The 51289-nt window shown below is 48.4% G+C and overlaps 1 protein-coding gene across 3 annotated transcripts; it reads left to right on the forward strand.

The window, feature by feature from the left end:
• Nucleotides 1-10249: 10249 nt before the first annotated feature.
• TAB1 (TGF-beta activated kinase 1 (MAP3K7) binding protein 1) lies at nucleotides 10250-37706 on the forward strand. Of its 3 annotated transcripts, none has more exons than XM_066358444.1 (11): nucleotides 10250-10348; nucleotides 22208-22344; nucleotides 22735-22888; nucleotides 23888-23974; nucleotides 24462-24600; nucleotides 25564-25677; nucleotides 26313-26424; nucleotides 28514-28658; nucleotides 31481-31703; nucleotides 33217-33379; nucleotides 34995-37706. In XM_066358444.1, the coding sequence occupies exons 1-11, from the start codon at nucleotides 10316-10318 to the stop codon at nucleotides 35200-35202; spliced, it is 1515 nt and encodes a 504-aa protein (XP_066214541.1). In that variant the 5' UTR covers nucleotides 10250-10315; the 3' UTR covers nucleotides 35203-37706. The 3 variants fall into 3 exon arrangements, with proteins under 3 accessions (XP_066214541.1, XP_066214542.1, XP_066214543.1); XM_066358445.1 differs by having other exon boundaries at nucleotides 34949-35078; XM_066358446.1 differs by lacking the exon at nucleotides 10250-10348 and adding an exon at nucleotides 12524-12796.
• Nucleotides 37707-51289: the final 13583 nt, after the last annotated feature.

A 51289-nucleotide genomic window follows, 5' to 3' on the forward strand; every position in this document is an offset into this window, starting at 1 on the left:
GAGCAAAGTTGGCCTGGGCGCTGAGGATGGCTCTGTGGTCTCTGCCTCAGGCGTTAGGATGGCTCTGGATGCAACAGAGCGACACCCCAGAGGGGCAGAGCATTGCCCCCTGGTGGGCATGCCAGGTGGATCCCCGTCGGGCGCATGCGGGAGTCTGTCTGACTGCCTCCCCGTTTCCAGCTTCAGAAAAATACAAAAAACAAACAAACAAAAAACAAGGAGCCACCGGCCTGGGCTGTGGGCTGCAGGTGGTAGAGCCAGCCTGACCTTGGGATACACAGTCACATGTTGAGATGTCTGGCCTGACCAGGCTCAGCAATGAGGTCGGGAGTTCCTCCAGGAGAAGGACTATTCCCACAGCCAGCGCTGCAGGAGCTGAAGCAGGCTTTGGATGGGAGGCCCAGATTTCTCCTCCCTGGGGTGGGGGCTTGGAGGTCTGTACTCTGGGCAGTAGGGACCCAGTCAAGGGCAGTCACACTGTGGAAGGTCAGCTGATCCCTGCACTGAGGCTGATGGGGGCTAAGAAAAAGTAGCCAATGCAGCCATTGGAGAATCTCAGACTGCAGCCTCTGGTGTCAGTGCCTTCCAGTTTAAATCTACCTTCTGTTCTCCCCAGACCGGTGTAAGGTTTTGTTAGGCTGGTGGAGGTTGGGTTTAAGGGAAGTCAGGAAGGGCGCCGAGCCCAGAGAAGCCATTCTGAGAGCTGAAGCCTGGAAATGTCACCAGATGGCAGGAGGTGACTCATTTCTGGGGGGCAGGGCTATTGTCCAGAGGATAGAGGTGGCTGAAGTGACAAGTAGCAGCCTGGTTAGAGCAAGGAACAGACAGTATTGCTTGAAAGTCACCTGGGAAGCAAACCTGTGAAGGCTTGGTCTCAAGGGCTGCCATAGGCTGTTTTCATTTCAGTATTAAAGAGCAGAGCAGCCCAGGGGATGGAGAATTTGAGTACCACCGGCTACAGGCAGAAGGCAAGAAAACACGCCCTCTTACAGACTGGGTGAGTGGAAATCGCCCCTTCAAACAGGAAGACAACTTTCTACCTGCTAAAAAAAATCCTTAAAGTCTGACCAGGGAGTGATGCAGCGGATAGAGAGTCGGACTGGGATGCATAGGACCCAGGTTTGAAACCCCAAGGTCACCAGCTTGAGTGCAGGGTCACTGGCTTGAGCGTGAGATCATAGACATGACCCCATGGTGTCTGGCTTGAACCCAAAGGTCACTGGTTTGAGCCCAAGGTTGCTGGCTTGAGCAAGGGGTCACTTGCTCTGCTGCAGCCCCCCGGTCAAGGCACATACAAGAAAGCAATCAGTGAACAACTAAGGAGACTAAGGAGCTGCAACAAAGAATTGATGCTTCTCATCTCTCTCCCTTCCTGTCTGTCTGTCCCTATCTGTCCCTCTCTCTGTCTCTGCCTCCATCACACACACACATTCACAAAAAGACTTGCTTTAAAAAAAAAATCCTTAAAAATGTGCATATTCTATGACCCAATAAAACCATTTCTAACGGTGTATCTATTCTAAGGTCAAAGAGAGGTTACAGTGTAACAAGGACCTGTGAAGCTGGATGGAGAACAAAAACATCACATCTTTATTTTCAGGGACCTCTCCCTGAAATTTAGCACTTCCTTCGCTTAGAAACGTGGGCAGCAAACCAAACCACAGTAGACAGCAATACCTGTGACGCTGCAGAGCTCTGGGACACTCATTGCTTCAAAATTCTGTTCTTATTAGCCTTGCTAGGAGATCTTGCTATTAAATGCATTTATAAGAAGCATATCTACAACTATATCCCGAATTTTTATTGTTGTTGTTGTTGTTTCAAAATAGACAGTGTTCTTCACAGAGTTTTAGGTTTACATAAAATACTGAACAGGAGCCTGACCCGTGGTGGCGCAGTGGAAAAAGCGTCAACCTGGAATGATGAGGTCATTGGTTTGAAACCCTGGGCTAGCCTGGTCAAGGCAAATGTGAGAAGCAAAGATGAGTTGCTTTCTGCTCCTCTCCCCTACCTTTCTCTCTTCTCTAAAATTCAATAAATAAAATCTTAAAAAGAAAATGAACAAGAAAACCTAGCTCCCAGATACTTCCTGTCTGCCTGCCCCCAAGTCTACTCTGTTTACATTTGTTCCCATTGATAAACCAGTGATGATACATCATTGTTAACTATAGTCCAGAGTTGACACCAGGGTTCCCTCTTTATATTGTCCAGGTGTATGGGTTGTGATGAGTGCACGCTACGTACCCACTACTACAGTCTCGCACAGAGCATTCACACTGCCCCCAAAGTCCCCGCAGGTCACCAAGTCATCCTATCCTCTCTCTTCCTGAACCTCTGGAATCACTGATTTTCTACTCTCTCTAGTTCTGCCTTCCTGGTAATGTCATATAGTTGGAAGCATACAGTATTTAGTCCCTTCAGATGGTCTTCTTTCACTTGTAATGGGCATTTAAGGTTCCTCCATGTCTTTGATGGCTTAATAGCTCATTTCTTCTTATCTCTGATAACACTCCATTGTCTGGGTGTCCCACAGTTGCTTTTCTGCTCACCTACTGAAGGACATCTTGGTTGCTTCTGTTTTGGCAATTATAAATACAGCTGCTATAAACATCTGTGTGCATGTTTTTGTGTGGATGTAATTTTCATTTGGATAAAAACTAAGTAGCACAGTTCCTGGGTTATATGGTAAGACTATGTTTAGCTTTTTTAAGAAACCAGCAAACTGTCTTCCAAATTGGCTGTATAATTTGGCATTCCCACCAGGAATGAATGAGCATTCCTGTTGTTCCATATCCTAGTCAGCATTTGGTGGTGTCCTTGTTTGGGATGTTAGCCATTCTAATAGGGGTGTGGTGGCGTCTCATTGTTATTTAAATTTGCAATTCCCTAAGGAGATAGGGTAAGAAAAACTTTGTGCCATTTCTGCTCCAGGATTAACTGCAAGTTTAGGTGATGCCTTCTGGTGGAAGATACTCTACCTGTTGTATCAACTAGCTTTTGCTGTGTGACACGCTATTCCAAAACTCAGTAGCTTAAACTGCCCGTGCATCTGGGTGTGTTTGGGGGTTCAGATGATTGTGGCTGGGTGAGGCTGAGTGCTCCAGGCCTGGTGGCTGGGGTTGCTCTGCTCCAAGTGTCTCACACCTTCTTTAAATACCATATTTTCATAAATGTGTTTCAATATAATTGGCTTTGTTTGTAATCTTCTGTATATTATTTTATGCATTTAGCCCTATCCCAGCACTTGTCATACTGCTCTGCCAGGTCCTGGTTTCTTGTCTTTCTCCCCACTAGACCATGAGCTAGCTCCCTGAGGGCAGGGACTGTGTTTACATTTCTATTTTTCAGTTTTTATGATGAAAATTTTAAAACAAAGGGAGAGAATGGCACCATGAGACCCCATACACCCACCACCCAGATGACAGATTTGTGTCCCATTGCTTGCTTCCTTCATTCCCCTTTTTATTTTTTGTTGCTAAAGTATGGGAAAGCAAACCATTTCCCCCATGTGTTTCATTGTGCTTCTCTAAGAAATTCAGTGAGTAGTTTTTAAACCCATGAATCACTGTTCGTTGCAGAGCTGTTTATAATAGCCCCAACTGGAAGCAAGCTTGTTAGCTAACATTTGAAACAGAGGGTGTATCCAGTCAAAAGACTATGAGGCACCCATTCAGAGGATCAGTGCAAAAATCACACAGCCACGTGGCAAAATGCTTATGACCAAGAAAAATCCAGAAAGGCAGACATCCTGGTCCACGGTGGTCTCTATGCTCTCATTTGTCAGCCAAGCCAAAAGACCTGCCTGGGTTGCTGGCCAGAATGGAGAAGGCAAAAAAGGAAGGTGAGGATGAGGCTGGTTGGATGATGCACAAATGTGTTACTTTCCCTTCAGAATATTCTTCAGTGTCCTTGACATCACCTCTCCAAGCTGTTATCTGCCAAGCAGAATTGCTGTGGCGGCTGTCCATGAGGCCGGACAGAGGACTGATGGAATCTGTGGGCTCCCTGGGGGAGCCAGCTGGAGGCACAGAAAGCCTGGCTGTGGACCTAAGACAAGGCGCTGTCCCCACCCCTCCCCAGCCCTTCTCAGTTCCCAGAAGGCAGCTAACGTGTTGCATAGCTGTTTATTTTTCTGGGTCTGGGGTTTGGAAAGGCAGTGCTGCAATGGCAGGGAGTTATCTGCTGTTCCAGGCCATGTGTATTCTTCACAGTGCATGCAGGCCCTCGCCCCACTCCACCGCCCGGGTGGCCCACCCATCTGGGTGCCTGTGATAGAGCATGGTGCTCACTCAGGCTGTGTAAACGGTTTTCAAGGTCAATAGTTGTGGTGCCTCTGTTCCTCTGGCAGAAACCTGTCTTGGATTGATTGCAAACCCATGTGACCTGTTGGCTAGTCCTGGGGAAAACAGACCCACCTCACAGCCTGTCTCCCAGGCACACTTTCCTCAGAGGAGAGAGCTGTCCACAGCACAGTTCCCTGCATCCACCCCATCCCCTGAGAGCTCAGTGCTCTTTAAACAGGAGGTGCCAAGTTAATGCTTGTTCTCCCAAGTACTGTGCTGGGTCCAGGGTCTTCATGCTATCTTAAACATGAGACCTGAGCCTGGCCTGTGGTGGCGCAGTGGATAAAGCATTGAACTGGAATGCTGAGGTCTCAGGTTTGAAACCCTGGCTTGCCCGGTCAAGGCACATTCAAGAAGCAACCACTATGAGTTGATGCTTTCTGCTCCTCCCATTCCTTTTCTTTCTGTCTTTCTCTCTTCTCTCTAATAAGTCAATAAATAAAAACCTTTTAAAAAAATAAGTGATGGATGATGGGTACACAACTCGATCAACAGTTCAAATGCCATAGAGATGTTCACCAGAAACTTATGCACCCTTATTGATCAATATCACCCCAATAAATTAAATTTCTAAATTTAAAAAAAGATTAGTTGACCTGTAAAAAATATAAATAAATAAATAAATTTTAGTGCCAGTTTATGATAAATGATATAAATGAAGAGCTAGAAAATGAGCAGTAGGGTGCGATCCGGTAGAGTCCACAGAGTGCAGGAGCTGCTGTTCCTGCCGAGTTTGGAGTGTGCCGCCACCCTCCCAGCATGTGGATGCGTTCAACAATGTAGAAGCTCTCTCACTGGGTTTTTATAGTGGTTCTGTTACATAGGCACGATTGATTAAATCACTAACCATTGGTGATTAGCTCCATTCCCAGCTTCTCTCTTCTCCCTAGGGGTGGGAATGGTGGTGGTGGGGTATTGAAAGTTCCAACCAGGGGTCCCCAAACTTTTTACACAGAGGGCCAGTTCACTGTCCCTCAGACCGTTGGAGGGCCGCCACATACAGTGCTCCTCTCACCACCAATGAAAGAGGTGCCCCTTCCGGAAGTGCGGCGGGGGGCCGGATAAATGGCCTCAGGGGGCCTCATGCGGCCCGCATGGCGTGCCGTAGTTTGGGGATTACCATTAGTAATCACATGGTTGGTTCCTCTGGCAATCAGTCCCTTCCCCTCCATAACTTAAAGGGGATTGAACTGACAACCTCTGTGCTTCGGGATGATACTCTAACAAACAGTTATCTGGCCAGGGCTGCTTTGCTTTTTCTTGTCTCCCTAATCTATCACCAGCGGATTTCATGTAACCCCTTATATCTTCCCTTTTGATTCGCATGTGTAAAATAAATGGTGAAACTACCATTTTTCAAAGCAATTTCTCAATCCATTGAGATTTTGCTTCCCAGCAATTGTTGTCAGTTTGGCTCAAATAAACTCATAAGAATTCTTATAGGTTTGGATGTTTCTTACATTGACAGCACCTACCACAGGTCAGGTCTTACCATGGCATGTCATCTAATCCTTGCAGTCATTTCATTCTGCCAAGCAGATTCTTATTCCCATTATACAGAGGAGGATCTGTTACTGATGAGTTTGGGTCTTATCTGCTGATAAAAAAGAATTTAGACCAGAGACACTGATAAAAGCAAAGGCAGGTTTATTGAAACTCTGCAGAGGGCAAGAACACTGAGATAGGGTCTCAGACTCTGTGCATATGCAGGGTTTTGGGGCTTAAAAATGGAAGTTGCTAGGGTTAACCAATCAGGAAGTAGGTTAGCAAGCTTCTTTTTTTGGAATACAGATGTTCAGGTATATGTCACGAAATGAAGCATTCTGGGATTGTGCAGCATTTATTATGGGATGCAGGAAGAGACTTTCCCAACCAGGTATTGAGTTTGTCTCTGTGATTTGTGGTTTGGCTTTAGACCTGGAAAACAAACTTAGAGGAGTCAGGTTAGTTCCTAGACTGTTGTTCTATGCTACCAATTGATAACTGCCATATTTCTGGCAGGGCTTGACTGGGAGCAATTTTGGGGAAGATTTTATCCTGTTTCAGATCCTGAGGCTCAGGGAGGGCAGGTAGCTTATTCAAGGTCACACAGGTGACAGAATCTAATGCAGGGATCAGAATAAAGTGTGTTGGACTCCAAATCCTGATCCTTTCTAGACTCTTCTTCAACAGACAAACCACCTGGCCCCTCCCAAACCCTTTCATGGCAAAGAAGATTGCTCACACCCTCCTAGTATCCACTTCCCCATCCTTCTTTAGTAACAGAAACTGTAATTGGGCACATTGTAGCTCCGTCCAAAGCCTACATTTCCTGACCTCCCTTTCAGCCAATTGTGGCATGAGTTAGGTTACAGCCAATGAGATGTAAGGAAAAGCATCACGTGGAACTTCTAGAGGTCTCCTTAAAAGAGAAAGGAGACTGCTTTTGAGTAAATGTTTGTTAATTTAAAAAAAAAAAAAAAAAAGGAGGAACAGAGGTATCATTGTTCTGCCTTCATATTTCCTTCCTGCTGGCTGAACTTGGACAAAATGGCAGGAGCTCAAACAATTGCCTTGGGCCATGTGGAGCTGTGTTGGTAGGAGAGTGTAATCACACAGACTCCATTTCTTTAATATGACCTTTTCTCCTTTCTTTCCTTTTGATTCAAACTGGCCTCATCTAGTACCCTCACGCACCTACCTCCTTCTCCCTTGCACATCCATTCCCTTAATCATTAAGCTCTCAAGACAATGAGGTTCTGGTCAGCATCAGATAACCTTAGAAACAAAGACAGAGCCTGACCTGAGGTGGTGCAGTGGATAAAGTGTCGACCTGGAAACGCTGAGGTTGCTGGTTCAAAACCCTGGTCTTGCCCGGTCAAGGCACATATGGGAGTTGAAGCTTCCTGCTCCTCCCCCCTTCTCTCTCTCTCTCTCTCTCTCTCTCTCTCCCCCCCCCCCTCAATCTCTCTCTCTCCTCTAAAATGAATAAATAAATAAAAATAATTAAAAAAAAAAAGAAACAAAGACAGAGTTTCATTCCAACTAGAGATAATATCTAGGCCTCAGTGGTGTTTCACCTCCAGACCCAGGAAAGCAGAATGACCCCACTGACCACATGCTTTAAAAACCAGACAGAATTACATCGTGGGACCCTGGTCGGCTGGCTCAGTGATAGAGTATCAGCTCGGCGTGTGGATGTTCCACGTTCGATTCCCGGTCAGAGCACATTGGAGAAGTGCCTATCTACTCCTCCACCCTTCCCCCTTTTGCTTCTCTCCCTCCCTTCTCTCTCTTCTCCTCCCCTCCTGCAGCCATGGCTTGATTGGAGTGAGTTGGCCCCAGGCACTGAAGATGGCTCCATGGTTTCTGCTTCAGGTGTTAAAAAATAGCTCTGGTTGCAACAGAGCAAGGGACCCAGATGGGCAGAGCATCACGCCCTAGTGGGCTTGCCAGGTGAATCCTGGACAGGGCACATGCAGGAATCTGTCTCTGCCTCCCCTCCTCTCATTAAAAAAAAATTAAATTAAATTTAAAAAAAAAAGAATTACATCATGACTGATACCAGGACCAGCTGCAATGATCAACTACTTGTTAGCACTGACCACAATAGAGACCACAACCCTAACTCCACCATGATAATGATTTTTTCCCTTATATAGCCCATCTCCTAGAAGCCACCTGGGACCCAAATCTTGGAGCTAATAGCTCACCTGTGATTCTGGGGTGTTTTTTTTTGTCACTATTTCCTTAAAATAAACTTTTACTTTCTTTGCTGTAAACTCTTGTTCGCATTTTATTGGCTTTGATGCACGCAGGCAAAAGAACCCCTTTAGTTCAGTAACAACAACAAGATGATGAGTCACCATCCCAGTTCGAAGGCCCCCTTATAAATCATCAGCTCTTGCCCTGGCCAGATAGCTCAGTTGGTCAGAGTGTTGTCCTAATATACCAAGGTTATGGATTCAATCCCTGGCTAGGGGACATATAAGATTTAACCGATGAGTGCATGTATAAGCGGAATAATAAATCTACTGGTATGTCTATCTTTTCTCCCCTCTCTAAAAATCAATCAATAAATTAATTAATTAAATCATCAGCTCTTCTCTATTAAGCCTTTCCTTCAGCATTTAAACAGGCTCAAATTTCTCCCAGCCTTAAAGAAAAAAACCCTTCTTCAGTCCCATGTTCCCTTCTCCTCCTCTTCCCAGTGCATCAGTTGGGAGGAATCACCTATTCTCAAGGTTGCCATGCCTCCATTTCCCAGACATTCCTCAACTCCCTGAATCTGGGTTTCAGTCCTACCATTCTAGCTAACTTGCTCAGGCAATTAGTTAAAGACAGCTACATCTAATGGAGGACTTTCTTGTTATCTTCTAACTAGATTTCTCAAAAGCATCACACATTGTTGGCCACGCCCTTCTTAGACACTCTTCACCTTGCGTTCTGCACTGCTTCTGTTCCATCTGCCTTTTCAGCTGCTTCTTCTCCATTGTCTTTGCCAGTTTAGCCTCTGCTATGAGCTCTGTTCCTCTCCATCAAAGGACTTGACTTTTCTTGCATGTTGAGTTCCTCAAACTGAACATGTCCAAACTGAACTCATAGTCATTCTCTTCTCTCTCCCCCCAAATCTAGAAGTTCTTGCCAAAAATCTGAAAGACTCTTTGACACATCTCTTCCCATCACAACCCACAACCAATTCTTGCTCAAGCCTTGACATTTCATCTTCTAAATAAAGTCCATTCACTATCATCAGTCAACTCAAATCACTATCATCTTTCACGTAAAACTAGTACAATAGTCCAGTCCCTTAATTGGTCTTCCTGCCTCTACTCCAGTCCCCCTAAAAATCATTTTTTTGTACATAATAGTCAGAGAGATCTTTCTACCAATAGAATCATCTGCTTGCTCAAGTCTACAACTTCCCTTTGTCCTCCAGATGTATAATCCAACTCCTGCCTGGGTCCTACAAGGGCAGAGCCTGCCCTAAAACTCCTTCATCTCACTCCTCCTCTATCTCTGTTCCAGCCATAGAGACCTCCTAACACATCTGCTTCTAGAACCCAAACACTCCCTTTCCTCACTGCCTTGTGCACTTGCTGTCTCCACCATTTGGCCTGGCCTTTTTTTCCCTGCTGCCAGTTAACACTGCATTCCCAAGCCACATCCATAAACTTCTCTTCCTAGAATTTAGCACCACTTCAAAGACTTACTGTATTCCCCCATGTATAAGACACACCGTTTTAAAAAAAAATTTAGGGGTTTAAAAACTGGGTACGTCTTATACAGTAGTTGTAGATTGTTTTAGTTGCATTTCCTGCTTTTCTGCGTGCTTGTTATTGTGTTCATTGTTGAAGACAGTGATTCGTCATCAGGCACAGATGAGGACAAACTAATGGATGGGAGTTTTGACAGTGATGAGTTGTATGAATTTTATGATGAATAAAACTTGAGTTCAATAACTTTATGTAAGACATTTTTTTCCCCAAATTTCAGGCCCCAAAATTAAGGTGCATCTTATACATGGGAGTGTCTTATACTGGGGGAAATATGGTATATATGTAACTATTGTCATCCCCAATTAAAATGTTAGCTTTCTGAAGGCCTGTCTGGCTTGCTGCTTCACCCTTAAAGGGCCAGGCATGGTAACCCAAAAACTATAAGTGAATGAATAATTCACCCCCTGTAGCCCTTATCGTGTTCATAAAGAATCCTACTCCGATGCTTTGGGAGCTCCACCTGAAAGGCATCCTGGGAAAAGTATGCAAACGAAGATGGGCGGGGAGCAATCACTTAAGGAAGACTGTATCTTCCAGGAGGAAGAGCGCGCCTGCGCACACGCTCCACTAGGGCACTGTCCCACTTCGGCCGTGGGGTGGCACTAGGCGCATGCTCTCTGACAACACGGTCCTCCAGGCCGGCTTCGGGCCGCTCTAGACGCCCTTCTCGCTTGCTCTGATGGGAGGCGGGCGCGCCCACGGGGTCCCTCCAAGATGGCGGCGCAGAGGAGGAGCCTGCTGCAGAGTGTGAGGAATCGACCCGCTCTCCGGGCCGGGGTTTGGGAGCCCCGAGGGAGGTGGGGGGCTGTCTGGTGCAGGTAAAGTTCTCTCTTTGCCTTGGGCCGAGTACCTCTTCCTGGCAGGGTGCGATTGCCTCCTCTCCCTCCCGGGCTGGCCCCCACCCCCCAGTCCCCAGGACGGGGGCGCGTGCGCGCTGCCGGCCCGGCAGTCAGGGGCTCGGAACCCGGTGCTAGACTATCCCCAGCGTCAAGGGCAAGTCGAGGGTGGAAGTTCAAGAGCCGGAAAGGAGTGTGGCGCAGGGCAGCGGAGAGAACAGGGGTGGACAGCCCAGCCCTGGCACTGAGCAGTCGTGGAATGATGATAATAATAGCAGTAGTAGCGACTTATGTACCGCTTACTACTTCTAGGCTTTTGCCGATTGCTTTACATTTGTGAGATTAATTTTCATAACAGCCCTACGAGATAGGTACTGTGATTATTCCTGTTTTACGGATAAGGAAACTGAGGCACAGATAAGGAAACTGAGGCCCAAGGCCACACAGTTGGTAAGTGGCAGCGGCAGAGTTAAAATCAGGCAGTCGTTCTTCTTAACCTCTAACCTACACCAAAGGAATAACTAGTCGGGCAGCCTGGTTGTAACTCCCTGTTCCTCAGTTGGTCTCAGTTTCCTTATTTATAAGGTGAAAGCAGGCAGTGGGAGGATTGTCTTGAGACTCATCTCTACCTGCAGTCTGGACCCTGTTGGGTTTGTTGCTGATGTCTTCCAGCCTCTGTATCCTCTTGACACGTGCATAGATGCACACACATGTTGGCACCTTGGGCCTGTTTTCACCTGCCAGGGCAGAGTACTGGTCCCTTGGGTCCTCCCCAGACATATCAGTCTGTTGTAATTGCCTGTGAATTTCTCTGCCTCCTGTACTGGAAAGTTGAACTCTTTGAAGACAGGGGCTTGTGATTTATAATGAATAGTGTCACCATCAATGACCACCACTAGGTGTCAGACATTCAGTGAATATTTGTAAAATAATGAGTAAAGCATTTGTAGCCAGGTTCAGTATTCAGCATTGGCCCACCTGCCCTTGAGGGACTTGAAGCATTAGAATTGGGGTGTGGGGCTGATCTTTACTGTTGCATGTTAATGACAGGCTTTGTGTAGCCTCTGAAACTCCTCTTCCAGGACAGCAGCTCCCACTGGGTAGGGAGGAATATAGACCTCCTCCTCTCCACACCTTCAGTGTGTCCCCGCCCCCTTTTACTACTGCTTGGCAGGTCAGCTTTGTCATTGAGTTAAGCAGACTGTGCCCCTCTGCTTTGTAATCTAGAGGAGGGGGCTCCTGTGTAAATGTCTCCATTGTAATAAACATTCCAAAAACCTGCTGGATTGTGGCAAATGCGGAATGCTGTAGGTGACTTGGCTTGCTGAAGAGACTGGCTGCCAGTTTCCCTCCCCTGTAGGTGCCCTGGAGCCAAAGGGACTCAGGTTAGACAGAAGGTGAGCTCCAGAATGTGTTCCTAGTTGGAGGTGGAATCTTTGAAAGGATAGTTAGCCTGACCTGTGGTGGCGCAGTGGATAAAGCGTCAACCTGGAAACAATGAGGTTGCCGGTTCAAAACCCTGGGCTTGCTTGGTCAAAGCAAATACGGGAGTTGATGCTTCCTGCTCCTCCCCCCTTCTCTCTCTCTCTCTCTCTCTCTCTCTCTCTCTCTTTCTCTCTCTCTCCTCTCTATAATAATAAAAAAAAAATCTTAAGGTCCTGGCTGGTTGGCTCAGTGGTAGAGCGTCGGCCTGGCGTGCAGGAGTCCCGGGTTCAATTCCCGGCCAGGGCACACAGGAGAGTCGCCCATCTGCTTCTCCACCCCTCCCCCTCTCCTTCCTCTCTGTCTCTCTCTTCCCCGCTGCAGCCAAGGCTCCATTGGAGCAAAGATGGCCCGGGCGCTGAGGATGGCTCTGTGGCCTCTGCCTCAGGCGCTGGGATGGCTCTGGATGCAACAGAGCAATGCCCCAGATGGGCAGAGCATCGCCCCCTGGTGGGCATGCCGGGTGGATCCTGGTCAGGCGCATGCGGGAGTCTGTCTGACTGCCTCTCCGTTTCCAGCTTTGGAAGGATGCAAAACGGAGAAGAAGAAAAAAAATCTTTGGGGGAAAAAAAAAAAAGAAAGATAGGATAGTTAGCATTAAGCACATAGCATCAGATGAAATGTCTCTCCCACCCTAATGATGATCAAGATGTTTCTACTCACAGGGTGTCTGAGTGTGCAGGTGGTATGCGGGGCTTGCTGTCCTGTCCTCCACTGTCCTGAGTCTGGTGAGAGCAGCTCAAACACCATCATTCAGCAGATGGCTGTGAAGCCTACTGGTCTGTACCGGAGATACGAAGATGAGTACTCAAGACATTTGCCCACCATCACTGCAGACTAGCTTGAGAGAAGGAGCCATATACCACTAACACAATATGTGAGGCACTTGGGGGTCAATGTACTGAGAGGGGTTGTGGATGGTCAGATTTGACCAGACCAGTAGAGGTTTACAGGAAGGGCTGGGGAATTGCTGACAGGGTGCTGGAAGGGTGTGCTGGGGCCAGATGGCAGTGTACTTAGTGGAATGACATCCTAAGGAGTGTCTCCTTTCGTCCCAAGCAGTGTGGCACCTTCAAAGTTCTTTTGAAGAGAAGAAGAGCTTTTGAAGACAGTTTGATGTGTTCAAAAGAACCCAGCTGCCTGATAAAACAGAGTATGAATCTTATATGGCCTTGGGCAAGTCACTCAACATTCCTGAACCTTGGTTTCCCTGAGAGGACTTCCAGAAGTGTTGTTAGTATTAGTGAACTAACATGTTAACACTCCTAGCCTGGCATGCTAACACTGCAGGCTTGAAGTTCCACCTTCAGTTCTGCAATGAGTGCCTGTGTTCATTCCCCCAAATGTCACTGAGCAGTCACTATGTGGCAGGCACTGTGTAAGTGCAGGGGATGCTGCCTTCATGGAGCCTGTGTTCTATTCTAGGAAGGGAGACAGTAAACAATGAACAAACAGATTACACCCTGTGTTCTATTCTAGGAAGGGAGACAGTAAACAATGAACAAACAGATTACACATGATATAATATCTATAACATAACATCAGGTGGTAGTGTGAGGGAGAATAGTCTGGATTCATACACAGAAAGGTGGAGGGGCCGTTTCTGACTGAATGGTAGGGGAAGACTTCTCAATATTTGATAAGATGAAGTGGGGGATATAGGAGGGAATGCTCCTGCCCAAGGCAACAGGGGTGGTTCTTGGGGAGCAGCAAGGAGGCCAATGTGGCTGGAATGGAGTGCACTGGGGAGTGGTAGTAGCCGCGGTCCAAGGGAGCCTTGTGGATCCTCAGGTGAACTTTGGATTCTGTTCTAAGTGAGATGTGAAACTCGCATCTGGTTTTGAGCAGCAACATGACATGATCTGATTTGTAATCGGAAAAAGCCTAGTACCACCTGCCGAGTGGTACTCGGTTATCCAGATGTGAGATGACAGAGATGGCAGAGGAAGGTGAGAAGTACTGGGTTCTGGCTATATTCTGGAGGAAGAGCTAATGTAATTTGCTGACAGATCAGATGTGGAGTGCATGACGGAGGAAATAGAGTCCAGGACTCCAAGGTTTTGGCAGGCGCTGTAGCGGTGCCCTTTACTGCGTTGGGGAACCTAGGAGTACATTGAGGGCTGAAAGAATCAAAAATTTGATTTTGTGTATGTTGTTATTTACTTAATTATAAAAAAACTCAACTTGTACTCAGTTTTCTTTTTACTTAGACATATTCCAAGCAATTATATCTGTTTAATCACAGGTGCTAGCCATATATTTTTCTAATGTACACTAAAATAAACATGTACCCATTAAAATGAAAATGTCCATTAGGCTGTCACCTACAACCGTCTCATACACTGGCAGAATGTGGCCCAGCTGCTCCAGCACACAGTAAGTGCTCTTCAATTATTAGTAGTTTAGTAGCCCCTTTAAGAGTGTATTATAGGCCCTTTCCAGTTGGCTCAGTGGTAGAGCACCGGCCCAGCATGTGGATATCCTGGGTTTAATTCTCAGTCAGGGCACACAGGAGAAGCACCCATCTGCTTCTCCATCCCTCCCTCTCTCGCTTCCCTCTCTCTATCCCTCCTGCAGCCATGGCTCAATTGGAATGAGTTGGCTCCAGGCGCTGAGGATGGCCGCATGGCCTCCGCCTCCATCTCAGGCACTAAGGGGAGATGTTGGAGCAACACCCTAGACAGGCAAAGCAGCCCTATTGTGGGCTTGCTGAGTAGATCGCGGTCAGGGCACATGCAGAAGTCTGTCTCTCTGCCACCCCTCCTCTCACTGAATTAAAAAAAAAAGTGTTTTAGAACTATATTTGTGATGACAACATAGAGAACCTTTGATGAAAACCCTGGTGAGAGAGGTGGGGGCCCTAGAATGGAGTTTGTCCCAGAGAAGTAGGGAAGGAAAAGGGGGTCATTCAGCAAGACAGAGATGGCAGCAGGCATTGGGTGTTTTAAGCTTTTAGGAGAGGAAGAACTGCTGCCCCCACCCTGAGTCATCTTCCTGGGGGCATTATTCTCCCTTTCTGAGCTTCCTTTTTGCCTCTAAGGAATTCGGTCCTTTCACCACAAAAACACTTGGCCTTTTCATACTATAATTTGATATTCAAGCTGTGGCCTGGACTTGGAACCGTGCTGTGTCCACTTGCTGCCCAGGAGTTTGTGATGAGTCTCTGTGGGGACTGCCATGGACTATTTTTATGCGACATGCTCACATATGTATATGAGGAGCTAGTACTTAAAAACGTACACAAAGTGTTTATAACGCCCTTAACGGATTAAATACATTTCGATGGATCACCGTGGAAACTTTTTGTACCAAAATATGAATCTTGGAAAATCCTTGACACACTCAAGTAAAAATTAGGCTTTTTGAAATGGCATTCTTTCTTACTGTGTTTTCTATTAAGATTTTTGTGAGACATGAATTTGTAAACCATCAAAGAGTTAATTAAGGTGGTTCGTGCTCACTGTTGTACGTACTCACTAGGCTCTGACGAGGCTGTGCAAGCGTCAGACGCCCCTGTCTCAGCTTCCCAGCCGACTCACGTTCGGGGTGTCAAAGCGCCACTTGCTGCTGGTGCTGGCAGGCCTGGCATTTGGGGCGTGGGAGAAAGTATGCATCAGTGTGTGCTGGGGAGGAGAGGTGGGTGGTTTGTGTGAATAGAAAAATCCATGACCTTTCCTAAAATTGTTCAGAAGTACAGAGGAAGGAAGCAAGAGACTTGGGAGTCTGGTGTGTTGTATTAGAATCAGCCATGGCTGCGTGGCGTGGATAATCCCTGTGGAAGTAGAGAGGAGTGGAGGAACACGATCACAGCCCACCCGGCCGCAGCAATGTGAGAGTGATATCAAGGCCCCTGCTGTATTCAGGGAGGACCACATACTCTCCCACTCCCACACGGATACCACCTCCTGTAATTCTCTGGCCATTTGTCACTGAATGTTTGAGGTGCTGGGAGACTGCATTCTAAGCAGGGTCTTCCACTGAAGGATTGCTGATGAGAGTTTGAGAAGTTGCCCATATGTCATTGGATCTAAGATGCCATTAACTGTAAGGATGCATCATTATTTTATATATTACTGAGAAAGAAAACACTGCTATAAATAACATACCAACTTCAGAGATATTAAATATTGAATATATATATATTTGAATCAGTTTAATAAGGTATCTATTCAATAATACCAGGTTATAGCATGAGAGTTGCCACAGAGCCAAATGGATAAGGGCCAGTGAGTGGGGTGCCCAGTAGTCATGTTGAGGCCACGGAGAAATTTCTCTTTTAAATTCTCTGATGGTATATCAAGAGAAAGACTTGGTTTGGTTCTACATGTCCTTAACACCTTTCTTTTTTTTAAATCAAATTTATTGGAGTGACATTGGTTAACACCTTTCTGATTCTTTCTAGTCTCTCTTTTTTGTTAACAGAAAAGGGATCCAGCTCAGAATGTACAGTAGGCAATAGGTTCAACTAGAATTTGATAAACTGGTTCTGTTTTTGTGTTTTATTATTTTAAAGATATGGGAAGTAACACTGGTTTTCCACTTACAATACTGAAGGAGTTGACTCTGGCCGGTTGTCTCTGTGGTAGAGTGTTGGCCCAGTGTATAGAAGTCTCGGGTTTGATTCCCCCTGGTGAGAGCAAAGTTGGCCCTGGTTGCTGAGGGTGGCTCCTTGGCCTCTCCTCAGACACTAAAATAGCTTGGTTGCTGAGCAACGGAGCAGCAGCCTAGATGGGCAGAGCATCACCTGATAGGGGGCTTGCCAGATGGATCCTGGTCTGGGCACATGCAGGAGTCTGTCTCTGCTTCCCCACCTCTCACTTAATAAAAAAAAATATATTGAAGGAGTTTACATTCAAAATGAAAATCATTTGAGTAAAAGAAAATGTGGTCGTTTAAAGGAAAAAATATGAAGTGGGTAATTTCTTGGAGATGGTGAGTGGATGGTTGAAGTTTGGGGAACACGGGTCTCTGGCCCTGGTTGGATGTGAGCGGGACCTTTGTGGGTGGATAAGACTTGCAAAGACAGAAAGGGGGAGGGAGGCCTTGCCTCACCATGGATCCTTTTAATATGCCCTTTGGGTGATTTTTTTCTCATTTCTTCTTTAAGTTTATAGCAAGACAAATCAAAGTGGCTAGGAACTTAATGGTTAAAGAGTGCCGATGTGAAATAAGTAGAGCTTTGCTCAGTAAGGTTCATCTATATAAACTTTTTTTTTTTTTTTAAGAGAGAGAGGGCTAGATGGACAGGAAGGGAGAAAGATGAGAAACATCAACTCATAATGGCATCTCTTTAGTTCACTGATTTCTTCTCATATGTGCTTTGACGAGGCAAAAGGCTCCAGCCAAGCCAGTGACCCCTTGCTCAAGACAGTGACCTTGGGCTTCAAGCCAGCATCCAGGGGATCATGTTGGTGGTCCCACTCTCAAGCTGGTGACCCCATGCTCAAGCCAGCGACCTTGGAGTTTTGAACCTGGGTCCTCAGAATCCCAGGTTGACTCTCTCTCCACTGTGCCACCACCTGGTCAGGCTAAACAGTTTGTTTTAAAGTGTATGTTAGGCACTGGCTGGTTAGCTCAGTCGATTAAGAGCTTTGTCCCAAAGCAGCAAGGTTGCAGGTTTGACCCCTGGTTAGGGCACATGTGGGAAGCCACCAAAAAATGCACAACTGAGTGGAACAACAAATGCTTTCCTTCCCCCTCCCCTCTCTCTCCTTACCTCTCTCTGTCTAAAAATCAATAAAAATTAAGCCCTGACCAGATAGCTTGGTTGGTTGGATCATCGTCTTGGAGTGCAGAAGTTGTGGGTTCGATTACCCGATCAGGGCACCAAAAGAGCAACTTGATGTTCCTGTCTCTCTCTCTCTTCCTGCCTCTCTAAAAAAATAAATAAATAAATAAATAAATAAATAAATAAATAAATAAATAAATAAAGTAAGTGTATGTTTATTTATGTGACTGCACCTGTAGGGTCAGTAGCCTCTTCACTTGAGGCCCAAAAATATATCTGGCTTTTCAAGTAGAACAAACCTTTGGTTGCAGTGTTACTTTCTTCCTGTGTTTGGTGCAAAGTGGGTTAGCTTTCCACACTTTTTATTCTGGTCATAGTTTTTTTAGAAGTCATTTGAAACACTGTATAGGAACACTTATCTGTACAATATAGACAGCTGAGTAAGATTGTTAATCTGTCAAAGGATGAGATTTCAAACTATGTTAAAGGCATTCAGTTTTGACATAGGTACCAAGGTAATTTAATAGAGAAAGGATAGTCTTTTCTACAAACAGTGTTGGAACAGTTGGACATCCATATGCAAAGAAAAGAAAGAAACCATTGACGTAAACTTCCTTTATACAGAAATCAATTCAAATTGGATCACAGGTCTAAATGTAAAACTATAGAACTTTTAGAAGAAAACATATGGGAGATCTCTGTGACTTGCAGCTGGGCAAAGAGTTTTTGGACATGACAGTGGAAGCATGAACCACGAAAGAAGAAAATGAATTTAAAAAATGGACTTCTTCAAAACTAAAAGCTTCTGGTCTGCAAAAGACCCTATGAAGTGAATGAAATGACAAGCTACAGACTGGGGCAAATTTCAAATCACGTATCCAACAAAGGACATTTATCCAAAATATATAAAGAATTCTCAAAACTCAACAGTTAGAAAACAAGCAACCGCCTGACCAGGTGGTGGTGCAGTGAATAGAGCTCGGACCTGGGATGCTGAGGACCCAGGTTAGAAACCCCAAGGCAGTGGCTTGAGCGTGGGATCATAGACATGACCCCGTGGTCGCTGGCTTGAGCCCAAGGTCGTTGGCTTGAGCAAGGGGTCACTGGCTCTGCTGGAGCTCTGCCCCTGTGAAGGCACATAAGAGAAAGCAATCAATGAACAATAAGGTGCTGCAACTGAGTTGATGCTTCTCATTTTTTTTCCTGTCTCTCAAAAAAGAAAACAAGCAACCCAGTTTAAAAATGGACCTAGAGGCCTGACCTGTGGGGCGCAGTGGATAAAACATCAACCTGGAATGCTGAGGTTGCCAGTTCAAAACCCTGGGCTTGCCCGGTCAAGGCACATATGGGAGTTGATGCTTCCTGCTCCCCACCCCTTCTCTCTCCCTCCCTCTCTCTCTTTAAAAAATGAATAGCCTGACCTTTGGTGACCCAGTGGATAAAGCATTGACCTGGAACGCTGAGGTCACCGGTTCGAAACCCTGCACTTGTCTGGTCAAGGCACATATGGGAGTTGATGCTTCCTGCTCCTCCTCTCTCTCTCTCTCTCTCTCACTCTCCTCTCTAAAAAATAAATAAATTTAAAAAATGAATAAATAAAAATATTTTTTTTTAATAAAAAAATAAAAATGGACATAGGTACTTCACCAAGGAAAATATGTAGATGGCAAATAAGTACATGAAAAGATGCTCAACATAATTATTAGCCATAGGGAAGTGCAAAGTAAAGCCACAGTGAAACACCACATACCTCTTATAATGTCTAAATTGAAAAAGAAAAAAAGAATACCATGTGGTGAGGATGTGGAACAACAGGAACCTCTTGCATTGCTGGTGGGGACGCAGACTGGTACACCACTCAGCTTGGCAGTTTCTGATACATTTAAACAGCAGTCTCACTTGTCAGTATTTACCTTAGAGATGAAAAGCTGTGTTCACACAGAAACCTGCCCATGAATCTTTATAGCAGCTCTTTTCATAATTATTAAAAACTGGAAAGAGCCCAGCTGTCCGTTAGCGGATGAGTGGATAAAGTGTGCTACATCCATGTGATGGATACTGTTCTGCAATTAAAAGGGATAAACTGTTGGTGCAGGCTACAAGTTGGATGAATCTGAAAGGTATAATGCTGAGTGAAAGAAGCCAGTCTCAAAGGTTATGTACTCAAAGACCTAGAGTAGAATGGGGGGGGGGGCAGGAGGGGGAGTCAGTTTTTTTGTTTTTTCAGAGACAGAGAGAGAGAGGGATAGACAGGGACAGACAGGAACGGAGAGATGAGAAGCATCAATCATTAGTTTTTCTCTGAGCATTGCGACACCTTAGTTGTTCATTGATTGCTTTCTCATATGTGCCTTGACCGCGGGCCTTCAGCAGACCAAGTAACCCCTTGCTTGAGCCAGCGACCTTGGGTCCAAGCTGGTGAGCTTTTGCTCAAACCAGATGAGCCCGCGCTCAAGCTGGCAACCTCCGAATCTTGAACCTGGGTCCTCTGCATCCCAGTCTGATGCCCTATCCACTGCTCCACTGCCTCTGTTTAATGGATATAAAATTTCAGTTTGGGTTGATGGAAAGAGTTATGGGGGTGGATGGTGGATGGTGGTGATGGTTGCACAACATGTGAATGTATTTAATACCACAGAACTGTACACTTAAGATGGTAAATTTTATGTTATGTGTGTTTTATTTCAATAAAAAGAAAAAGGAAAGGTTATGCACCGCATAATTCATTTATAACATTCTTGTAAAGACGGTGTAGTGGTGGAGCAATGGTCGGTAGCGGCCAGAGGTCAGGAGAGCGCATGGCTACAAAGGAGCAAAGCCAAGCTGTGTTTGGGATGATGAGGCTGTTCTGTATCTTGAGCGTAGCTGTAGTTACACAAATCTCTACTCATGTTAAAATTCATAGACCTGTGTCCCCAAAACAGTCCATTTTAGTATATGTAAGTTTATGAATAAAAGTAAATTCCTCACCCTACAGAAGTTGCACCAAGGTACAAAGTACAGACCTGAAGTGCTAGAATAAATGCAGCATTAAAGCAATTAAAATGAAAAAGAGAGAGAGCCAAAAAGTCACTCCTTGTCAATTTGTAAATAAACAGAAGATGAAATTTGCCACAGAAGCTTAACCACAGGCTTTTTACATGTCTGATTGCAAAAGCCTGTTGAAGTGGTTTTCACATCGTTTTTCAAAGATTTACTGCTAACTTGTAAAGAGGTTGTGCACAGTGCTTTTGCTTATTTAATATTTCAATAAAGCTTTCAATCTAAATTTTTTCTCCTTTCAATTGAACTTTAATTCTCCCAATTGTTTTCATTAGCTCCAGTTCTACATAGTGATCCTGGGAATGCCTGTGGGAACCAGACATGGTTCTCAGGTGGGGGCTGGTGTGGGGAGGCTTTCACTGAGACCGTGGACCTTGCCTGGGCCTTGCATCAATGTCATTTCGGGGGCTTAAAAATATGCAGGTGCCCAGATTGCACCCTAAGGAGATTTAGGAAATTCAAAAGCTATGTTTGGGTCTGACCGGACAGTGGCACAGTGAATAGCCCGTTGGACTGGGATGCGGAAGACCCAGGTTCAAGACCCTGAGGTCGCCAGCTTGAGTGAGGGCTTATCTGGTTTGAGCAAAAACTCACCAGCTTGGACCCAAGGTCGCTGGCTCGAGCAACGGGTTGCTCGGTCTGCTGAAGGTCCGTGGTCAAGGCACATATGAGAAAGCAATCAATGAACAATTAAGGTGTTGCAATGCGCAACGAAAAACTGATGATTGATGCTTCTCATCTCTCTCCGTTCCTGTCTGTCCCTCTCTCTGACTCTCTCTCTGTCTCTGTAAAAAAAAAAAAAATCTACGTTTGGGCTGGTGCCTGGATTTGTGTGTGATACATGTGTTTAAAGCTCCTTCATGATTACACTGGGCAGCCTGGTTTGAGATCCGTGGGGTGGAATGTCAGTCAAACACAGACGGGCAGGGGTGAGGGAGACAAGTAGTAAGGAATACACAAGAGGGTTGTCAGCCAAACCTGGGGAAGGTCTCCCTGAAGGAAGGCTTCCTGGATATGGTGATTCCTGTGCCAGAGTCCTGAAGGATGTGGAGGGCATTCCACGTGGGGGAGAGGAGTGGGTATGGACAGGGCACTGCAAGCATTTGGTGCAGGTGGACAGGTATGGCTGGGGCAAATGGGAGAGGACATAGTGGAGCGGGGACTAGCGAGTGGAAGCCCCAATGCTGGGGTAGTGACTGTGACTAAGACTAGCTTGTAAGTCAGTTTCTCAGTGTCCCCTGGGAGGAGCAGCTTGCAGTGCAGATCCTTTGACCCCTACCAGGAGCAGACATTTTGGGAGTGGGGCTTGGAAATCTGCACTGTTAACCAGTGCCCAAGGGGTTGGAGGCTGAGCCACTGCAGGGAGAGGTGAGGAGCCACCAGAGTTTTCTACCGCGAGTTTGCTTTGTTGTGTGGGGCTCTGTGCGTGCTGGGTTTTTGTTGGGGAAAGAAACAGGTGAGATGGGGTCTGCCCTGGAGGAGAAGATAACACTTCAGAATTTCCTGGCATCCTGGCAGGAGCAGCAGCCAAGCTGGACAGATGACCTGCCGCTCTGCCACCTCTCTGGGGTGGGCTCAGCCTCCAACCGAAGCTACTCTGCTGATGGCAAGGGTACTGAGAGCCACCCTCCGGAGGACAACTGGCTCAAGTTCAGGTGAGAGTGCCGGGAGTGCTCTCCTGGGCGTTGGAAGTACAATAGGTTTGCAAGCAAGAAAAAGCAGCGGTTTTGCAACTGTCTCGCATAGGGGCTTGCCAGTGAGATGTGGCCCATGGGAGATGGCATCTGCAGCCATCCCTCCCACCTTCTACATCTAGACCTCAGAGCAGCAGAGGGCTTGCTACAGTGGGGTGGGAAGCTGAAAGTCATGGCTGGAGTAAAATGATGGTCAAAGTGGGGGGGGGGCCAGATGGGCACCTGAAGCCACAGCTGCTCTATCTTTGGTTTCCCTCAATATTTGTCCCTCCTCCCCCTCTACTGTGGAACTGGTGTCATTTTCCTGTGAGTCTCCGGTCTCAGGCTGCCTCCTACCTCTCTCTCTGTCAGGAGTGAGAACAACTGCTTCTTATATGGGGTCTTCAACGGCTATGATGGCAACCGGGTGACCAACTTTGTGGCCCAGCGGCTATCCGCAGAGCTCCTGCTGGGCCAGCTTAACGCTGAGCACATGGAGGCCGACGTGCGTCGTGTGCTGCTGCAGGTATGGTGTTCGGGCCAGCTGACCACAGCTGGGTGGATCATGTGCCTTGGAATGTGGCCCTGCAACTGTAAAGTTTGGGGATAGCCAGGGTTGGTCTGAAGATCCTGCCTGCTGCTCCTCTTCTGCAGAGGACCCAGCTTTGAGAGCCTCTCCCAGCAGCCATGGGGAGCCCAGGAGCAGGCAGCTAGCAGCAGTCCTTACCCACAGCTGGTTGGCTCTGGAGGAAACAGTCCAGGGGAATGGGGACATAGGGATGGACCCTTGGACAAGAGGGTATAGTGGAGGTTGTTGATTTAGGGTGGCCCAGCCTGTGGTTGCTGCCAATGCCCTGGCCTCGCCTCCTCTCTTCCACTTGATTGCTGCTCCTTGCCAGCTCTGTGTTTCTGCCCACTGCTGCTTTGGAGATATCTTCCTGGAAGCTCCTTAGTGTGGATGAGGAGGATGGAGGCACTTAGTGTGGATGAGGAGGATGGATTCCTGTTCCTCGAAACCAGTGTTCCCAGCCGTTTTTCTGCTCAGCACCTGAGGGCCAGCGGGCCCTCCTCAGCCCCCGGGCCTGTGCCAGTGATCCTTAGCCAGTTCGCCCAGGAAGGGCAGCAGCATGACCAGTGTTCACGGGCCAGCAGGATGTAGGAATGACAGCAGCAGTCGTTGATCTAGACTTACTGTACTGAGCCAGCCATGTACTGAGTGCTCAGTGACCCTCAGAACAACACTTACCCCTGTTCATCGATGAGACCAAGGCTGCCAGCTGGCAAGAGGCAGAGCCGGAATCCACTCCCGGTGGCCTGATTCCAGACCTGTGCTCTCAACCTCTATGTTCTTAACTTTATCCTCTGGTCGCTCTGCAGTGCCACATGTGAAGCCCCCACCACGTGATGACCTGCACTTCATACAGTTTGTTGTTATTAGTCGGGGGCATTTCAGCATCAAGGTGACAGGGATGTTTTGAACCAGCCATTGCCCTGACACCTGTCCCTGTCCTCTCTGTGCACCTAGGCCTTCGATGTGGTGGAGAGGAGCTTCCTGGAGTCCATTGATGATACCTTGGCTGAGAAGGCGAGCCTGCAGTCCCAGCTGCCAGAGGTAACCCCCCTCACCTGCTTCCCAGGAGAAGCACGTCAGGATTGGCTCTGCTAGGACCAAAGAGTCATCTGCCGTGTCACTCCTGGGCCATTGACACCATTGGGCCAGAGCAGCAGGAGTTAGGGGACAATTCCTGACTGGGGGATGTAGGGAACGATGGGTTTACTCTCCAAGGGGCCTCCTGGGCTGCTGTGGACAGCTTTACTGAGGCTCAGCATGGGGTGGGCAGCACAGAGAGTGAGGAAAGGTCCTTTCAGGTTAGTCCCCAGTGTGATTCTGTCCATGGCCTCGTCACCTCCCCACTCCCGTCACCCCCTAGCACTTGAAGAGCCGACCCAACATGCAAGGTTCGCCTCTGGCTTTCCTGGAGAAGCCGGACTGGAAGTGCAGCTTCTCTCGCGGCTGGGCCTCTGGCTCCTGCTCCATAAGAGGGTGGGGGTGACCTCTGAGGACCCGGCCTGCTCTGACCCCCAGTGGTGGCTTACAGGGTGTTCCCCAGCACCAGCTGCCTCCTCAGTATCAGAAGATCCTCGAAAGACTCCAGGTCTTGGAGAGGGAGATTTCAGGAGGGGCCATGGCTGTCGTGGCTGTCCTTCTTAACAACAAGCTCTATGTCGCCAATGTCGGTGAGCCGCCTGTCTGTCCCGGGGCATGGGGCTGGGAGAAGTCAGCTCTGGGGGGTCTGTGCGTTGTCTGGGCAGTCTGCTTTCCAGATACATACATAGGACCTGCAGCTCGAGTCTGCAAGCCATTGGATGGTTTTCCTGTTACTCTACAGAAATGTTTTCCAGTGCTGATGGGGGGAGTTGGAAGTACCAGCTGGGACGCAGGTGTCCTGACTTAATCCCCATGCTGCCCCTAACTGGCCTGTGGCCTGGGAGGAGTTGTGTCCCTGTCTGGGCTGCCTCAGTGGCTTCCTCTTCTAGAAGAAGTTCTCGTCCGTGGAAGACCCACTTGGCATCCCGTGGAGGGCAGTGAGGTGGGCCAGAGGACGAGGAGTCACAGGGACATTTTGTGGAATTTGTGGGCAAAGAAGAGGCCATCTGGGGACCTGAGAAGGTTGTACCCCAGGGTGCCAGTTACTGTAGGAGCTCTATAGAAACCTCACTGATAACGTCCTCTTCCTCTTTTCCTTAAGATTTTATAATGGGAAAAAAATTTTTTTAATGCAAAAAAAAAAGTGACTAGCCTTTGATGAACCCTCATGTGCCTATCCCCAGCCCTAACAGTCACTTCCTTGTGGCCAGTCTCACGTAATGTACAGCCCTTTGTCCCTGCGTTGTTGTGAAGCAAACACCAGACAGCGTGCCTGGTATCTGGAAATATTTCAGTATGTCTCCCTGGACAAAAGATCTCTTACTGAAACCATCCTCATGATCATCCAAGGATGGCACTGCAAAGTTTAACCTAATTCCTTAATATTAGCAGCTCTCCCTACCTGGTGACTTACCCAGGGATCTGAGCCTATTTTTTTTTTTTTTGCGTGTTTCAAGGATTTCCATGTGTGAGATGCCTGCCTTTTCTCTTCTCCACGTGGCATTTTCCTACCTATGTTCAGTCTTTGCTCAGCTGCTCAAATTCTGTTGTAGGTACGAACCGTGCACTTCTGTGCAAATCCACAGTGGACGGGCTACAGGTGACACAGCTGAATGTGGACCACACCACGGAAAACGAGGATGAACTCTTCCGCCTCTCCCAGCTGGGTGAGTGAGGGACATGAGCCGAGGGGTCAGTGTGGGAAGGCGCCCTGGTGGCCCACCCTTGCCCTCTTCTGGTGGTGGTCTTGTGGAGAGAGCTGTGAGTCGATGGGCTGTGAACTTGGGCTTGGAACCAGGCTTTCTGGGCTTGAGTCCCAGCTCTGTTGCTTACTAGTTGGCAATGTTTGAAACTTATTCGAGTTTTCTGTGCCTCAGTTTCCCCACCTATGTAATGAGATCATAGTAACACCTACCTCAGGTGTGATGAGGATTAAAAGTGCTAGTGCATGTTGAATGCTTCCAAGAGTCCCTCGAAGCTGTTGGTGGAGACTGAGAGGCCGTAGAAGTCCTGAAATTCCAACCGCCACCACAGCCACTCCTCCCTCCCCCGCCCCCAGGCAGCTGTGCTGGACAGTGCTGGAGCTGAGGACCATGCGGGAAGAGCTCTCAGTGAGGGCGTCTTCTGATGGGGATGGGGACTGAGAACATTGGGCGACATTGGTTAGCTGCTCTTCAAGGCACCTGGTGTGACTTCGTTTCCTGTTCTGTGGGTTCTTGGTGCCTTTTTTCAGGATGTGGCTGTCCCCTTTGTTCTTTATTATGAACAAGGTCTGGCTTGTCATGTTGTTCTGCCCTGGTAGGTTTGGACGCAGGAAAGATCAAACAAGTGGGGATCATCTGTGGGCAGGAGAGCACCAGGCGCATCGGGGATTATAAGGTCAAATATGGCTACACTGACATCGACCTACTCAGGTAGGTGGGTGGCCTAGCTGCACCGATCCCCCCCATTAGGCTCTAGGGACAGTAGGTGTAGTGGAGGTGGCCCAGAGCCCAAGCAAGGAGGCTCTTCCTTCCTCTCAGAAAGGTTGGGTGGGGCCAGAACTCCTGTAGAGCTGCTCTGGCAAGGAGTCAAAGCCAAGGGTAGCAACCAGTGCCATAGGGCTTAACAGGAGAGACCACGGTTAGCCTGAGCTGTCCGGTATGGATAGGGGCAGACCGAAGGCCTGTTGGTCGGTGCTGTCTATGGCTAGGGCCAGGGCAGAGGTGCGAGATGAGTTATATATCTCCCTCCAAGGACACATCCCTGGTGGCTGCTACCCAGTGCCCGTAGCAACAGATGGGTGATGTGAGCCTTTATTGTGCCCGCCGTGCATAGCTCTGTGCACACATTCTCTCACTCACTCCTCACCCAGCCCTGGCAGATAGGTACTGTTATTACCCATAGGTATTTTCTTATGAGGACACTGTGACATGGTGACATTAGGTAGCCTCTCCAGTTGCCAGACTAGCCATGGACTGAGACAGGACTTGAACCCAAACAGCCTGAATTCTGAGCACATGTCCTTAACATTGATTGGAAAAATAAGCATGTCTTTGTATGTGGCCCATCGTGGCATTTATTTATTTATTTTAAATTTTATTTATTTATTTATTTTTTAGAGAGTCAGAGAGAGGGATAGATAGGGACAGACAGACAGGAACGGAGAGAAATGAGAAGCATCAATCATCAGTTTTTCGTTGTGACACCTTAGTTGTTCATTGATTGCTTTCTCATATGTGCCTTGACCGCGGGCCTTCAGCAGACCGAGTAATCCCTTGCTCAAGCCAGAGATCTTGGGTCTAAGCTGGTGAGCTTTTGTTTAAACCAGATGAGCCTGCGCTCAAGCTGGCGACCTCGGGGTCTCGAACCTGGGTCCTCGGCATCCCAGTCCGACGCTCTATCCACTGCACCACGGCCTGGTCAGGCCCATCATGGCATTTAATATCATAGCCAGAGCCATGGAGAAATTATGCCAAAGGCCCATTGTCAGAAGGCAGACCTCATCATGTCTTAGAAGCACAAGTTAGAGCTTCTTACTCGTACAGGGTTTAGACAGTTGAGTTTGGAACCTTTTGCCTCTAATTTGTGGAGTTCTGTTGCTTTATTAGAAAGTACACATGTGATTTGAAACAATTCAAACAGTGCCAAGAAAATACCATGCTGTGTATATCTTCCTCCTACCCATGCCGTGGTTCCCTCCCCAGAAGCTGCTAGTTTCTTGTGTACCCTGCCCAAAGTCCCTGTGCATGTGCACGCGCGTGTGTGTGTGTGTTGGGTGGGGTGGGGATGGGAGGGCTTCCTTTTCGAAACATCCACTAAGTTGCTAGCATACCCTTTCAAGTGTCCTGCACTTCGCATTGTTCAGCAGGTTCCCATCCTCCAGTCCTGCACACCTACAGCTGAGGCTGGTGGCCTTCTTCATAACAGCTGCTGGGGTTCCAGTGTGTGGCCGCATCAGCACTCGCCTACTGGCCCCTACAGAATGAACCTCAGAATGTTTCCAGACTCTGCTCTTCCAAATACTGTTGCCAGAAACGTCTTAGAGTTGCCTGTGTGCACGTCCACGTGCAGGCACCTTCTCACCCTGGCTGGCTCTGAGAGTACATCTCAAAGGACCCCTGTGCAGATAGTATCGGTGGGGTCTGGGTCACACTTGCTTTGGAGGAGCCCAGAAGGAGTGTACTTTGAGAAGAAAACTCTTTCCTCTCACTGTCCCCCTCCCCCTGCCACTGCCCAGGCTCTATGGATGAGAGATGCAGCACGGGGCCAGGATCAGGCGTTTGACCTTTGCCGTCCTGACCCCAGGTGCCCTCTAGTTTCTTGAGATCTTGGAACTTGATTTTAGTAGCTGCCTTCCGAAAATAGGTCTGTTTTTCTGATTTTCTCTTTTCTCTCTTTCTTTTCCTCTTATCAGATGTGCGTTTTATTTTACATCTGAGTAGATTCTTCCCCTTAGCAGAATAAGTGTTCCCTAGGGGCCATTCCAAGCACAGCTGTCCCCTCCACTCTCTCTTCCCCCAGTGCTGCCAAGTCTAAGCCGATCATTGCGGAGCCAGAAATCCATGGCGCACAGCCCCTGGACGGGGTGACTGGCTTCCTGGTGCTTATGTCCGAGGGGCTGTACAAGGCCTTGGAAGCAGCCCACGGGCCTGGGCAGGCCAACCAGGTAAGGTGGGTCTGAGCAGAGTGTGGCTGCCCAGGCTGCAGGGTGGCATGCTCCCCTGGGGACCCGGCTAGCCCTCCTGCTCAGCACCAAAGTGCTGATTCTCAGATGCCATTGTGAGACATCTGTCTGGGTTCAAAGATGGGGAAGAAAAAGCCCAGAGCTCCAAGAGCACACATCCCACTCAAAGCTTTGATCATTCTGGGCTTGAGGCAATGTCAGCCCCCAGGGCCCTGAGATGAACAGGACTTTCCATGGGTACACGTTGCTCTGGAGACTGTTGGGGGCAGGTCCTGGGTGGCGTTGAGTGCAGAGGGGGCATGGCCTGAGGGCCATGTGGCAGAGTTGGAGTCCCCTAACCCAGTGGTCCCCAATCCCCGGGCCGTGGACCAGTACTGGTCCATGGGCCATTTGGTACCGGTCCACAGAGAAAGAATAAATAACTTACATTATTTCCGTTTTATTTATATTTAAGTCTGAATGATGTTTTATTTATTTTGGTTTTTTTTTTGTATTTTTCTGAAGTTGGAAATGGGGAGGCAGACAGACTCCTGCATGCTCCCGACCAGGATCCACCCGGCATGCCCACCAGGGGGCGATGCTCTGCCTATCTGGAGCGTTGCTCCATCGCAACCAGGGCCACTCTAGCACCTGAGGCAGAGGCCATAGAGCCATCCTCAGCGCCCGGGCCAACTTTGCTCCAATGGAGCCTTGGCTGCGGGAGGGGGAGAGAGAGACAGAGAGGAAGGAGAAGGGGAAGGGTGGAGAAGCAGATGGGCGCTTCTCCTGTGTGCCCTGGCTGGGAATCAAACCCGGGACTCCTGCACGCCAGGCTGACGCTCTACCACTGAGCCAACCAGCCAGGGCCACAATGTTTTATTTTTTAAAAATGACCAGATTTCCTCTGTTACATCCGTCTAAGACTCACTCTTGACACTTATCTCGGTCACGTGATACATTTATCCATCCCACCCTAAAGGCCGGTCCGTGAAAATATTTTCTGACATTAAACCAGTCTGTGGCCCAAAAAAGGTTGGGGACCACTGCCCTACCCCACTTCCTGCACCTCCCTCTGAGCGACCAGGGTGATTTGCAGTTTGTTCTCATCTCTCAGATGGGAATGATAACCAGCTTCATGGGGCTGTGGTGAGGACTAGGCCCTCACCTGGGGGGATAAACACAGCTGGTGGGAGCTGCTTGTTTTTCCTACACTTCAGAGCACATACATGCCACACAGGTGTCACTAAAGCAGTCACATCAAGGACACTTTTGAAGGGAAGCTGCCTTTACCTGACCTTGGATCTCTGGGTCGGTCAGATGAGTTCAGGTCGCGTTTTTCTTTCTGCCTGAGTCTTGTAGGAAGGTAACCTTTTCTGCTTTGCCCTTTCTAATTAAAAATGAGAAGGAAAAGTCTTGCGTGTCTAACTATCTCCTGATATCTAGGTTCAAGGTTTTCACCTAGTTTATCTTATTCCTTCCAGTAGCCTTGGAACATAAGGAGCAGCAGTTCTCTGCCATATCCAGTTAGGGTACCTGGGCTCACAGATCAGGTCATGCCTGAGGTGACCCGGCTGGCCAGCGAGGGAGCAGAGCCCGCCTGACTGGCCCCAGGCCATTTCCTCTTACCTGCCCCTGCCCGCCTCTGTCCAGGAGACTGGCTAGCCAGCATGTAGGATTTTGTGTTTTTGATCTTATCATCGGTGTGATTTTTTTTCTTTTCTTTTCTTTTCTTTGGCCTTTATGATAGAATTATCTGGTGACTTCTACTGGGTTCTAGAATACACTAGACAGTGGAATTCTCCAAGAGCAAGGACCCTGTCTTCATTCTGTATCTCATTGTCCGGCAAAATTGACATATCATAGCCTTCAGTGAGTTTTTTCCAGGAAAGAAAACTTCGTGAGAACTACAATTTATACAGGCTTTTTAACAGTCCACAGAGTGCCTGCGCCTCTGTTATGTTCTTCAATGCTCATCATAACCCAGGGAGGTGTATATTACACCCATTTGATTGGTGGGGAGGCCAACAATAAGAGAGATCACAAGGTCACACCTTTTTTAATGAGAAAGTTCTAGAAGGATTATCCTGAATACCTTTAAAATCTCGGATTACATCTGTGGCTGGTGGGAACTGCACCTCCAGTCCTGCACACCTACAGCTGAGGCTGGTGGGAACTGCACCTCCAGTCCTGCACACCTACAGCTGAGGCTGGTGGGAACTGCACCTCCAGTCCTGCACACCTACAGCTGTGGCTGGTGGGAACTGCACCTCCAGTCCTGCACACCTACAGCTGTGGCTGGTGGGAACTGCACCTCCAGTCCTGCACACCTACAGCTGAGGCTGGTGGGAACTGCACCTCCAGTCCTGCACACCTACAGCTGAGGCTGGTGGGAACTGCACCTCCAGTCCTGCACACCTACAGCTGTGGCTGGTGGGAACTGCACCTCCAGTCCTGCACACCTACAGCTGAGGCTGGTGGGAACTGCACCTCCAGTCCTGCACACCTACAGCTGTGGCTGGTGGGAACTGCACCTCCAGTCCTGCACACCTACAGCTGAGGCTGGTGGCCTTCTTCATAACAGCTGCTGGGGTTCCAGTGTGTGGCCACATCAGCACTCGCCTACTGGCCCCTCAGAATGACCCTCAGAATGTTTCCAGACTCTGCTCTTCCAAGTACTGTTGCCAGAAACGTCTTAGAGTTGCCTGTGTGCACGTCCACGTGCAGGCACTAAGTGTCCTGATTAGGCAGGCGCTGGAGTCATGGCCCAGGGTCCCTGGGCCCCCTTGTTCCTAACCAGACTTTTGCTTCGCCAACCCTGCCCCCAGGAGATCGCTGCCATGATTGACACTGAGTTCGCCAAGCAGACCTCTCTGGATGCAGTGGCCCAGGCTGTGGTGGACCGGGTGAAGCGCATCCACAGTGACACCTTCGCCAGTGGTGGGGAGCGTGCCAAGTTCTGCCTGAGGCACGAGGACATGACCCTGCTGGTGAGGAACTTTGGCTACCCGCTGGGCGAAATGAGCCAGCCTACAGCATCCCCAGCCCCAGGTAAGTGTGCAGTGTGGACAGGAAGCCCCCTGAGGAGGCCTTCGGGACTGGGGTGGGGTACAGAGTGGCTGAGGCAATGGGCCCGCTGCCTGGAATGGAGGAGGTCAAGGGGGAGGCCTGACTGAGCAGTTCTAATCTGGGCTCTCTTATTGCACGCTCTCTGAGCTGCCTTTGTTTCCTTTTCCTTTATGTCTATGAAATGAGGAAATACCATCAGCCCTGGCTACCTCCTTATGAGTGCAGAGTGCTTGCATGGCCACCAGGCCACATGATAGGGGCGATGGCTGCCACTGACCGAGTCCTATGTCAGGCACTTGACCCTAGTGTTTCCTCAAGAAGATAGCACACCTTTTACAGAAAGGGAAACTGAGGCCCTAAAAGGAAGAGACTTAGGTGAGGCGAGGTATGTGGACAGAAGGTCCCTGGTGCCTGGCTCTGTCCCTGGGCCATGTTGGGGTGAGAGCAACACTATTTACTTTCTGCTTTTTTGGTTCTGGGATCAAGTTGCTCGAGAAACAAGGCCGTTGTTCTTTTTTCTTTCTTTTTTAAGACTTTTATTGATTTAAAAGAGAAAGGAGGATAGGAGTGGGAAGCATAAACTCGTAGTAGTTGCTTCTTGTAGGTTCCTTGACTGAGCAAGCCCGGGGATTCGAACCAGTGACTTCAGTATTCCAGGTCAATGATTTATCCACGGTGACACCACAGGTCAGGCAGACAGTTGTTCCTTCTGCAACCCCCCCCCTCCCCCCCCCCCCCCATGCTGCTTAGAGTCCAAACTGTCAGCTCCTGGACTACACTTTTTTTTTTTCTTTTTTCAAACAAGTTTTATGCTCAGGCATGCTCGGATGGGTTGTTCTCCACAGACACCAGGGTTATTGGAGTCTCTAGCTTGTTATAGCAACCATATGTTTGCTGGGCCAGCCTCAACTAGAAGCGTACTTATCCCCGCAGATTAGAGCATCATCGCGGGGAGCCAGGCAGTAACCCTTTTGTTAGGTGGCTCAGCACTTGACCGTCCTCCTGCTTTGAGTGCCAGCGATGCCGTGCTGCCCGGCCTAGCAGTCTCAGCCCCTGGACCCCCTTCTCTGTCCCGAGGGGCAGAGGGCCAGGCTGCAGCTGGGAACCAGCCTAGCAGTCTCAGCCCCTGGACCCCCTTCTCTGTCCCGAGGGGCAGAGGGCCAGGCTGCAGCTGGGAACCAGCCTAGCAGTCTCAGCCCCTGGACCCCCTTCTCTGTCCCGAGGGGCAGAGGGCCAGGCTGCAGCTGGGAACCAGCCTAGCAGTCTCAGCCCCTGGACCCCCTTCTCTGTCCCGAGGGGCAGAGGGCCAGGCTGCAGCTGGGAACCAGCCTAGCAGTCTCAGCCCCTGGACCCCCTTCTCTGTCCCGAGGGGCAGAGGGCCAGGCTGCAGCTGGGAACCAGACTTGGTCACCGTCTTTTTCTCTTAGCCCTCAGCCACTACCCCCATCCGGCCCTGAGCAGCCCTGTTCCCACCACCCTTTTCTTCCTCCCAAAGCCACAGGAGGACGTGTGTACCCCGTATCTGTGCCTTACTCCAGCGCCCAGAGCACCAGCAAGACCAGCGTGACCCTCTCCCTCGTCATGCCCTCGCAGGGCCAGCTGGTCAACGGGGCCCACAGTGCCTCCACCCTGGATGAAGCCACTCCCACCCTCACCAAGTAAGCCCTCACCCCACCCCAGCCACTCTCAGAGGCTTACTGGGGCAGCCCTTGGTATATGAGCAGGAATGCCACTGGTCAAGTCCTATAGCTGAGTGATCTTGGGTGAGAGGCCCTGGGTCTGGTACATCTCCAATGCCCTGTCTCCCTTTTCTGGGAGGCCCCCCTAGATGCTGAGGCAGGAGGAGGCAGCACTGCAGATTTCAACATGTCACTGAAGTAGAACCTGGGAGGAGGCAAGTTTCCAGGGACAGAGCAACAGAGGCCTTCCTTGAACAGTCAGGCAGCCAACATTGACAGCCTGCTGGTCACATATTCTTGTGGGTCCCATGTATTAGTTTTCATTACCTGGAAGGTTCTCTTCTTATTCTCTTGAAGTCTATGATGTAGGGTGGCTCTCCAGTAGCGTCCATGCTTGGGGGACAACGAACGGTCTGTATTGGCTTGTCAGAGCCTGTGCTGTCAAACTAAAATGTCTGATTTAGCTTTGAAGTGAGTTCTCTAGTTTAAGGCAGGGGGGCGGGGAGGCAGCAGGAGGTCTGGAGCCTGAGGGTGGGGTTGGGGAGGCCCCTTCCTCACTGCTGACCTGCCTACAGGTCTGGTGTCTACCCCACCCCCTCTACTGCTGTGGAATGCGTAACCCCCACACCTCCCCACCACTCCAGGAAACCAGGATCTGGTTTCCACATTCCAGCCCTTCACAGAATAATAGAGATGCCACACCCAGCCCACTCAGAGGATGTGGCCAATTGGAAGAGCCATCAGGAAGGGAGTGGTGCTGTTTCCCTCTTTGTGGGGGGTGGGGAGGCTTCCCTTCTCCCGGCGCCCATGCTGCTGCTGCTACCACCACTGAGGGCTGGAGGAGCCTGCCAGACAGCTGAGCAGTGGGCATCCCAAGTGCAGTTGGGGTGGCCTCCCACCCCTGCAGGGCTGCCGAGAGAAATCCATTAGCTGTGTGTGAGAGTGTCCCCATCCAGGCAGGAGAATCAGCCATCCTCTGCACCTCTAACTTCGTGGGCCCTAAACAGTCCCTTCCCTCCGTTTTGCATCTGAGCAGTAGTTCAGCCCCACTGTGGGCTGGCCTGGTGCTGGGAATTTGCAGGGCAGTGGGCTAGCAGGTAATTTCCAGCTGTTATATGCTCTGTGACAGAGGGTTGGTGCCCAGGGAGCTCTGAGAACATGGAGGACCCATCCCCACAGCTAGTGAGTAAGGAAGGAGTAAGGAGAGAGTAAGGAAGATTTTCTGGGAGAGGAACCCCTGCCGGCCTGTGATCAGTGGGGTTTGGATCAGGACAGATTCCAGGCGATTGGAATGGATGCCCTTTAGCTTAGTGATGCTCTGCGGATTCTGGATCACATACAGTAGCCACGAGCCATACATGGTTATTGAGTACTGGAAATGAGGGATCCATTTTAATTCTAGTTCATTTAAATAGCCACATATAGCTAGAGCTTGAAAAACACATTTGAATTTTCATTTGCTCCTTAAAACATGTGGTTGAGCTGGTTCTTGTGGTCATCTTTGTTAGAGAGGCCTGTGGCCTGAAACAGGGTCCTCTCTGTCCCCAGGTTGGAAGCCAAGGCCCCTGACTAACTCTCCTCTGTCGTCTCACAGCCAGAGCCCGACCCTGACCCTGCAATCCACCAACACACACACCCAGAGCAGCAGCTCCAGCTCGGACGGGGGGCTCTTCCGCTCCCGGCCTGCCCACTCACTCCCACCTGGCGAGGATGGCCGTGTTGAGCCCTACGTGGACTTCGCTGAGTTTTACCGCCTTTGGAGCGTGGACCATGGCGAGTCAAGTGTGATGACAGCAACATAGCCCCGACCGGGCAGTGCAGCCTGAGCAGGACCTTACATGAAGACAAGGGGCCCACCACCGGGGCAGGATGCGCTTTTTCCTGCCATTTGCCTATGCCATGGGGGCCAGTGGGTGCCCAGTCCTCACCCCGCACCACACTCTCACCCCTAGCTCTCGGTGCTGTAAAGAAGACTCTCTCAGAGAGCGCCAGTGCAGACTGGACCCCTCAGATCCGCCTGTCACTGCACAGGGGCTGGTGGCCTTTCCCTAGGCAGCCTCAGCTGGGACCATCGCTGTTTTAGAACAAAGGAGCAAGTGCGCACTGGGCTGGCCTAGGAGCCCAGCGTGGGCAGAATATGAAGAGGTCCTCTTGTGACCCTGCATGTCCAGGCCCAGCAGCCATTGCTTTCTCAAGTCTACCCCCGTCTGGCCACCACCTCTCCCTGGAAGAGCCTGTGGCCAGTGCTAGAGAACCCGTCACCCCTGGGTGGTAGTTCCCCCTTTCTTCTCCAATGCCCAGAGTGAGTCCCAGTGGATGTCTGCGCCTTTGAAGCCTGTGCCTCTTCCCTGGGCCAGCCTGGATTGTTTTGAGTGGTAAATGTCCAGGAAGACCAGAGGAGTTGGGGGCCTGGGATAGCTGCAGAGAGGTCAAGGGAAAAGGAACTGGAGGTAGCTGGTCCAAGAGGAGCACCCATCCTGGAGCCTCCCAAGGAGGGTAGACTGAGCTGGTGGGCTTCCCAGAGATGGTTCCAGAGAGGCAAGGGCATGCCTTGAGTGAGTGGGGGCCGTGGCCACTCTTGTCGGGAGGGGGAGGCCCCGAGTCAGGGTGAGCAGACTCTACATTTGAGGGGTTTTTTCCTGGAGCTGGGGAATGCCGCAGGTTGGAGAGCCATGAAGATCAGCGGACTTCGACAGTGACAACGGTCTCGACTGGCTCCACAGTTTGTTAGAACAAGTCTTGGTCAGGCCAGGCTCATGCAAAAGAGGGAACGGTGGGAAACGGTTCTGAAAGGGAAGAGGTTCTTCGAGACCTGCTGCTCTGTGGTTGAGGGCTTCAGATGTGCACTGGTTGTAGTTAGACCACAAGTGCACTCTGCCTTCGGTGGGGAGGGGAGATTGCACTCCTCTCAGGAGAAGCAAGCCCAGGAGACTCACAACTTGCCCAAGTCACATGGTCCAAGGTAGAGCCAAACTCACCTTCTTTCACTCCTTGAGGCTCCTGGCTTCTACTGACCCCTCCGTAGCCCTCTGTAGCTCCTAGCCTCCTGCCCCACAAGGCCTCAGACACAGCTCACCAGGGACTGGCCACTGAGTGGCCTCCAGTGTGCTAGGACTCAAGTCAAAATCTGGTTCCAAGGCCCTGCTCACTCTGGTCCCAGAGCAGGATCCCGAGGGAAGGTTGGCAGGAACAGAAGAAATGCGTTTCTCTACAGAGAGCCTCCCCCTTCATTACGAAGCCATCTCTGTTCTTCAGGTGAAAGGATTTAAAATCAGTCACCAAGACTTGGGAACAAAGGGGATCCTCTTCAAGAATGTCTCGGTGGTGTGCTGTTTGGTCTCTAAGAAATAGAATCACTTTTTTACCACAGTAAAGAAGTAATGAATGGTGGTACAGTCATGGTGTTACCAGTGCTCTTACTCCTGTCTAGTGTAACTCGTGTGACCCAGGGAGGTGGCTGCCTCCCTTCCACCAGCTCCCAGGCTGGGGATGCAGGGCTGGAAGGTGGACCTGGCCTCCTGAGAGGCCCAAGGGCTGCTGCCACTCAGCCCAGAGGGATAATACTGGGCTCTAGCACCCATTCTGGTCCCCTACACAGCTGGAGAGGTGACAGTTCTCCCGCTGCAGGCCAGGTCCTCCGGGGCCCTCACTATTCCTGACTACCAGTAGTGATGTGGCCATTAGAGCTGCGGGTCACCAAGACAGAGTCCTCGCCCTTTGTTACCGGTTATTGGGTGTGCAGGGAATTATTTTGCTTTATTTTGGTTTTGTTTGGGTGGAGGACATTCTATAAATATTAGTCCAAAACGTTCCTCTTTCTGCTTTTGGGGACTTGAGAACTCATCTATCACAAGAATATCTGCCACTAAAACTGAAATATTGCATAGCTTAGGAACAAAGCCTGGCTCAGCATTTGGGTGTTGGACTCCGGACCCCTCCCCTTCTGCAGTCTAGGAGGCACTGCAGAACTGCCTTTCAGGCTCTGCCCCCCTTGGCCTCCTCAGCTGTCCCTCAGGGTGTCCTGACTACCAGAGTCACCATGTCAGCACCCTGAGAGGGTGGTGGGTGTACCATTTCACAGGTGAGTGACTGAGCTACAGACAGGTATGGGCGTAGTCCAAGCACAAATGGCCTTGTCTAGCCCCTGGGCCCCAGGGCCTCACCTGGCACCTGCTTTGTACTAGGTGTGTGGGGGCAGGGCATTGTCCTGCTGGCTTTGTTCCCTGTCTGAAGGTGAAAGAGACAATGTTTTAGCCTCTGGTTTCCCTTTGTAAGATGAGGAATAGAGGGGGAGCTTAGGAATCTTTTTTAAGATTTAAGAAGTGGCAAGGGTCAGGACAAACAGTACCAAGGCAGCCAGGTGAAGTTGCGCAGCCATGGGCCAGTCTCCACCCTCTGATACAAGGTGGGCAGATGGCCGACACCAAGCCAAGAGCCAGCAGGAGCCCCTCTCCAGCCTTTGACCCCCCTTCCACATGGCCTCAGTGGGGAGGGTGCCCAATTTTCCTGAGGCCGGGTCAGGTAGAACCAGAGAAGCTCCGCCCCTGCCACTGCCACCACACGTGGTGCGCACTAGAATGTCATGTATAGTGAAGGCTCCACCTGGGGCCCCGAATGGCAGGTGCTACTTGCAGCTTTCCCTGGAACCCAGACGTTGAGGAGTGGTTGTGGCTCTTGCCTCTTCTCCACCAAAGCCCAAATGGGTCTCAGATGGGCCTCCAAACATTTTTTTTTCAACAGGGGCTTCTTTCATGATCTTCCTTTCGGTCCCCCTGTTTGGAAACCAAACAAGGACACAGATCATTGCTATTCCTGGAGGGCTCGGCATGAGCTCGAGCTTTGTTCCCATGCAGAGGTGATGTCAGCCCAGAGCAAAGACAGGCACTTGACACTTCCATGAGCCTGGGCAGGCTCCTTGAAGGCAGACACGGGTGTCTGGCAGCTGGCAATGAGGAATACTGACACCAATTCACAAACTCCATTCCTGCCTAGAGACCCCCAGAGGTCAGAACCCCAGGCTGTGTGGATCAATTGCTTAGTTCAGCCCCTTCTTGCCTTGTTCTCCCTGGTAGGGGCCAGGAGAGCTCTGAGGCTCACCCATTGCCTCAAGGTCAGAGCTCTCTGGCTGTTTCCATACCCTCCATAATCAAGCTCCTACACTTTCCACTTCAGCAAAGCTATCCTGTGGTCCAGACAGTGCTGAGCTCAAGAACTGTCCATAGTGCTGCCTCCTGCCTCCCGAGTCATTTGTGTGCTTGCTCGTTGTTCCCTTCCAGCCCTGGGATCCACCCCTGCCACTCTCCTCCTTCCATCCCCAGTGGCCCAGGAACAGCCCTTGGACAGGGTCTAAGGGATGTCAGATGAATATGAACGGACAGATAAATGAATTATCCTGAGAAGAGCTTCTAGAACTTTTCTACAGGAAATGTATATGCCCCACAGAAAATGACTCCCACCCCTATACCTCTAAAGTTTGGGGTTTGTAAGAAATTGGATGTCTCAGAATTTATTTTGAATAGGTGAATTCTTTAGTCAAATACATAATATCCCATGTTTGTTTTAGTACAAAAGCAACATGTTGTAACGAGGAATAAATATGCTGTACTACTTATATTAGTCTGACTAGCCATAGAATAGAATTAAAATAAGAATATACTAATAGCCCTGGCAGGGTAGCTCAGTTGGTTAGAGCGTCATCCCAATATGCCAAGTTAATGGGTTCAATCCATAGTCAGAGCACATACAAGAACAGATTGAGCCTGACCAGGTGGTGGCGCAGTGGATAGAGCGTTGGACTGAGATGCCGAGGACCCAGGTTTGAGACCCCGAGGTCGCCAGCTTGAGCACGGGCTTATCTGGTTTGAGCAAAAAGCTCACCAGCTTGGCCCCAAGGTTGCTGGCTTGAGCAAGGGTTTCTCTGTCTGCTGCAGTCCCCCCCCCCCCCAGTCGAGGCACATATGAGAAAGCAATCAATGAACAACTAAGGTGTGCTTCTCATCCCTCTCCATTCCTGTCTGTCTGTCCCTCTCTGTCTTTGTAAAAAAAAAAAATCTTAGTAGATATTAAACCTAGCTTGTTACTCTAACTGTAATTATGGTTTAATATTTTCAATCTAGTAATCAAATTTACATATCCTGTAACAAATCAAAAGTATATAATCAACCCTATGCTTTCACCTCTGGCCAAGTTCTCAGTCCAGTTCAATGGCCTGTTTCCTCCTGGCTGACACACATCGAGAGATGACATTAGAACAAAAAAAAATGGACACAAGTAGAAAATACATGACTCCACCTCAACCCATATCCCTCTCTCCCACCATGCTGAGGCTTACAGTTTTGATTCTCAGGTAAGGCCAAGAGGTCTACCTGACCAGGAATGTGAAGACACCAGTTTCAGAAAAATAACTCTAGTTTATGACTTGCTTGCTAACTTCAATTCCAGTTACAAGGCCAAGAGGACCAGCCATGAAAGTCCAGCCAGCCATGAAAATAAGAAAGTCTCTTTCTTGAGAGAAACTACATACCCACCCTCCCCATAAAAATCCTTCCCCTCTCTAATTCCCCAATCCCCTAAATAATCTGGCCAAGGTGTCTGAGCTGTTAAGATGAATTTTTGAGGACAGGAGTCCCCCCATTTTCTCAAGCTGCTGGCTCTTGAATAAACTTCTTTTCTTTGTACCAGTACCTATGTCACAAATGTTGGCTTTTTGAACAAAACCTGCAGTGGGCAACAATATATTTTTGTTTTTTTAGAGAGATACAGAGAGAGGAATGGAGGGGAGAGAGAGAGAGAGAGAGAAGCACTCCTTTGTTGTTTTGCATTCATAGGTTGCAGGATCAAACCCGCAACCTTGGTGGTTCAGGACAATGCTCTAACCAACTGAGCTAACAGGGCAGTAGCAATGTTTTTTCAAAAAATAACACTTAAGGCCCTGGCTGGTTGGCTCAGTGGTAGAGCGTCGGCCTGGCGTGCAAGAGTCCTGAGTTCGATTCCCGGCCAGGGCACACAGGAGAAGCGCCCATCTGCTTCTCCACCCCTCCCCTCTCCTTCCTTTCTGTCTCTCTCTCCCCCTCCTGCAGCCAAGGCTCCATTGGAGCGAAGTTGCTGCTCCAATCCCGGGTGCTGAGGATGGCTCCATGGCCTCTACCTCAGGCGCTAGAATGGCTCTGGTTGCAACAGAGCAACGCCCCAGATGGGCAGAGCCTCGCCCCCTGGTGGGCATGCTGGGTGGATCCCAGTCGGGCGCATGTGGGAGTCTGTCTGACTGCCTCCCCATTTCCAACTTCAGAAAAATACAAAAAAAATAATAATAACACTTAAGCCTGACCAGGCGGTGGCGCAGTGGATAGAGCGTCGGACTGGGATGCAGAGGACCCAGGTTTGAGACCCTGAGGTCGCCAGCTTGAGCGCGGGGTCATCTGGTTAGAGCAAAAGCCCACCAGCTTGAACCCAAGGTCACTGGCTTGAGCAAGGGTTTCTCGATCTGCTGAAGGCCTGCGGTCAAGGCATATATGAGAAAGCAATCAGTGAACAACTAAAGTGTCGCAATGCGCAACAAAAAACTAATGGTTGCCTGACCTGTGGTGGCACAGTGGATAAAGTGTCAACCTGGAAATGCTGAGGTTGCCGGTTCGAAACCCTGGGCTTGCCTGGTCAAGGCACATATGGGAGTTGATGCTTTCTGCTCCTCCCCCCTTCTCTCTCTCTCTCTCTCTCTCTCTCTCCCCCCTCTCTGTAATGAATAAATAAAATCTTTATAAAAAACTAATAGTTGATGCTTCTCATCTCTCCGTTCCTGTCTGTCCCTGTCTGTCCCTGTCTCTGTCTCTGTAAAAAACAAACAAATAACACTTAAGCCCGACCAAGCGGTGGTGCAGTGGATAGAGTGTCGTCCTGGGATGCAGAGGACCCAGGTTCAAAATCCCAAGGTTGCCAGCTTGAGAGCAGGGTTGCTGGCTTGAACCCAAAGGTCGCTAGCTTGAAGCTCAAGATTGCTGGCTTGAGCCCAAGGTCACTAGTGTGAATAAGGGGTCACTGGCTCAGTTGGAGTCTCCCCCCCCCCCATCAAGGCACATATAAGAAAGCAATAAGAAGAAAAAGCAATCAATGAACAACTAAGGTGCCACAAGGAAGAATTGATGCTTCTCATCATTCCTGTCTGTCCCTGCCTGTCCCTATTTCTCTGTCTCTCTCTCTCTCACTAAAAACAAACATTTAAAATTACTTAATGTCAAAAAAATTCAGGGAGAGGACCATGTCAGTCCTATAGGTTTGTAGACCTCAGCACATCACAGGGTACCCAGCATGTCCCAGGCTGACCCCACTAAACTCGATAATTATGACGACAGATGAGAGAGCTTTCAACACAAGGGGACAGATTTTTGCTCAGAATCAGAAAGAACTTTCTAATGGCAAATGAGATGTTAAACATTGGCAGGGGCTTCCTATGGGAGGCAGGAGATTCCCTTCATCCTGGTGTGCGAGCAGAGGCTGCACCCACCTGGCACGTGATGGCATGGGAAAGGATTGAGCTTCGGCCTCAGCCTAGTTTGCAAAGCTCTCACACTGCTGGGAACAGGCAAGACCTTGTGCATGTATGTCTTTGCTGATGCTCTCCTGCTGCGTGGGAGGCTATTTCCACAGGGTGAGAACTATTCGTCCTCAAGACCCAGCTAACATTACCTTCCTCTGCAGGAACACCTTCCCCTGCTCTGCCTCTCCCCCAGGCTCCGTGGCTCCTCTGAGCACAGGGCAGGCTGCAGTGGACCTGGGGAGGATGCAAGAACATTTGGTCTCTGGGGCCCAGTGCCCAACACACAGTAGTGTCTGTGGCATTGACTTGAGCTGGACCCAGCTATTCTGAGGAAAGGCATAGGACCCCACTCAGACCCTTGGCAGAGGGCAAAGATACATTGAGATCTTCATAGCCACTTCCACAAAAATGTATTAAAAATTATATTTTAGGACTGCATTGGTATAAAAACATTTCTTTGAACTAAAAGTTAATGTTTTCTTTTGATTTAAAAGAAAATAAACCAGCCCTGGCCAGGTAGCTCAGTTGGTTAGAGTGACATCCCTGTATACCAAGGTTGTGGGTTCGATCCCCAGTCAGGGCACTTACAAGTAACACAGTGAATGCATAAATAAGTGGAAGAGCTAACCAATGTTTCTCTTTCTCTCTCCCTTCCTTCCCCCCCTTCAAATCAATTTTAATAAATTAATAGAAAAGAAAATAAACTGTTAACATGGACCCATAAAAGAATGTTGGGCCTGAGGCTCTGTCTGCTGTGCCTGCCTCGCAGGGACCAGTAGGGCCTCAGTCAGTCCCTTTAGTGGGGTGGCCTGTGATAAACGAATTACAACTGCCCTTTTGCTGTTCCACTTGGCTGCCTGACCCCACCCTTCATTACCGGACAATCGCCTCTGGGACAAAGCAATTCCAGGAAGCTGGTCAATCACCCCAAAGAGGAGTATTCCAGAAAGCCGAACATACCAGCACACCCTTGCTCGAGGCTATCCCCAACCCTATAAAGTTTTACCTCAGTCTGTTTTTGGGGCTCTTCTTTCGGAAAAGTGTCCCGGCAGGTCTTTCTCCTCTAATAAAGCCTGCACACCTGGAGTTTGAGTGCCGTCTCATTCTTACAGCCTGCAATTGAAGTCCCTGTCACAGCCTTCCTCAACTTCCGAGCTCCCCTATGGTCCTAGGGCCAGGAGGGAGATCTGAGAAGGGCTCAAGGTGGGCAGAAGAACATCCAGAGATGTTGTTCTTTGCCCAGGCTGTCTCTTCGTCCTGGTGTGCCCTACCCTTTTTATTTATATATATCCAGAAACAAAACAGGCTGAGCACTGGCTGTGTGCAGCCCACGCTAGGGACCATGGTTAGGAGGGTCAAGAGAGGAGGGAGTCATGGATGCATCATCGACACTCCTGCCCTGGAGGGCCTCCCAGTCTCCCAGGGAGATAAAGCTGCCCCTGGAATTCCAGGCAGAATGCACCCCGAGACCCAGGCCGAGGGGAGGCCCTTCCCACTGATGGGTTCTGGGAAACTTCCCAGAGCAGGGGACTTGGCCGGGCCCTGGAATATTTCTGAAGGGTAGGGGCATCCTGGGATTGCCAGGCTAGTATTGACCTGATAGTTTTGCTAAAGATGGCAGATTAAACCCATGCATCAAATTTCTCCTCCTCTAAAATCCTGTGAAGACTACAGAAATAGATTTCTTTCTCTTCTTTAAGGTATAAGCCCACAAGGATGGGCAAGCAGGACAGGAGACCACATCCGCACCATTTCTGAAGCTGGAAAGTAGAGGTAGAGTGGCAACTGCCTTTAGGGCAGGGATCGGGAACCTTTTTGGCTGAGAGAGCCATGAACGCCACATATTTTAAAATGTAATTCCGTGAGAGCCATACAATATATTTAACACTAAATACAAGTAAATGTGTGCATTTTATATAAGACCAACACTTTTAAAGTACAATAAGTCTCTGAATTCTTTTTAATAACATTGCTCTGCTGTTGCTGACCAATGATGAATAAAGTACTTCTTACCATTAATGCGACTTCTGGTGCTGCATGGTTTTGCTGATGGCTTTGTAGTCTGGTTAATACGTGGTGAGGTTAAGCTTCATGCAGGCATTGAGACTTCCATCCGTTAAACGTGATCGTAGGTTGGTCTTAACATTCTTTAGATGTGAGAAAGACTGCTCACATGCATACGTAGAGCCAAACATTGTCAGTACAGCAATACTCACACGCTGCAGTGTGTGGTATGTGACAGGAAGCACAGTCCAAGTTTGACAATCAGCTGGTCCGGGGGTTGAAGTTTTTTCATTTCTCCCCACTTGTGTTTGCTCGCCAACTCTGCTTGCTGTCGTGCAAATCTTTCCAAATCTTCATTCAGTGACTTGAACTTATTCACCCACATGTCTAAGGCCTTCAGGTCAGCAGCTTGTACCTCAAAATCTCTGACGGAGACACCGGGGATGTAACTCAGGTCGGCGCTGTCCACTGCACCTCGTGTGGATGGGTGATGAACTTAAAAAGATGAGTGCGCTGACGAAATTCTCCAAAGTATGCTTTGAATAACTGCAGGAGACTAGATGTGAAGCCCGCTAGCTGCTAGAGATCAAGATATTGAGCAGCATCACTTGCTGTGCATGCATCTTTAAACTCTCCCAGTTTTTCAAAGTGTAGTAAATGACCTGTTTCAATGTCAGCGATGAAGAGTTCCAGCTTGTTTTCAAATGCAAACACTGCTTGTTAAAGGGATAAGACTGTATTTCCAATGCCTTGCATTTTCACATTGATCTGGTTCAGATGTTCAGTCATGTCCACAAGATAGAAGAACTTCAGGAGCCACTCAGTGTTAGCTAACTCAGGATGCTCAACATTTTTCATTTCAAGAAAAGTCCAGATTTCACTCAGACAAGCTGCGAAATGGCTGAGCACCTTCCCTCTTGACAACCAACGCACATTGCTGTGCAGAAGCAGACCAGGATAATTATTCCCAACTTCATCCAGCAGTGTTTTAAACTGGCAATCATTTAAAGCTCGGGTAACAAGGCCCTGGCCAGTTGGCTCAGTGGTAGAGCGTCAGCCTGGCGTGCAGGAGTCCCAGGTTCGATTCCCGGCCAGGGCACACAGGAGAAGCGCCCATCTGCTTCTCCACCCCCCTTCCTCTCTATCTCTCTCTTCCCCTCCCGCAGCCAAGGCTCCATTGGAGCAAAGTTGGCCTGGGCGCTGGGGATGGCTCCATGGCCTCTGCCTCAGGCGCTAGAGTGGCTCTGGTGGGCAGAGCATCGCCCCCTGGTGGGCATGCTGGGTGGATCCCAGTTGGGCGCATGTGGGAGTCTGTTTGACTGCCTCCCCATTTCCAACTTCAGAAAAATTAAAAAATAAAAAAAATTAAAAAAAACAACAACAAAAAAACCCAAATAAAGTTCGGATAACAATAAAGTTGACCACCCGAATGACCAGCGACATCACCTCACCAAGCTGCTTGCCAAATATCTGAGCACAAAGCGCCTCCTGATGTAGGATATAGTGAAAACTTAGGATGGGTCTCTTTTCATATTTATGAAGAAGTGCTACGAATCCTCTGTTTTTCCCCACTATGCATGGAGCACCATCAGTACACACCAAAATAAGTTTATCCATTGGTAGATTTTTTTCTTTAGCGAACTCAGTGGAAGACTTGAATAAATTCTCCTGTTGGGCAGATAAAATATATTATGCTCACTTTGTTAAAGATGGTGCTGCCCATGTGGAAGCCGTTGCCCAGGTGATATTAATGTGTGTTAGAGGCAGCTGTGGGCAGGCAAGATGCTTGTAGCCTGGAGCTTGGTTTTAGGATTAAGCCTTTCCCACCCTTTTTGATGTGGGGTAGTACATTCCCATCATGCCCCAGATAAGTGACTTTGTATTAGAGACTTCTCTATGTTGTATATTGGATTAAAGGTTTTGATTTCTACACTATAAAATGGGGGCAGACCGGGAGCTTGCTCTCTCAGTTCCTGAGATTAGCATTAGAGCAGAGAGAGCAGAGCAGAGAAGGGCCACGTGGAGGAGGCCAGGAGAAGCAGCCAAGATGGTAGAGTGCTGAGGGAGAAGCCAGTTAGTGCAGAGTTTGTGCAGGGAGAAGGAAGGAGATGGGGAACAGAGATGAATAAGTCTGGTGAGCTAGAAACCTTTGATTCTAGGAAACTTGGATAAAGTCAGTAGCTTTATGAGCACTGAATGAGTGGGTTTTGGAGCCCAGTGTGTGTTTTTACTTGCCCGCTGGGTACAAGCTAGGATTAAAGAAGATGGCCCATCAGTTTTTGGCTCCGTTGTTTCTTTACCAACTGTTCAAATCCAATGCGAACCTGCATGGGCCAGGCAGCTGTGATGATGGCTGTGGATACCGGCCACATACCTCCCTTCTTGTTGTCTCTTTCATAGGCAAAACAGCAAGACTTTCCTCACATAGTGTGTCACCAACAGCATACCTTGCAATCACGCTGAACTGGGGATAAATGGCTTATGTCTGTTGACTCATACAAAGCGAGAGAAAAGAATGGTACTGCATTTATGTCCTTCACTTGTGTTGCCTCAATTTGATTTGCCATCATGATGGTATGATCATGAACAGTTCTTGCCAACAGAGGCATGTCTTTTATTCGTTTGATTATCTTGTCTTTATCCAAAAAGTTCATTGGCAACATCAAGCATGAATGTTTTGGCATACTCCCCATCTGTGAATGGCTTTCCATTTCTCACAATTGCTAAAGCACCAGCAAAGCTAGGTGAATTCCAGTCACCTTGTTGGGTCCAAACACGGAGTTGCTGCTGACTAGCTTGCACTCTGCACAGTAGCTCTTGACAAGCTTTCTTCCTGCTGTCCCCCGCTGGATATTCCAATGCAAATGTAGTATGGCGTGTGTCGAAGTGCTGCTTTATATTTGACCGTTTCATCGATGCAATTTTATCATTGCATATTAGACTCACTGCAGAACCTGCTCTCTCCACAAAGGCGAATTCCTCTGTCCATTCCTGCTGAAAAGTACGATACTCCTTATGTTTTTTTCTTTTAGCCATCTTCTTCGTCAAAAGGGTTTCTGCAATTAGCTAGCTGACTACTTGATTAAAAGGAGGGAAGTTTACTTCCTGACCTCACAACGACCAGTGTATGTTATGCATTATCCAATAAAAATTTGGTGTTGTCCCGGAGGACAGCTGTGACTGGCTCCAGCCACCCACAACCATGAACATGAGTGGTAGGAAATGAATGGATTGTAATACATGAGAATGCTTTATATTTTTACCATTTTTTTTTATTAAAGATTTGTCTGCAAGCCAGATGCAGCCATCAAAAGAGCCACATCTGGCTTGTGAGCCATAGGTTCCCGACTCCTGCTTTACGGACTCAGAAAAGCCACATCCCAATCCCAAGTGAACAGGGCTGAGCACCAGCATTATTATCCCCACAGAATCACCAAGGGTTCAGCCTCATCTGCAACTCCAGGCAAGGGCAATGGGTGGGAGTAAAATAATGATCAATCAGACCCTCACATCCCCTCCCAGAACTGCCAGCCAGTCACCCTCTCCACCATGACAGAAAACAGGTCATTCTCTGAGTCCCTGGGCAAGGGAGAGGGGAATCATATGAAAAACAGGGAGCTGAGGCTCCCTGGGGCTTCTGAGTGCTAGCGTCCCTGCCCAGTCCCCTGCCCTCCTCCCAGGAGCAGTGGTGCTTTTACCCCCTAGGCAGGATACTGAAGCGTTCTCCCTGGAGAATCTGGTCCTCCCAAGAACAAAGTCCTAAAAATACCAACATGGTTGGGGGCCCAACCAGCACCCAGACTTCCCTTCAGTGGCATTCAAGGGTCTGTCTGAACACACCCTGAGGAACAAGTCGACTATCTGGCAGTGTATGTCTCAAACCTTGATAAGTAAGGTGAATGTTAAAAAGACCAACAGAACTAGCAATTCTACTCCCAGGAAACAAAAAGGTATGTCCATACAGAAATCATATGCAAATGTTCGTAGCAGCATTACTCATACTAGCCAAAAGTCAGAGACAACCCAAATGTCCATCAGCAGAAGAATGGATCCATTAATGGTGGTATAGCCATACATTGGAGTATTACTCAGCCTGAAAAAGGGATGCAGTTCTGATACTTGCTACAACGTGGATAAACCTTGAGGATATTCTGCTCAGTGAAAGCTAGACACGGTCAGATGGCTTCACAGGCGAATTCTACCAAACATTCAAAGAAAAACTAACTCCTATCCTTCTCAAGCTATTTCAAAAAATTCAAGAGGGAAAACTTCCAAGCTTCTTTTATGAGGCAAGCATAATTCTGATTTCAAAGCCAGGCAAAGACAACACAAAGAAAGAAAACTATAGGCCAATATCCCTGATGATTTTTTTTTTTACAGAAACAGAGAGAGAGTCAGAGAGAGGGATAGATAGGGACAGACAGACAGGAACGGAGAGATGAGAAACATCAATCATTAGTTTTTCTTTGCACATGTGACACCTTAGTTGTTCATTGATTGCTTTCTCATATGTGCCTTGACCACAGGCCTTCAGCAGATCATGTAATCCCTTTCTCAAGCCAGTGACCTTGGGTCCAAGCTGGTGAGCTTTGCTCAAACCAGATGAACCTGCGCTCAAGCTGGTGACCTCGGGGTCTCGAACCTGGGTCCTCTGCATCCCAGTCTGATGCTCTATCCGCTGCGCAACCGCCTGGTCAGGCTCCCTGATGAATTTAGATGCTAAAATTCTCAACCAAATATTAGCAAACTGGATCCAGCAATACATGAAAAAAATTATACATCATGATCAAGTGGGATTTATTTTGAGGAGGCAAGGCTGGTACAATATTTGCAAATCAATGTGATTCATCACATAGACAAAAGGAAGGACAAAAACCACATGATAATATCAATAGACACAGAAAAAGCATTTGATAAAATCCAGCACCCATTTATGATCAAAACTCTCAGCAAAGTGGGAATATAGGGAATATACCTCAACATGATAAAGGCCATCTATGACAGGCCCACAGCCAACATCATACTCAATGGGCAAAAGTTAAAAGCAGTCCCCTTAAAATCAGGAACAAGGCAGGGGTGCCTTTTACCACTCTTATTCAACATAGTTCTCTAAGTCCTAGCCACAGCAATCAGACAAGAAGAAGAAATAAAAGGCATCCAAATTAGAAAAGAAGAAGTAAAACTAGCATTATTTGCTGATATGATACTGTACATAGAAAACCCTAAAGTCGCAGTCAAAAAACTACTGGACCTGATAAAGAAATTCAGCAAAGTATCAGGATATAAAATTAATATTCAGAAATCAGAGGCATTTTTATACACCAACAATGATCTGTCTGAAAGAGAAATTAAGAAAACAATCCCCTTCACTATTACAACTGTTATAAAGTACCGCACCCCAGATTATGAAAGGCACCTGTTGGGCAGATAAAAGATATTATGCTCACTTTGTTAAAGACGGCGCTGCCCACAAGGAGGCCGTCGCCCAGGTGATATTAATGTGGGCAGGTAGAATCCTTGTAGCCTGGTGCTTGGTTTTGGGATTAAGCCTTTCCCACCCGTTTTGATGTGGGGCGGTACAATCCAATCATGCCTCAGAGAAGTGTCTTTGTATTAGAGACTTCCCTATTTTGTATATTGGATTAAAGGTTTGGAATCTACACTATAAAATGGGGGCAGAATGAGAGCTTGCTCTCTTGGTTCCTGAGATTATCATTAGAGGAGAGAGCGGAGAGATCACAGCAGAGAGCAGAAGGCCACATGGAGGAGGCCAGGAGAAGCAGCCAAGATGGCGGATTATTGAGTGAGATGCCAGTTTGTGTAGAGTTTGTATCTGGGATAAGGAAGATGAGGAACTGAGGAGAATAAGGCTGGTGAGCTAGAAACCTTTGATTCTAGGAAACTCAGATAAGTCAGTGGCTTTGTGAGCACTGAATGTGAGTGGGTTTTGGAGCCCAGTGTGTATTTTTACTTGCCCGCCGGGTGCAAGCTAGGATTAAAGATGATGGCCCACCAGTTTTTGGCTCCGTTGTTTCTTTACCGACTGTTCGAATCCAATGCGAACCTGCATGGGCCAGAAGGCTGCTTTGATAGCGACAGCCATGGCTCCTGGCCTTACAGCACCATACCTCACTTCATCGAGTTCATATAGAAACACCCAATCCAGATGAATTTTGAAGAGTTTTATTAGAGGAGGAGATTTATTAAATATGCCGGCCACATATGGCTGACATGGGGCATCAGACCCAAATTGTGCAGTCCCAAAAATAGTTCAGGGGCTGCTTATATACCCTTGATCACACACGGGTGGGGGAGAGCATGACATCATGGTATAGGCTGGCAACGTTTGTTTAGGGGATACACAGAAATATTAAGACTTTTAAGGTAACACAATCAAAGATGTTTACAAATCTTTCAGGGTTCATCTTCCCTCACTAGCCTAGAGGTATTTTACTCTCAAGATTCCAGGAAGGGGGAGGAACTACAATCAATGCAAGGTGGTATGTAAATTCTGCCTCCTATTGAAAGAGAAGAAGTTTCTCGGTTAACCTTTATTTTAGATTTAAAACTGAATGACCTGCCTGACCAGGCGGTTGCGCAGTGGATAGAGTGTCGGACTGGGATATGGAAGGACCCAGGTTCGAAACCACGAGGTCACCAGCTTGAGCGCAGGCTCATCTGGTTAGAGCAAAAGCCCACCAGCTTGAACCCAAGGTCGCTGGCTCCAGCAAGGGGTTACTCAGTCTGCTGAAGACCCGCAATCAAGGCACATATGAGAAAGCAATCAATGAACAACTAAGGTGTCGCAATGTGCAACGAAAAACTAATGATTGATGCTTCTCACCTCTCTCCGTTCCTGTCTGTCTGTCTCTGTCTATCCCTCTCTCTGACTCACTCTCTGTCTCTGTAAAAAAAATAAACAAATAAATAAAATTAAAAAAAATAAATAAATAAAACTGAATGACCCATTGTTCTTGCAAGCCAGAAACTTCTACATTCTTCTCCCCCCGCTCCCCAAAGGAGGGACGGAACAGGAAAGCCTGATAGGAAAGCCTGACCTTTCCTCCCAGAATATTAATATCAATTTTCAGCTTTTTGGTACCTTACAACACAACAACAACAAAAAAAAATACCTAAGAGTAAATTTAACCAAAGAGGTTAAAGACTTGTACTTGAAAAATTATAAAACATTGATAAAAGAAATCAAGGAAGATACAAACAAGTAGAAGCATATACTGTGTTCATGGCTAGGAAGAATAAACATCATTAAAATATCCATATTTCCCAAAGCAATCTATAAATTCAATGCAATTCCTATTAAAATACCAAGGACATTCTTATTTATTTATTTA

Source organism: Saccopteryx leptura, chromosome 1 (genome assembly GCF_036850995.1).
Source record: "Saccopteryx leptura isolate mSacLep1 chromosome 1, mSacLep1_pri_phased_curated, whole genome shotgun sequence".
Lineage (NCBI taxonomy): Eukaryota > Metazoa > Chordata > Mammalia > Chiroptera > Emballonuridae > Saccopteryx > Saccopteryx leptura.

Bases quoted from the DNA above. Each gene is read 5' to 3' on its own strand.
- TAB1 (XM_066358444.1), top strand. From the start codon at position 10,316: ATGGCGGCGCAGAGGAGGAGCCTGCTGCAGAGT. The intron at 23,975-24,461 runs GTAACCCCCCTC...GGTGGCTTACAG, and splicing joins TGCAGTCCCAGCTGCCAGAG to GGTGTTCCCCAGCACCAGCT. The intron at 26,425-28,513 runs GTAGGTGGGTGG...CTCTTCCCCCAG, and splicing joins ACTGACATCGACCTACTCAG to TGCTGCCAAGTCTAAGCCGA.